At 46.3% G+C, this 70,711-nt stretch overlaps 3 protein-coding genes across 4 annotated transcripts; all 3 read right to left on the bottom strand.

Moving 5' to 3' along the window:
* Nucleotides 1-11,903: 11,903 nt before the first annotated feature.
* On the bottom strand, nt 11,904-23,878 carry Acads (acyl-CoA dehydrogenase short chain). Its single transcript, XM_008840677.2, has 10 exons — nt 23,742-23,878; nt 20,314-20,477; nt 14,748-14,897; nt 14,463-14,574; nt 13,881-14,032; nt 13,450-13,620; nt 13,242-13,379; nt 13,016-13,111; nt 12,770-12,826; nt 11,904-12,643 (listed from the first exon to the last, which is right to left on the bottom strand). The coding sequence occupies exons 1-10, from the start codon at nt 23,785-23,787 to the stop codon at nt 12,491-12,493; spliced, it is 1,239 nt and encodes a 412-aa protein (XP_008838899.1). The 5' UTR covers nt 23,788-23,878; the 3' UTR covers nt 11,904-12,490.
* A 4,578-nt stretch (nt 23,879-28,456) lies between these two features.
* Nucleotides 28,457-43,099, bottom strand: Unc119b (unc-119 lipid binding chaperone B). 2 transcript variants are annotated; one of them, XM_008840663.3, is made up of 5 exons: nt 42,809-43,099; nt 38,670-38,783; nt 34,469-34,580; nt 34,186-34,358; nt 28,457-31,997 (listed from the first exon to the last, which is right to left on the bottom strand). In XM_008840663.3, exons 1-5 carry the CDS (start codon nt 43,050-43,052, stop codon nt 31,885-31,887), a joined length of 756 nt encoding a protein of 251 aa, XP_008838885.1. In that variant the 5' UTR covers nt 43,053-43,099; the 3' UTR covers nt 28,457-31,884. The 2 variants fall into 2 exon arrangements, with proteins under 2 accessions (XP_008838885.1, XP_008838894.1); XM_008840672.2 differs by having other exon boundaries at nt 34,190-34,358.
* Nucleotides 43,100-52,463: 9,364 nt separating this feature from the next.
* Nucleotides 52,464-68,676, bottom strand: Mlec (malectin). The gene is made up of 5 exons (XM_008840653.3): nt 68,274-68,676; nt 61,640-61,818; nt 59,994-60,170; nt 59,440-59,497; nt 52,464-57,788 (listed from the first exon to the last, which is right to left on the bottom strand). The coding sequence occupies exons 1-5, from the start codon at nt 68,494-68,496 to the stop codon at nt 57,559-57,561; spliced, it is 867 nt and encodes a 288-aa protein (XP_008838875.1). The 5' UTR covers nt 68,497-68,676; the 3' UTR covers nt 52,464-57,558.
* Between the last annotated feature and the right edge of the window lie 2,035 nt (nt 68,677-70,711).

The following is a 70,711-nucleotide window of genomic DNA, read 5'->3' as shown; positions in this document are numbered from 1 at the left end:
AGGGCAGGGAAGGGAAAGATGTCAGCCCACGGGCTGTGAGCTGGGACTTTATATATGGGGGCTTTAGGGTGTAGAAGGGGGGAATGTTTGGGGGAGAAATCAGGGAGGGGGAAGCAGGAAAAGCAGGTAGGATTAGGGTCTGGAAGTGTTTACTTTTTCCCTCTTAAGATAAGAGAAAAGCTGTTATGATAAACAACTTCTAAAATCTCTGGTTATCAGGTAGAATCTGCTTATCTTATCTTTGGAGATCAGAGGAGAGGCAGGCTGCTTCTCAGCAGAGTTTGTTTCCCTTGACTTCAAAGGTCAAGGTGAGGTCCCTGTTGGGGAGGGGGGAAACTGCTGCTGTTTGGAACCCTAACACTTACTATGTGCAAACTATGGATCCTTAAATTTAGACAAGTATCCCAGTCACCACCCATCAAACTAGCTACTTTTTCAACAGATTATTACAGAGTTACACCACTGGTCACACACAGAGATTCTCTGTGAGCTGCCCAAGCCCAAGTGGCACATCTAGGATGCAACCTCTACTCCTAAGATTCACGGAACATAGAACAAGAGATGAAGAGAACAATAATGCATCTTTCAATTCTCCAGACTTTGGATGTACCAAAACTTCTGCCTAGTCTCAGATCCCTTTTCCCTTCTCTTCCTCTTCCTCCCCCTCCCCCTCCCCCTCCCTCCCCCTCTCCCTCTCATCAATGAAGCTCCTTCATGCAACAGAGGACCAGGAACACAAAAAGCCACAAATGGCCAAAATGCAAAGAATAAGAGTTGGCAGAGTGTGGGTCCTTGGACAGAACTCCTATATTGAGGTCCATCCACCCAGGGCTCAGGGACCATTGGGGAAGAGAGGGCAGAAAGATTGTAAGAGCCAGGGAGGAGGTGCATGACCATGCAGGCACCTGGGACCCTTCTCATACAAACCTACAGCAATGGTGTCAGCATGCACAAGACCCATGCAAACGTAGGCAGACAAAAACCCAGCACAGAACTGTGGATATGAACAGCAAGCCCCAATCTTAGTCGAAGAATTATTGGCAGTTGATTACTGCTGGGTGAGGAAGAGCTGATCTTCTTGAAGGCAGACTCTAGATAGACTGACTAAACCCTGGTGGATGAATTTGCATTGAGGTGACATCTCAGGACACTAACTTTACATAATAGGCCTTAGTACAAATGACAGAATGTATGAACTCCAGTGGGAGGGGCTATGGGAGAGTGCCAAAGGGGAAGGGGGAAGAGGGTAGAAAGATGATTTCTGCATGAAATACACAAAAATTTAATAAATTTTTAAAAAAATTTGTTCAATATATTGGTTAATTGGCAAAGCCAAAACAAGGCAAATATTCCTCTCCCATCTCTGCCACTTTGTGGTGATAAGGGGCCCCTTCTCTACTGAAACAGAGAACCAGCAAGCCAATCACATCAACCAGCAGTGTCAGGCCACGTGTGTAAGGATGCAGGTGACTGGGCACAAGGGTAGCACCCAGAGTCCCAGCTACTTAGGAGGCTGAGTCACAAATACTGTTTGAGCCTCATGCTATATAATGAGCCCCTGTCTCAAAAAATAAAACAGAGGTAGGCACAGTGGTGCATGCCTGTAACCCTAGTACTTGAGAAGTAGAGACAGGAGGAGGCCTAGGGCTTGCTGGTCAGCCAGTCTAGCTGAATCAGTGAGGTCCAGGTTCAGTGAGAGTCCCTGTCTCAAAAAATAGGTGGGGGCTAGAGAGCTCACTCAGTGATTAAAAATACTTATTGCTGCCAGGCATGGTGGCATGTGCCTTTAATCCTAGCCCTTGGAAGGCAGAGGCAGGTGGATCTCTGCAAGAATGAGGCCACCCTGGTTCACATCAGGTGGGCTGTGACTAGGGAGACCCTGTCAAAAAACCAAGAATACTTATTGCTCTATCAGGAACTGAGTTCAGGTTCTGCATCCATCTCAGGTGGCTCATAAGTACCTGTAACTCCAACTCCAAGGGGTCTAATGCACCCCTCCCGACCACCATGGGCACCTGTGTGCACGCACACACAAATTAAAAATTTTTAAAGTGAAACCAGGCACACCTTTAATCCCAGCACTCAGGAGGCAAAGGCAGGTAGATCTCTGTGAGTTTGAAGTCAGCCTGGTCTATCTACATAGTGAATTCCAGGTCAGTCAGGGCTACACAGTGGGACCCTGTCTCAAAAAATAATTTTTAAAATAAGGTGGAAAATGATTAAAGAAAACACTGGCATTGGCCTGTGGCCTACACAAAATTCATGTACATACACACATGTGAACACATACAAAATTAATTAAAAGGGAACTGACAGAATGGAGGAAATATATATAAATACATATTTAATAAGGGATTACTGTTCAGAATATCTAAAGAACACCTTTAACTCAACATCTTGTTAAAAACCAAACCGCCCAATTCAAAACTGTACAAATGACTTAGACATTTCTCCAAAGAAGATATACAAAGGCCAATAAACACATGAAACAATATTTAGTGTCACTAGGGAAATGCAAATCACAATAGGATACAACTGCATCCTAACTAGGATGACTGTTGTCAAAAACAAAATAAAAAACACAAGACAGAGGTGATGGTGCACACTTGTAATCTTAGCACTCAGAAGGCTGAAACGAGGATGGAGAAATTGTGGGGAAGAAAAGAAAAAAGCATGTGTTGGGGAAGATGTGATAGCATTCCCACTGTGGATGATAGGTAGAAAAACTTATTTATACAAAGGAATACAATACAGTCTTTAAAAGGAAGGAAACTTGGCTGGGAAAATGGCTCAGTGAGTAAAGTGTTTGCTGGGCAAGCCTGAGGACCTGAGTTCAGATCCTGAGCACCCATGTAAAACTGGGTGCAGCGGCACATGTCTGTAACCCCAGTGCTAGGATGGGTAGTGGAAATAGGCAGATCCCAGGGACTTCACTGGCCAGCAAATCTAATCAGTAATCAGTGATCTCCAGGTTCATTAAGAGACTCTGAAAAAATAAGGTGCAGAGCAATAGAGGAAGACACCCTACATCAACCTCTGGCCTCCACACACGCACGTACAGGTGATGGCACTCTCATGAACGCATACACATGTGCACACACGGACAGACACAGACACACATGGAAGGAAATTCACTCCTGCTACAACATGACATTAAAGAGACATTAAGTTAAGGAGCTGGGAGTTGAATTCTGTCGTAGAATACTTGCCAGGCACGAGGGTCTAGGTTCACTCCCAGCCCTGCTGAAAACTAAAGATGAAACAAACCATTCACAAAAGGAAAAATACAACAACTTTATTTTACTGAAGTACTCACCAAATTCACAATGACAGACTATTCCAGAAACCTTAAGAAACAATACAAAAGCTACCTAAACATGTAGGTTTGTATAGCAGTCTCTCTGACCCCTGGGCACTCTCACCCCATCAGAATGTTTTCTTCCACAATGGCCCCTTGGGTAACAGCATAGGCACCCTCACCCTTGAGAGCATCTGTTATTCTGAAATATACTCTTGTCTTCTACACTAAAAAATAAGTAAGAGGCTGGAGAGATGACTCCGTAGTTCAGATCTCTTGCTGCTCTTGCAGGTTCAGTTCCCAGCATCCACATGGTGGCTAACAACCACTCGTGACTCCAGTTCCAGGAGAATCCAATGCCTTCTTCTGACCTCTGTGGGCGTTGCATGACACAGGTGCACTTACACACATGCAGGCTATATGCTCATTCACATAAAATGAAAAAAATCTTTGAAAATAAATTTTTAAAAATTCACAGTAACAGAAAAATACTGACTACAGGAGCTGGGGAAGGGGATAAGGAATAGTTTGAATTTGGGATGAAAAAGTTCTAGACATGGGTGAAGGTGGTGGCTGTGCATCAGTGTGAATTTACTAATGCCACAGAGTTAAAGAGTTATTTTATGTGTATGAGAGTTTGCCTGCACGTTTGTATATGTACCATGTGCATGCAATACCCACAGAGGCCAGAAGAGGGCATCTAATCCCCTGGATCTGGAGTTAAAAATGGTTGTTATCTGCCATGTGAGTACTGGGAACTGAAGTCAGATCATCTTCTAGAGCAGTGAGTGCTCTTAACTACTGAGCCATCCCTCCAACCCCAAGCTGTACAGTTAAAACAGTAAATTTTATATTGTATAAATTTTGTCATATTGGAATTTTAAAATATTTTTTACATTTATTTATTTGGGAGGTGGGTGAGCATGGCATGGAGATCAGAGGACAACTTGTGAGGGTTGGTCTCTTCTTCCACACTGTGGGTCCCAGGGATTGAACTCAGGTCATCAAGCTTGGCAGCAAGTACCTTTCTTTACCTGCTGAGTCATCTCACCAGCCCCATAATGTTTTAAAACAGGTAGATATAGGCTGGCTGGCCTACAGCCCACCTCTCCCCTCTACTGCTGGACAATGCTAGGAGTTGTGTATATCCAGGGGAAACTTCTGAGCCAAGAGAGGTCTGGGGGCCCAGGGTGAGAGGGCAGCTGTGAGGTTCAGCTCCACTCTGAGGTCAGCCTCCTGATGTGGCTATACTGCCCTGAGTTCACTACACACATACACACACACACACCTACCTCTTTCTCTTTAACCCAACAGGAGCCACAGCTGCTGATACCCCCAGGGAAATGTGAATTCACCTGCAAAAATAACCAGACACAGGAATTGACCAGAGCCACTAGTTCAACCTCCTGGGATGAACCAGATGTCAGACCAACCAAGAACTCAACATGCACACTGTCCACAGGGAGGTGGATGGAGCAATGGTCACATGCAGCAGGGCGGAGCTGTGCTGGCAAAGAAAACAGAGCATGCAAGGAGGCAGGAGGGTTAGCTCAAAGTCATCTTCAGCTGAATAGTAAGCTGGAGGCTAGCCTGGGCCTTCAAAAAAGGGACTATAGAAAAAAAAAACAGACTCTACTGAAGCCAGTGGCTGGATGTGTAAAATCCACATATCAGTGTCAATAAAGGGAAAAATAGGTCAAAATGAAAAATATTTAAAGAAATAATATCCAAAAAAATGTTATAAAAGTAAAGAAAGGTAAAAAAGCCCAGAGTGCTCACCTCCAGGCTCCTCATGGCAAAACCAGGGCATGAGAGACTTGATGACACCTAGAGGTAAAGACTACATCGCCTGACTGAAAAGAACAGGTGAGATCAATTCTGGACTTCTGAGCAGTGTCAGACTGGAATCAAAGCTGGTCTGAGCCAGTAATCAAGTTGTCAGTGTCAGACACCCACAGCACAAACAGCCTGACTTGACAGGTATTTACAAATACAGCCACTCACAGATGAATCTGCTGATGGAATACACACATGTACAGCACCATACAAATAGGTATATATAAGCCAGGCATGGTGGCGCACGCCTTTAATCCCAGCACTTGGGAGGCAGAGGCAGGAGGATTTCTGTGAGTTCAAGGCCAGCCTGGTCCGTACCCTGCTTGTGAGCCCAGTGACTGCTGACAGACTGCGTGGCATGGGCCAAAAAAAAAAAAAAAAAAACACACAAATAGGTATATATGAAACACAGACATCTATTCCTATGTATGTGTGTCCTTCAGAGTCCTTCACCACACTCAGTAAAAGCCATTAATATGTTTTTAATAGGAATGGGTGTTTACAAAAACATAAATATGACATAAAATATATTAGTTTGCTTATTTGTTTGTTTTGAGACAAGGTCTTCCTATAGCCCTAGCTGGCCTATTACTCACTATATAGACCAGGCTGGCCTTGAACTCATGCCTATAATCACAGCACTCAGGAGGCCTGAGGCAGGAAGGGGCCTGAAGCAAGAGGATTGGTACAAATCCAAGGCTAGTCTGGATTACACTGTGAGTTCCAGGCCAGCCTGGGTTATAGATACTTTGTTTCAGAAATCAAAACAGAAAAAACTGATCACAGTGCAGCAAAAGATACCTGCAACATCTTAAACCCATAGAGATCATTAACAGCTAGATTATAAGGATCTTCTAACCAATGAGGGGATAGAAACTCAGGAGAAAAAATAGGTCAAGATATGAAAATAATATACTAGAAAACCTAACATTTGGGGGCTGAAGAGATAGATGGCTCAGCGGTTCAGAGCACTGACAGCTCTTGTAGAGGAACTGGATTTGATTCCCGGGACCCAACTCCAGTTCCAGAGGATGTGAGGCCCTCTTCTGTCCTCCAAGAGCACTACACAGCATCACTGTCCTTATACAGGTGCAGGCAGTACACTCATACACATAAAATAAAAAAAAATTTTAAAAACCCAACATTTGCTCCTAGAACTGATTAACACTTTCAGTAAAGTGGCAGGTTACAAAATTAATCTACAAAAATCAGTAGCCTTTCTATATACCAATAACGAGCAATTGGAGAAAGAGTACAGGGAAACCCTTCCATTCACAACAGGCTAAAAAAAAAAAAAACAAAAAAAACTCAGAATAAACCTGATCCAAAAACATCAAAGATCTCTACAACAAAATTTTAAATCTTTAAAGAAAAAGATTAAGGCTGGGCATGGTGGGGCATGCCTTTAATCCCAGCACTGAGGAGGCAGAGGCAGGCTGATCTCTGTGAGCTCAAGGCCAGCCTAGTCTACATAACAAGTGCCAGGCCAGCTGGGGCTACAGGGAGATCCTGTCTCAAAAAGACCAAAAAAAGAAGGAAAAAAAGAAAAAGATTGAGGAAGACACCAGAAGATAGAAGGACTGCCCGTGCTCATGGATTGGAAGAATTAATATCATGACATGACCATCCTGCCAAAAGCAATATATAGCTTTGATGCAATTCCAAACAATATCTCCACGACATACCTCACAGAAATAGGAAAAAAGCCTTAAGTTCATATGGAAGCACAAACGACCCTGGATAGCTAAAGTAACCCTGACAACAAAGAGTGATGCTGAGGGGATTACTATACCAGATCTCAAACTATACTATAGAGCTGTAATAAAAACAGCATGGTACTGGCACAAAAATAGACACATAGATCAATGGAACATCACTGAAGACCCAAACCTGAGTACACGCAATTTCAGCCACCTGATGTTTGACAAAGGTACCAAGAACACACAATGGAGAAAAGACAGCATCTTCAACAAATGGTGCTGACAAAACTGGATCTCCACCTGAAGAATCCTTATTCTTTCACCCTGCACAAAAGTCAACTTCAAATGGATCAAAGTCCTCAATGTGAAACTCAAAACTCTGAAACTGTTAGAAGACAACATTGGCAGTAACGTATAAGATAAAGGTGTAGGAAAGGACTTTCTAAATCAGATACCAGTTGCTCAGGAATTAAGGTTAGCAATCAACAAGTGGGACCTCATTAAGCTAAAAAGCTGCTTTTTTTTTTTTTGTCTTTTTGAGACAGGGTCTTCCTGTAGCCCCAGCTGTCCTGGAACTCACTATGTAAACCAGGCTGGCCTCGAATGCACAAAGATCTGCCTGCCTCTGCCTCCCAAATGCTGGGATTAAAGGCGTGCACCACCACATCTGGCACTAAAAAGCTTCTGTACAGCCAGTGTTCTTAATTGCTGAGCCATCTCTCCAGCCCTCCAATTTTTTTTTTTTTTTTTTTTTGGCTTTTTGAAACAGGGTCTCTCTCTAGCCCTAGCTGGCCTGGAACTCACTGTGTAGACCAGGCAGGCCTTGAACCCACAGAGATCCACCTGAGTGCTGGGATTAAAGGCGTACTCCACCACACCTGGCTTTAGGGACCCTTTTCATACAAACCTACAGCAATGGTGTCAGCATGCACAAGACCCATGCAAACTTAAGCAGACAAAAACCCAGCACAGAACTATGGAAATGAACAGTAGTCCCCAATCTTAGTTGAATTATTGGCAGCTGATTACAGCTGGGTGAGGAAGAGCTGATTTTTTAAAAGGGAGGGACTCTAGATTAGGCTGACTAGATCCCAGTGGATGCACTTGTACTGAAGGACATCTAGGGACACTAACTTTACATGATAGCCCTTAACACAAATGATAGAATGTATGAACTCCAGGGGGAGTTTATGGGAGGTGCCAGAGGGAAGGGGGGTATAAAGATGATTTTCTGAATGAAATACACAAAAATTCAAAAAAAAACAAAAAACCAGCATTTGGGGTAGAGATGGCTCAACAGTTAAGAGCATTGGCTGCTGTTGTAGAGGACCTTGGTTCAAATCCCAGCACCCACATGGTGACTAACAAGCATCTGTAACTTCAGTTCCAGGGGATCTGACAACCTCTTCTGATCTCCACAGGCATTGCACAACATGGATGCACTTAGGTACATGCAATCACTCATACACATAAATAAAATATTTTAAAAAATCAAACATCTGCTGGGCATGGTGGTACACGCCTTTAATCCCAGCACTGGGGAGGCAGAGCAGGTGGATCCTTGTGAGTTCAAGGCCAGCCTGGTCTACATAGTGAGTTCCAGGACAGCTGGGGCTACAAGGAGACCCTGTCTCAAAAACGACCAAAAAAAAAAAAAAGTCAAACATTTGAAAATATTCTCAAATTCCCTAGGGAATGACAAGTCTTATTTTTTTCCTTGTGAGACTGGAAAAATTTAGATGCCTGATGTGTTTTTATGACAAAATATACAAGATTACATTTTTTTAAAAAGCAGGTGTGATGGTGCACACCTATAATCACAACCATCTGGAGTGCTGAATCAGGAGAACTGCTAAATTCAAAATCAGCCTGGGCTACACAGAGAAAACTAGGCCAACCAGGGCTACACAGCATGACCCTGTTTAAAACGAATGTCCAGCCCAGTGTGGTAGTGCACACCTTTAATCCCAGCACTTGGGAGGCAGAGGCAGGAGATGTGAGTTCCAGGCCAGCCAGGACTACACAGTGAGACCCTGTCTCAACACTCCCCCCTCTAAAAAAAAAAGAAAGAAGGGGACTGGAGAGACAGCTCAGCAGTTAAGAACACTGGTTGTTCTTGCAGAAGACCTGGGTTTGAATCCCAGCACCCACATGGCAGCTAACAACTGTCCATAATTCAAGTCGGGGGGGATCTGACAACCTCTTCTCTCCTCCGAGGGCACTGCACGACACGGGTGCACTTACCTACACGCAAGCAATACACACATAAACATAAAATAAAAATAATAAATAAAATATGAAAAAAAATTTTTAAAAAGAAAGAAAAAACATAGCTCCTGAGGCCCAATATTTGATGTTGTTCTCTGACTGCTACAGGCACATACACAAACATGTGTAGGTACACAGGTGTAGACACATACACAGGCATACACACACTAAATAAATATAAAAGAGGAAAAAAATATTTGAAACTGTGTTCAGTTTTTTAAAAAACTAACTTGAGGCCTAGGATCAAATCCCAAAAAGTTTCAACAGATTTCAATACTGCAGGTTGAGCTAAGGCAAAAGTAGTTACAGTGACTGGAACAATAAGCAATTGCTACAGGTTTCCTTTTGGGAAAAGAGGGGTACTGGCTACATGCCAACTGTCAATGTCCTTGATGGCCTCTGAATTGTGGACTTTGAAATGGTTAAAGTGGTATCACAGATGTTTACCTTTTTTCCTTTTTAAAGACAGGGTCTCACTATGTAACTCTAACTGGCCTGGAACTCACTACGTAGACCAGGATAGTCTTGAACTCAAGGGATCTTCCTGTCTCTGCCTCTGAGGTGCTGGGATAAAAATCATGTGCCACAACGCCCAGTAGAAAATGGAATTAAACCCACATGCACACATACAAAACAGAAGGAAGTCAGGTACACTGGCACATGCCTATAATCCCAGCACTCAGGAGAGTGAGGCAGGGGGATCATGAATTTGAGGTAGCCTGGGCTACATAGTGATACCACTTCAAAATGTAAAAGAGGAATAGTTGGGGTATCAACTCAGTGGTAGAGCACTTGCCTAGCATGAGAGAGGCCCCCTGAATCTTGGAGGAATTGTCAAACAGTTTAAAATGTGACACTGTAAAGCCAGCAGGTGGCTCTGTGGAACAATGGCTATAATCATTAAGACTAATGAATACAACTTGGGAGAGCATGAAAAAAAAACAGAAAAAAACAGTCTAAGATACACAGCACACATCTGAATAAGATCTGGAAGAAGATATTGGACTAAGCTTAATGCCTCAAAAACATCAATGTCATGAAACCTGAACTCTGGTCTGAGTAACCATCTCACCAGATGACCTTGGAACCAAACTCAATGTCTGGCCCCAGGCCAGCACTGCCACCAGACATGGAGAGAACTGGCAGCATTTGAACAGTTCAAAGGTTGTCCCCCAACTTCCATACTGCCCCATCGTTATGTGAACATCCTTTTTAGGAAATATACACGCTGAAGAATTTAGGTATAAAGGGACAGGGTGTCAGCAACTTCCTCTCCAACAGTTCAGGCTCAACTGGACCCAGGGCTTGAGTTTAGAAATCAGTTCTGCGTGAGATGTTTCAGTAAATAAGTTAACTCCTTGCTGAAGCCAAGAGTTCATGGGTTCACTGCCCTCACCAGGAGAGTGGCGGGCTCAGGACAGCCCCTTGAAACACCCCATTGTGCAACCAGAGCTTGACTTTAGGTCAAGGTTACCTCATCAAGGAAAGGGACATGTAGCTTCCCAGGTTGCCCTGTGACCTGAGGTCCCAGTTCTGAGACTCAGAAACCCCGGCAGGCCTACTGCTTGGCGACAGCTGTTATTTACATTATGTGCAGTGCTGCTCAATATGGCTATGTGGACTTTTCAACCTGGACGCTTCTCCACAAGTGGAGGATGTGGGCCTGAGCCCAAAGCCAGCCAGATAGGGGCAGAGTTCTGAGCCAAGATAGCTGGGCCCAGCTAGACACAGACTGTTTGGGCTCCCCTTCTGCTCTCCCAGCCACACAGACTTCCCCTTTCCCATCACATTGAGGAATGGCCCAAAGACAGGCTCAGGAGCCCTCTGAACACATGGGCACACTGTTCCTGGCCTCACAGGGTCCCCAGGTGAGGTGAGATAAACTGGGCTCATATCCCACCCAGCTCTCTGCCCCTCTGGCTTGCACTGCTCTGAGTCAAGGCAGACCTGAGGAACCCAGGGACTGTGGGAACTAGAAGACCCTTCAGTGCTTACCTGGAACCAGGAGGAAGGTAGGGACACCCAAATTTCTGAAAGCTGCCCAGGCCATCCCTGCCCTCAAGAGCACTGGATAGAAACTTCCTGAGAGCCAGGTGGGCCTCCTTTGCTGGAAGACACATTTGCCTGCCCTGCCCATGGGGGCCCACCAGTGCAGTGGAGGAATCAGAATCTAAACATCCAGGAGGGAGTGCGGCTCCCTGGCTCCACACACCCAGTGCACCCAAGGCCCACTGCTAGCAGTGGGCACAGCAGTCCACACGTAGTGACAACTCCAGGTTGCTGGGCATCCCCTGGAAGGTGGTCCTGAGGGGTCTTTGGTCTCCATCCCGCCCTCCCTCCAGAGGCAGACGTGTCCATCCTTTCTTTCCCAGCTTCTTCCTCTTTGCACTATTGTCTGGTTGCTTCACTCACAACATTGGCCCAAAGCAGTTACAAACTCAGGAACCCTGGACCAAAGCCAGTTTGATTGGCAGCAGGACCTGGGGCAAGTCCCCCTCTCGTTGGTTGCTCAGGGCTGGGTCCTGAGCATTTCTATGCTAGGCAGAAGGCTGCCTTTCAGGTCTCCACTTCCTCCCATTTGGGCCTCAGGGCCACCTCCGGCCTGGCTCCTGTCCCTCTTCCAGGCACTGCTCAGCCCCGCCCCCCCATCTGTTTAAGAGACCCTAGAGGACCTTCCAATCCAAGGGTCCTGGCCTGCTGGTGGACTATGCTCCCAGACACTCACCTGGGGTGCAGATCACACATAGTGTTAGGCCAGGACTGTGGCCAGAAAACCCAGGGAAGAAAGATGCTGGTGCAGGTCAGGGTACAGGTGTGCTTTATTGGCTACAGGTGGTTCCCACACCGGCCTGGCAGACCACAGCCTGCACTCATGTGACCTCTACCATGGGCCTATGCCCCCGCGTTCCCCCTCATGACCTTCCCAAGACTGGGACCCTGGGGCAGGAGATACCGAAACTTCTGCTACGGAAGGCCTGGGCATTTTGTCCACCTCCTTCTGACCCTGCCCTATCCCTAGTGTCCTCGCTGAGCAGCAGGACCCACAGGAACAGCCCTGGGGAGTGCTGGGATCACTCAGCCCTCTGGTGGCTCCATCTCCAGAAGATTACTCAGATGAAGCAAGAGGCACTGTTGGTAGGTTGTCAAGAGGTAGCTGAGCCCAGTTCTGAATTGAGACTAATTTGTCCTCAGTCATAGGTCACAGGAATTGGTCTTTCCTTTCCCTGAGACAGACAATTTGGGAGGGTACAGTAAGGGACACGATGAGCCAGCATGAGGCAGGTCCCTTCATCATCTGACCAGGCATCAAAGTTCAGGCCTGTAGTTCTGCCCTTTCTCTAGGTCCATAGGCAGCCAGGCAGGCAGGTGCTGGGCCCTCAGAAGGGGCTCAGCTCCGGTAGCTCCGGAGCAGATGCCCAGCAATCACCAGCCTCTGGATCTCACTGGTGCCTTCATAGATCTCGGTGATGCGGGCATCTCGGTAGTACCGCTCTGCTGGCATCTCTGTTACGTAGCCCATGCCGCCCAGGATCTGGATGGCCTAAGAGGAAAGAAAAGCAGGCACTCAGAAGGCAGATGTACCCCAGAGTGTGGAAAGACAGGGCTGGATCTCAGCCTCACAAGGGGCACCGCTGGGGGAGGGGCTACACCCATGCTCCCTGCTCACCTGGTGACTGATGGCTGTTGCAGCCTCAGAAGCAGCAAGCTTGGCCATGGCAGATTCCTACCCACCAGGGATGGTAGAGTCAGGACCTTCGCTTCAGGGGAGCCCCCAGCTCTTCGCCCTCAGCAGGAACCCCTTATGCAGCCTCCCCCTTAGCACAGTAAACCCTCAGGCGCATACCTGACCTCTCTCAGCCCCCCACCTGACCTCTTCAGCCCCGCAGCCTTGGGAGCCCCTCCCCACAGGCACCTTGGTGAACGGCTTCTTATTGTCCTTCAACATGGCAGCACGCCAGGTCAGCAAGCGAGCACTCTCCAGAGCCAGGGCCATGTCTGCCAGCTTGAACTGCAATAATCCGGCCCCACCCATCAGCAGATGCACTCCTTCTCTCCTGGTTGGGCATGGGAGCAGGTGCAAAAAGCTTCCCTCCCTCATCCCAGGCCCAGCTCCTTAAGTCCCACCTCCCACCTCCTACCTGGATGCTTTGGAGTTTGGTGAGGGGAGCCCCAAAGGCATTGCGGTTCTCAGCATATTTCACAGCACAATCAAGGGCAGCCTGGGCAATGCCCAGGGCCTGGGAGGCGATGCCAATGCGGCCCATGTCCAGGGTTTGCTGTGGGGAACGCCCAGTCAGTGGCTGCAGGCTGGGCCCAAGGCCTGGACCAGGAGACTACCCAGCTCACCATGGCTATCTTGAAGCCCATCCCCGGCTCCCCCAGCAGATTCTCCTTGGGGATGCGACATTCCTCAAAGATGAGGTTGGCTGTGGATGAAGCCCGGATGCCCAGCTTATCTTCCTTCTTGCCCAGTGTGAGCCCAGGTGTTGGCATGGGAACCAGGAAGGCACTGATCCCCTAAAAGACCCCAAGAGCTAGGGTGACTCCCCAGAACTGCTGCTGGAGCCCCACCCAGACCACAGCACCCCCACACAAGCTCCAGCCCCTCTATACCCAGCCAGAACACTCTACCGGCTTAGAGAAGTGGTGCTAATTCCAGGGGGGAAAGAAAGGACCCACCTCACCCCTGAGTAGGAACAGCTCCAGCAGGGCCCAGAAAAGAGTTCTGATCTAGAAATGACCATCCAGGGGTACACTGCCCATTGTGGGGCCCCCACCTTGTTTTGCCGGGACCTGTCTGTGCTGGCGAAGACCACAGTGGCCGAAGCCTCCCAGGAGTTGGTGATCCAGGCTTTGGTGCCATTGAGGACCCACGAGTCACCTTCTTCCCGGGCAGTGGTAGAAGCAGCTCCTGCATCACTGCCATTCCCTGCCGCACACACAGACTCAGGACCCTGTGTATCCCCACTCCTCATGGCACAAGGCACCAGCCTAGCCCCTGGCTTGGCAATCACAAAGATCCTGCAACTTAGGCTCTAAAGCCAGGGCCTGGTTTCCAAGAGAAAGCTCCAGCCCACTCCCAAAGCTTCAGACTCCAAGAGAACCCAGGGGTCAGTGTAAGAAGTGGGATGTCTTCAAGACAAAACCTTCACCCAAAATGGGCAGCACATCTCCTTGTACACCCAGGGAGCCGTGGTCCAGCCCAGCAGTCTACCCTGAGGCCTCTCCAGTGGTTCAAGACTCAATGTGCAGCAGGTCCCCCAGCCCCGCTTCTCCCTCTGAGGGAACCCAGTTCCCACCTGGGTCTGTCACCCCAGTTCTGAGGTAAGGAGATGGGGCAACCCTGCCTTGTTCAGTACCTGGTTCACTGAGGGCAAAGCAGCCAATTTTGTCACCATTGGTGAAAGGGGTGATCCACTGCCTCTTCTGCTCTGGAGAGCCAAACTTCAGGATTGGCCCCAAGTAGAGAGACTGGTGGGGACAGTAGGGAGTTGTTGGACACCACCTGCTCACCTCACCAGAGGCCCATCCAGAGGATCAAGGCCAGATGTGGCCACAGGCAGATGGGGCCTGAGACACATGGCTGGGTATACACACAGCCCCAGGCAGCTTCCCCACCTGTCCCAGGACCCAGGAAGGCTCACGTTGTTGACGCTCATGATGACTGCAGTGGAGGCACAGCCACGGCTGATCTCCTCCAGGGCAATGGAATAGGCCAAGTAATCCAAGCCTGCACCACTCAGTTCCTCAGGCACATCCATGGCCAGCAGCCCAAGCTCACCCATCTTCTTCACCTGGCCCCAAGGAGGGACGGTGGTTATGGCAGGGGCAGCTTCTGGGGCCCACTCTCCCCAGCCCAACACTCCAGATAGCCAGAGCATGCACACACTCAGCCTATGGACCCTACCCATCTACAATGATTCGATTCCCCTAGCTGAGGCCTGTGTGACAACACCATGCTGCCTCCACACTTTACATGTGTCCATCTCTCTGCCCATAGCCACAATAGCAAGCAGGCAGAAGGCACAGGATGTCCTTTAGAGGATTAGGAGGTCAGGAGCAGAAAGCATTGAGCCATACTGACCTTCCTTCATTCCCCGACCTGCATGTGTGCATGAAACACACACACACACACACACGCACCAACCATAGGACCTTTGCACATGCTGTTTCCTATGACAGCAATACTCTGCATGAACTAGCTATTATCTCTTCCCCCTTTCCTTCTGATCTCCACTGGACACTTGGCAATACTTCCACAGCTGGAAATTCCCATCTGTTAGCATGCTTAGCTTGACTATGATCTTCTGCCATGGCCATGGGAAAAAGACCCTGTGCTTTCCCTTAGTGCTGTATACTCAATACCAGTGAGCGAATATACTGATGACAAGAGTTCGGAACTTCTTTTTTGAAGCAACAACAATAGTGAGTCAATAATGTTCAGCTGCTGTGACTTCAGGTTCACTAGAAGCCAAACCAAGGGCCCATGTCCAGCTCAGTCATGAACTCTGAACCTCCAGAACTGTGAGTTAAATAAACCCCTTTCCTCTGTAAGTGAAAAAAAGTGCATCACATAGAACAACTTGGAGTCTGTGTTTGCCATTTGTTGAGACAGGGTCTCGTATAGCCCAGGCTGGCCTCAAATTCATTATGCAATGGAGGATGACTTTCTGATCCTCCTGTCTCCACTAGAGTTCAGTTCCCAGCATCCAACTGGGTGGCTCACAACCCTTGTAACTCTAGCTCCAGCTTCAAAGGATCTGATGCCCTCTTCTGACCTCTGAGGGCACACACAAGCACACACTCACATAAATAAATAATAAAGTAAATCTTCCAATAAAACTCACATTTAAAAAATATTAGTTATCTTGAGTATGTCTATGTTCACCATAGTGCATGGTGGTGCACACCTTTAATCCCAGCACTCGGGAGGCAGAGGCAGGTGAGTCTCTGTAAGTTAAAAGCCAACCTGGTCTACACAGAGAGTTCCAGGCCAGCTGAGACTGTCTCAACACACACGCACACACACACGCACACACACACACACACACACACACACACACATTAAAAAAAAAAAAACCCAAAGACCTAATTCCCTTTAAAAAAACTTAATACTGAAATTATAGGTCTGCCACCATGCCCTATTGTTTTGATTTTGTTTTTGTTTTTTCAGACAGGGCCTCATTGTATAGCCTTGGGTGGCCTAGAATTTGCTATGTAGACCAAGATGGCCTCAAACTCAGAGATCCTCCTGCCTCTGCCTCCTGAGTGCCAAGATAAAAGATGTACACTGCCACACTTGACCTAAGAATTTTTTTTTTTTTAAATTTTACCCTTCACTGAGAAGGGGCTGAGGGCGGATCTTAGTGACACAGCACCAGTCTAGCATTTGCAAAGCCTGGGACTTGACACCTAGCAACCTTTTCCCTCTAAAAAATTTACACATTTCAAGGATAAGAAGTCAGAGGTTGGCTGTAAACATTGTTTCTAATTCTCCTTAACAACAAAATGGCACTGTAAACTCCTATTTATTTCTTTCTTTTGTTAGTTTAGACATAAAAAGACTAAAGTCCACTTAGGTTATGAAACAGCAAAGGCAAAAACAGGCACCAGCCTCCCCCTAACTCTGGCCTGCCTTCCTCACAGTCCCCTCCCTGTGGCCCTTCTCCTATAAACCTGCTATTCTATTCTGAGTAAATACAATATTCTTCAGGAAACAGCTCAGCACTCCCTACACGTGGGTCCTACAGGAGGCGCAGAAGCCTGTATCAGCTCCTCACCCACCAGCTCAGTGACGTCATGCTGGCCTCACTTTCCTGAGCTGATACTGCAGACAGGAAGTGTCTCCTCTGATGCAGTGTTTTGAAGATGACATGTATGTGTATGTACGCATACCTGAAATGGACAACTTCCAAACATCAGCTATAGACGATGACTTTGGTTTGGGGTTTGTTTTATTAGTTTGGGGTTATGGGGGTGTTTTTTTGTTTGTCTGGGTTTTTTCATTTGTTTGGTTGGCTTTTAGGTCTCAGAATGTAGCTCAGGCTGACCTTGAACCCAGGATCCTCTTCTCAGCCTCCTGAAAGCCACATGCTTTAATGTCTTCACTTCTGGCTTTTCTTTTTAATTGATTTTTTTTTTAATCTAAGGTGAAGACAGTAAGAGAATTCTCTACAGATAAAGTGGTTTTAACCAACCACAGCGGGAACCACAGCAGCCCAGAGCAGAGGAAGGTACAGGGCCAGCAGATGCTTGAGCTTGTGAGGATCCTCAAGCATCAGTGATTGGCTGGAAGGATTCCCATGGCCGGGTGTCAGGTTATGACACAGCTAAGGTTTCCTTAGCAGAGGACACAGGACAGTAATATAAAGTATGCAGATGCAAAGTTCAAGGAGGTCAACAGCAGACCCTGTGCAAGAGTTGCACAGATGTGTTTTCTTTCTGGCTGTGACAGAAGGCATTGCTGCCCAGGGAAAGTTACTCAGGTCTGAGAAACCAGATTTTTTTTTTTTTTTTTTTTTTTTGGTCTTTTTGAGACAGGGTCTCCCTGTAGCCCCAGCTGGCCTGGAATTCACTATGTAGACCAGGCTGGCCTTGAACTCACAGAGATCCGCCTGCCTCTGCCTCCCAAGTGCTGGGACCAAAGGTCTGCACCACCATGTCCAGCTCTTTCTTTCTTTCTTTTTTTTTTTTAAGATTTATTTTAATTTTATGTGTACGAGTGCTTTGCCTGCATGTATGTATGTACACCTATGTCACGCAATGCCCATGGAGGCCAGAAAAGGGTGTCAGGTCCCCTGGAACTAGAGTTATAGATGATTTGTTAGCCACCACATGGGTGCTGGGAACTGAATCCTGGTCCTCTGCAAGAGCAGCTAGTGCTCTTACCTTCTGTGCCATCTCGCCAGCCCCAAACCAGATTTCTTATGGTCACACAGGTGCACTTCTGCTGTGACATGTCATGATAACAAACCAAAAGCACTCCAAACTAGACAGCAGATATACATTGTGGCTTTTCTTTTTAGGTGAGGTCTTGGTATGTAGCCTAGGCTGCCCTTGAACCCTCAATCCTCCTGCTTCTCCTCCTGAGTGCTGGAATTATAGGCATGTGCCACCACTCCAACTGTAAACCCTGCCTTAATCTATGCATTAACTAGTCTGATACCCATTGTGTACATGTATGAAATTCTCAAAGAATAAATATCATATTATTTATTATCTGATACTTGCTAACGTGCAGCAGCATGCCCTAGCACCTGAGGCCCACAGATTAACATCATTAATCAGTAACTGCATGAGCAGGCCAAGGGTTTAGTTCTCAGCTCATATGCAGCTCAAGGAGATGGGAAAAACTCAGTAAACCAGGTTTTATTCTGACAGAAACAGGTGAGGCAGGCCCTTGGGCTTTGCTTCCTTTACTTCTCTTAGAATGCTCATAAAACCATCTGGGCTGGGTATCTTATTTTTTCCATTAAAAAAAATTCTTGGGGCTGGAGAGATGGCTCAGTGGTTAAGAGTGCATATTGCTCGTGCGGAAGACCAGAGCTCTGTTCCCAACACCCATGTTGCGTAGCTCACAACCAACTATAACTCCAGTTCTATCCTATGCCCTCTTCTGACCTCCACAGGTAACTAAGCACACATGCATATCCACACACATATAAATAAATAAAACATAGAATAGCAGGGTGTGGTGGTGCATACCTTTACTCCCAGCACACAGGTAGATCTCTGTGAGTTCAGGGCCAGCATGGTCTACACAGCCATGTCTTAGGCAGTGACCTCCCTGTTGCTGCTGCTCAAAGGCCTGTTTGCCTTTTCTCTTTCTTGAGGAACAAGTTTGGAGGGTGTGGTGGGGATGGGGGAGGCTTAACAGTACCATTTCCAAATAGAATGAGGCCTCCCCGCTGGCCTCTGGGACAGTACATGGATGGTGGATGTGGAAGGGTTTTGAAGGCAGTCAGAGCAGACTATGAAGTCTAGCTCCACACACTGGAAACTCTGGGAGGTTGCTTTGCTTACCCTAGCTGTATAGAAAAGGATGACAGGAGCTGTCAGGATGGCTCGGTGGGTAATGTGTTTGCCAAGCAAGCCTGACAGCCTGAGTTCGATCCTTGGAACCCACATAACAGTGGAAGGAAAGAGCCCACTCTACAAAGTTGTCCTGACTTCCACATGCGTGCACTTTGGCACATATGCTCTACCCCAACACACACACACACACACACACACACACACACACACACACACCATGTGCAGACACAATAATAACAAATATTTTTAGTTTGAAAAAAAGAAAAAAGAAGTCGTGGCCTAGAGAGATGGCTCAGTAGTTAAAAGCACTGGCTGCTCTTGCAGAGGACCCAAGTTCTGTTCCCACCACCCACATGGAGGCTAACAACCACCCATAACTCCAGTTCCAGATCTGATGCTTTCTTCTGGCCTCCTTGGGCATTGCACACACAGTTGTACTTACATACATGCAGGCAAAACACTCATATACATACAAATAAATAAAATGTACAAAAAAATTTTTAACGGCATCCAATGCCATGTACTTAGAACAGTATGTCACACATGTCCACCACTGTATAAGCATTTACTATTATTAGCTCAATCCCTGACACGTAGGAAGAATACTTATCGTCTGCCATTTCTTATTATTATTTTGGATTTAAAATCTTGGCTAAAGCTGGGCGTACTGGTGGACACCTGTAATCCCAGTACTCAGGAAGCAAAGGCAGGCAGATCTCTGTGAGTTGAGGTCTACATACTGAGTGGCAGGTCAGTGAGAGTTGCATAGAAAGACCCTGTCTCAAAAATAAATAAATAGGGGCTGGAGAGATGGCTCAGCAGTTAAGAGCACTGACTGCTCTTGCAGAGGACCCAGGTTCGATTCCCAGCACCCACAGGCAGCCGCAAACTGTCCTTCACTCCAGTTCCAGGGGAATCTGAAGCCCTCATCTGACCTCTGAGGCATTGCACAACACAGGTACACTCACATACATGCAGGCAACACACTCATACACATAAAATTAAAATAATAAATAAAATATTTAAAATAAATAAAATCTTGGCTAAAGGCCCAATGGTGAACAAGGCAAACTTTCAAGAGTACATACTAAGTTCCCTGCCTAGGGTCTCAGTGCCTCTGTTGTCACCCATACAAGGACAGGCGGCCACCCGTTGTCAGGTGGCCCCAGCACTCACCTGAGCTGCTGGAAAGAGATGCTCCTTGTCCAGTTGGGCTGCAATGGGCACCAGTTCTTTCTCGGCAAAGTCACGGCATGTCTGGCGCAGCATTTCATGTGTCTCAGGCAGTTCCACAGACTGGTAGACAGTATGCAATCTGCGCCAGTCCCAAGGATGGAGAGCTAGCAGCAGGAAGGGCAGCAGTCAGTGAAGGAGAATGCAGGAGCTCTTTAATACTTTTTTTTGTTTGTTTGTTTTCTTGCTTTGTTTTTGTTTTGTTTTTGAGACGGTCTCCCTGTAGCCCTAACCAGCCTAGATTCACTATGGAGACCAGGCTGGCCTCAAACTCACAGAGATCCACCTGCCTCTGCCTCCGGAGTGCTGGGATTAAAGGCGTGTGACACCACGCCCGGCCTTTAATACTTGTTAAAGTGTGTGTGTGTGTGTGTGTGCACACGTGCATGCGTGCATGTGCAGTCACATAATCTCAGAGGCCACAAAAGCCATCAGATCCCCTGGAGCTGGACTTACAGGTTAGGAGCCACCAACATGGGTGCTCAGTTCCTTTGCAAGAGCAAGTACTCTTAACTGCTGAGCCATTTCTCCACCCCTGAGATCTTTAAGAATAAGTAATAATAATAATCATAGCCAGGCATAGTGGTGCATGCCTATAATCTCAGCACTCAGGAGGCTGAATCAGGACTACATATTTGAGGCCAGCCTGGGCTACATAAAGAAGCCCTGGGGGCTGGAGAGATGGCTTAGATGGCAAGATGCCTGCTGTGCAAGCATGAGGACTTGAGTTTGGATCCCAGTGGTGCCGTATGCCTATAATCCTTTAGAGGGATACTCAGAGCTCACTGGCCAGGCAGCTTAGGCAACTGGTAGGCTCTACATTCAGTGAGAGTCCTGTCTCAATAAGCAAAGTGGAGGGCTAGTGAGATGATTCAACAGGTCAAGGTACTTGCAGCTAAACCTGAACCTGAGTTCAACTCCAGGCCCCACATGGTAGGAGAGAACTGACTCCCACATGTTGTCCTCTGACCTCCACACGTATGTCGTGGCATGCATGTGAGCACACACAGTAAGTAAAACATAATGATTGGGGCGGGGAGTATTTTTGAAACAGGGTGGCCCTGTAGCCCCAGCTGGCCTAGAACTTGCTATATAGATCAGGCTAGCCTTGAACTCACAGAGGCCCATCTCTCTCTGCCTCCCATGTGCTGGGATTAAAGATATGCGTCGCCATGCCCGGCTAAAATGTAATACTTTGTGTGTGTGTGTGTGTGTGTGTGTGTGTGTGTGTGTGTGTATTCATATGGGACTCCATTATATCTTTTTTTTATTATTTTTATTTTATGTGTATGAGTGTATTGCCTGCATGTATGTGAGTGCACCCGTGTCATGCGATGCCACGGAGGTCAGAAGAGGGCTTTGGATTCCTCTGGAACTGGAGTTAAGAATGGTCCATAGCCACCATGTGGGTGCTGGGAATCGAACCTGGGTCCTCTGTAAGAGCAGTCAGTGCTCTTAACTGCTGATCCATCTCTCCAGCCCCAATGTAATACTTTTTAAAAACCAATGGAGCACAATAAAAGAACATATTTGATATCAATCTCTGACCTCCATACATTATGTGTGCACACAGGTGCATGAAAACTTACATACATGAGCACCCAAAGGCACAGGTCCACAAACATGCACATACATATACATGCACAAAGTAAGATTGTCTCAAAAATAAAGACATGAAGAATCATGATCCACTAATTTAAGAGGTGAAGGTTTTACACACACCCAGGAGATACCTAGCAATGTCTGCAGACATATATTGGATGTCATGCTAGAAAGGGGACTGCTATTGGTATCCAGTGGCTTGAGGCCAAGGACACTCCTAAATATCCTAGCATTCACAAAACAACCCCCACAACAAAGAATTATCCACCCATGAGGCTGGGATGGCTCAGCCAGTAAGAACACTTCCTGCTCCTCCAGAGCACTAGAGTTAGGTTCCCAGCATCCATGTTGGGCAGCTCACAACCACCTGTAACTACAGCTCAGGGGATCTGATCCCCTCTTCTGGCCTCTTCAGGTATTGGCACACGAGTCATATACTCACAGAGACAAATACAAATACACATAAATTTAAAAAATAAAAATAAATCTTTAAAGAAAAGAATTAAGCTGGGCATGGTGGCACACACATTTATTAATCCCAACCCTTGGGAGGCAGAGGCAGGTGGACCTCTGTTAGTTCGAGGCCAGCCTGGTCTACATAGTGAGTTCTAGGCTAGCTGGGGCTATAGGGAGATCTTGCCTCAAAAAAAAAAAAAAAGTATAGTTTGGGCTAGGGGTGTAGTTTATTTGAGCTGGGGGTATAGCTCAGTAATATAGTGCTTCCCTAGCATTTATGAGGCCATGGATTCAATCCCTAGCACAACAGGCTAGCTGAATGCTCACTGCTTGCTGAACACTTCCTGGACACTATCTCATTCAATCTTCGGTATAGCACTAATTATAATAATACCACATCCCTGTGAACTCAGGCAAAGGTTTAAGTTCACTGAGTCGCAATTTCTATAAAATGTGGACAACAATAGCATTTGTCTCCTGGGAGTGGGAGGATTAAAGAAATACTAAATAAAAATGGTTGATTTAGCTCAGGTCTCAGTCGGAGGTTCCTCTCTGTTACTGGTTTGTTTTGTTTTGTTTTGTTTTGTTTTGTTTTGGTGTTTTTGAGACAGGGTCTCTCTGTAGCCCCAGCTGTCCTGGAACTCACTATGCAGACCAGGCTGGCCTTGAACTCACAGAGATCCACCTGCCTCTGCCTCTGCCTCCTGAGTGCTGGGATTAAAGGCGTGTGCCACCATGCCCGGCTCCTCTCTGTCATTGTATGGCTCTGGATTAGCCAAAGGAAGCCCTGGAGGCCTGGCCTGGGTTGCTACAGCAGGAGACAAATGTGGAAGGGAAAGGCACTGTATTAAAAATAACCCACAACGGCTAACATTATGGGACACCTGTTGGCTGCCAACCACTGTATTATTTATATGGATCCTGTAATCAACAGGTCTCTGAGGATGGTAATGGTTCACACATGGACCTATTGATGCAGAGAGGCTGAGCGTCTTGTCCAAGGTCACATATCAGAGTGGGAGTTCAAAATCAGGCCTCGCAAGGGAGGAAGGGCACAACCAGAACCTCCACTGGAGCTGAAACGAGGGACGGGGGTGTGGATGCAGCCATGCAAAGGAGCGGGCGATGGGGGTGCCAGGGTGGGAGTCGGAGCAGGAGCCAGGATTCCTGAAAAACCCGGCCGGGCAAGAGCCAAAGGCCACCCAACAGGGACAAAAGCCGCGCAGCCGCAGGGGGTTCCGCCCGCTGCAGCCGGACCCCGGCGGGCTCAGCCAGCCCCGGGGCTCGGCGGGGCGCAGCTCGAGCGCACTCACCTCCACGGAGTGGGCCACAGGTCCGGGCTAGCAGCGCGACGGCCATAACGGACACGGCGTGAGCCTACAGCTCAGGGACTTCAGGCGGTCAGCTCCGGGTTCCGGAGTACGGGGCGGCGCACAGGCCACGCCCTTCGTCCTGCAGGGGCGGAGCACAGGGCGGGCCCATCACTCTGCAGGGGCGTGGCCTAAGGCGGACAACTGCAGACCCTCCTGCAAGGGAAATGTACTAAGTGGGTCAGCGGCTGGTCCTGCTCTCATCTTTAACAATGGCGCTAAGGGCACAGGACCAAAACAAACAGGCAGTGAATCCTCATTCTCGGTTCAAGACGCTTTGTCCAAAGAATCCATTCCCCAATCCAATTCCATGACCTAAAAACCAAGCCCCTTCCGAACAGGCCTGTCATCCTAGCTACTCAAAGAGGCTAAGGCAAAAGGATCACTAGTTCAAGATCACTCTGTGTTCCAGAGTAAGCTCAAAGCCAGCTTAGGCAACTTGGCGAGACCCTGACTCAAAATAGAAAGTATGAAGAGGGCTGAGGATACAGCTCAAGTGGAAAACTGCTCTCCTGGCATGCATGAGGCCCCTGGGTTTAGTAGCCAGTATTAGGGTGAAAAAATAAAGAGCTAGTATCTACCTCTGCCCCCAACTTCTGCGGCCTGCTCCCTGAGCATCTTTACTCCGCCCATACAAGGCATGCAGCTGTTTAAGGGCTTGTTGCTGCGCTGGGCCTTTGTAGTCACTGTTCCTTTTGCTCCTCTTCATAAAAGCCCTCCGGCCTGGGCTGCCCTGCCAGTATTTGGCTCTCGCAGTTTCTCCATCCATCCTTTAATTTATGGCATTTTACACCAGGGAATTTTCTTACTTTTCGTCTCTCCCACTAATCCTGTGGGGTTTCAAGAACGGCTGGAGGCCTCATCTTGTTCTGTGCTCAGTATTTAGTCCCTTTAAATGGGGCTGCCAGGCATGAAGAGCTCTTCCGAGAGATAGCAAGAGTGAGGTGGAGCTGCTGCTTCTTTTCTGTTGCACTGCTGTCCTATGTACCTTCCAGTGACGGGGCAAAGCCCTGCTGGGAGTAAGGGAACTGCACCCCAATGCCTGATCCTTAGCACCCTCAGAATATCCTAACTCTGTCGCAGAAGCTGGAAGTCACTTGTCCCACCGGGACCGCCCGCAGCATAAGTCTGATTGGTTCTCCATGCCCTCCTGGCTTCCACACATCCCCTTAGGTTTTCTCCCCCCATAACCCAGGTACATGTCCTTAGCACACCCAAAATCCCACATCCTTCCGTGGGATTGCGCCACTTCTGTGGTGGTTTGAATGAGACTGTCCCCCATAGGTTCCAAGTATTTGGACACTTTGTCCTCAGTTGGTGGTGCTGTTTTGGGAGATCCTAAAAGATGTGACCTTGCTGGAGGAAGCATGTCACTGGGGGTGGGATTTGAGAGTTCTTAAATCTTGACAGGTTTCTAGTCACTCTCTGCTTCCTGTGCCTGCCTGAAGATATGAGCAGTTAACTTTCTGCTCCTGCTCCAATCACCTCACCATGCCTCCTTGTCATGACCAACTCTAATCCCCCTGGAACCTGGAAACTTAAGCTCAAATAACCTCTTCCTTTTATAAGTTCCCTTGATCACTGTGTTTTATACAGCAACAGAAAAGTAACTAATACAACTTCCTAGAGAGCAATAAAATATGCAATGAAGTCCTGAGTATATCTTTCTTTTGTATTGCTTTTTAAATTTTTTTATTTTTAGATTTTTATTGTATGAGAGTTTTGTCTGCACATATGGAAGTGTTGTGCAATGAATGTCCATGGAGGCCAGAAGAGGGCATTGGATCCCCTGGAACTGTAGTCACCAGTCGTTGTTAGCCACCATGTGGGTGCTGGGACCTGAACCCAAGTCTTCTCAAGAACAATCAGTGCTCTTAACTGCTGAGCCATCTCTCCAGTCCTTATTATTATAAGTGTATGAAATGTGTGTGGGCACACATTCAATACTGCATGTGTTGAGGTCAGAGGATAACTTTGTGGAGGCTCCTGTCACCCTTTATATGGGTGTCAGGGATCCAACTCAGGTTGCCAAGCTTGCACAGCAAGCACCTTTACCAGCTAAGCCACCTTGCCTGCACACCTTTTATTTTTAAAAATGCATTGACAATTGAGATGGCTCAGTGGGAAAGGTACCTGCCACCAAACCTGATGACCTGAGTTTTGAGCTTCACAACCCATATTGTGGAACAGCCAGATGCTTTGCCAAAACATCCCAGTTGCTTTTTAAGTCCTTATTTCCCTCTGGAACTACTTTGCTCTCAGCACTTTCTTTCAGGCTCCTACTAGAATGGCGTATTAGTCACTTTTCTGTTGCTGTTTGATAGAAACACTGATAACCAGGGTGCAAGGACAGCAGAGACACATTCTGGCAAGAGAAGTGGGTTGTCCAGTTTACTGCAGCTATGGCATTTTATCAGGCCTGAGACAGGGACATGACTATTAACAGTGGGGCTAGGGCAAGACATTTGTCTAGAGATCTTCTGGTTTCTATAACAGAGGACCAGGTTTGGTTCCCAGCACCCACACAGTGGCTCACAACTATTGTCACTCTAGTACCAGTGGATCCAATGCCCTCTTCTGGTTACTGAGGGCATTACACAAACATGGTACATTTATATACAGGCAGACAAAACACTCATAAAAAGAAAAAAAAAATTTTAATTGTTTTGAATTATGTTTGTGTGTACATATGCGCACGTGAGTACAGGTACCTGCAGTAGAAAGAGACATCAGAGCCCCCTGGAGCTGGAGTGGTTGTGAGCCACCAGACATGGGCTCTGAGAATGGAACTCAGGTCCTCTGCAATGTGTATCAACTGCTGAGCCATCTTATTAATGGTGGCACACACTTTTAATTCCAGCACTCAGGAGAGAGAGGCAGGCAGATCTTTGTGATACTGAGGCCACCCTGGTCTACAGAGCAAGTTCCAGGTTAGCTGTGGCTACAAGGGAGACCTTGTCTCAAAAACAAACAAAAAAACCCCACAAGGTTTCTAATAGAGACAGGATTAGACTACTTTCAAGAGAACTAAGGCTGGGATTAGGGGATGAACTGGCTATGAACACAGAGCAGCCAAGGGAAGTTTTTAGGGTAGGGGATAGAAACATCCCATATCCCAACTGATAGGGGTAAGACTGAGTACATGTGTCAAATGTGTCATTTTATTTATTGTGCTGGGGATTAAAGCCATAGCCTCATAAATGCTAGGGAAGTATTGTATTCCTGAGCTTACACCTCCCCAGCCCAAACTGTACTTTTGTTTTTTCAGACAAGGTCTCCCTGTAGCCCCAGCTGATCTGAAACTGTGTAGACCAGGCTGTCCTCACAGACAAAGCTCACAGAGATCTCAAAGACCTGCTTGCCTCTGCTTCCTGATTGCTGGGATTAAAGGTGTGTGCCACCACACCCTGCTCAAACTATACTTTTGAATTCGTTTCTTCAGACAGGATCTTGCTATGTAGCCCTGGTTGGCTTTGAACTCTCAATCCTCTTGCCCGAGTTTGAGTGCTGGTATTACAGGCAGGATCCAAAGTGGAGACTTCTGGTATTTTTGTTTTTGAGTCGGGGTCCTACTCCATAGTCCAGGCTGGTCTGGAACTCATTACCTATCCCAGCCTGGCGTCAAACTCATGGTATGAGCTACCACATCGGGTTTCTTTTTTTTTTTTGGTCTTTTTGAGACAGGGTCTCCCTATAGCCCCAGCTGGCCTGGAACTCACTGTGTAGATGAGGCTGGCCTTGAACTCATATAGATTCACCAGCCTCTGCTTCCCCAGTGCCGGGTCCAAAGTGTATTCTTAAATGAAGAGACCCTTATTGTATATACCTTAATAAGTCTTCCTTTAGGGTTGGGATGTAGTTCGATGGTCGTTGTGTGTAGAGTGCTGGCCTGGCATGCATAAAGCACCAGGTTTGACCCCTGGCATTGCTAAAAACAGAATTTAGAAAAAAATTTATTATTTTTATGTGTATGAGTGTATTGCCTGCATGTATGTGAGCATGCCCGTGTTGTGCAGTGCTGTGGAGGTCAGAAGAGAGCTTGGAATTCCCCTGGAATTGGAGTTAAGGACGGTTCGTAGCTGCCATGTGGGTGCTGGGAATTGAACCCAGGTCCTCTACAAGAGCAGTTAGTGCTCTTAAGCACTAAGCCATCTCTCCAGCCCCCAAAACAGAATTTTTAAAAAGGCAAAAAACTGGGTGCTGGAGAGATGGTTCAGTGGTTAAGAACACTGGTTATTCTTGCAGAAGACCTGGGTTCATATTCCAGCACCCACATGGCAGCTAACAACTGTCCGTAACTCCAGTCCCAGGGGAAATGTCAGCCTCTTCTGTCCTCCACAGGCATTACATGACACGGGTGCACTTACCTACACACAGGCAATACATGCATACACATAAAATAAAAATAATAAAATTAAAAGAAAAAAAAAGGCAAAAAACCAAGTCTATATTTAAGACAAGTATATAAATTTTCAACTCAAAGTCCCCTAAGTATAAAGAAAAACAAAACAACAAAACAAAAGTAAAAGCCTAATACCTTCCCCAGAAACCAACTATGCTAAAATCAACAGAAAGGCTAGCTGAGAAAAGAAAAAAATGGGAGCCACTTGTCCCCCATACCTCCTGTGTCCCAATCAGAAGATAAGACAGAGTGGACATATTGGGAAAATCTTTTTTATTACCGTCTCTTGTGACAAAATAGCATTTTATACAAATAAAGTCACCCAGTTTATTTTGGACACAAAAACAATACAACATGGAATAAGGATCTTGAGTGACGTGGGAAGGAAGAAGGGCAGATCAGATCATTCGTGTTTCTTATATTCTGTGAAAAATAGATTTACAGGAAAAATAGACTTTTACAACTTCAGTGATCTCACATGATCCTTTGTAAAACAAGATCCATCTCCACCAGATCCCTCTGTGGTTAAGATGTTCTACAAGGAATTTAACATGATATTCAACGATTAGGTAGCGGCAGCACCTCCCACAGCAGGGTCCCCTAGGCACAGGCAAGGAGTCTGAGCTGTAGTCTTCGGGACTGTGCCCATTCCTAAACCTCACTGTTGTCACGGTGACACTGACTACCAGAAAAAAGTGACTCTACAGAGAAAAAACAACAGTACTCCAGGAGCCTCACAGGAGTAATAGGGCACACCAAGGTAGGGCTCACCCCGTCTGCACATTAGACAGATTATTAAATCCAATCCAGAAATGGGTTCCACTTCAACTGAAAAAAAGACAATTGCCAGATCACTGCCATTTCCAGAAACCACAGTCTATGGTCATCCTGATGCCTGTACATTACTGTCCCCAATTATAGGAAATCAGAAACCAAATCCTGAAGAACCTCAGAAATTTCATGGCCCTAAGGGAAGCTTTCTCTGCAAGGCAGCTCTGAGCCAGCAAGGCAACAGCCAGCCTCAGCCCCAAATACTGCTAGTCAATATTTCCTGTGTTTATGGTTTAGAACAAAATCAAACCAGGATCAACTTTGGAGAAGCTGGAAAGTCAGCTCGGCCCAAAGGCTATATAGGAAAGGAGAGGACTTCTCTCCGAGGCTGAGGACAAGGAAGGAGGTGGCCCTCCCTCATACCAGGAAGGGATCTGCCCAGCTGCTAGAATGTACTCCCTCTAGGAGCTGCCAGCTGCTCAGATTCCTGCTCTTGACAGAGGGCATGGCCTTCCCACACTGGAAGCTTGATTTTTCCCTCCTACCGTATGACCCACAAGAAAACTTGTCAACAACAGATATTTCCTTTAAGGCATGACTCCTGACTCAAACTTCTGCTTGGTTCAGTTCCTTTCAAAGTATGACTTCCAGTTCACTCAATTCAGGTACAAAGCTTGAAATTTCGTACTCATCCCAACAGCAATAAGCTTTCCTAAACAGCAAGACACAGAACACTGAACCTGTAGCAGCAGAGGAAGAGTGCTCCCATCCTGTCGGACACGACATTACCTAGCCTGAGAATGGTCTTCAATGAGAATACAGCCAGCTAACAGGGAAGAGGAGGCAGCACTACCCTAGTGAGAGTGTCCACCTCCTCCATCTTCCCGGGCCCACAAGAGTATAGGAGCAGTCCACCCTGGGCCCTGCTGAGCAGAGACTGGCAGCTCCAGAAAGCATACCCTACTAGTATTTAAATACCGGAAAGCAAACACTCTCCTAGCCAGGCTGCTCTAATAGAAAGAAACATTCTAAAGCTTGTCAAGAGCATGCAAACACCATCAGAGGAGCCACAGTGAGAAACAGGGTAAAGAGACAGTGCTGATATCTGTCCCCAGCAGCATATGGGACAGAGCCACACTAAGGCACCTGGATTTGGAGTGGACTCCAGTTCTGGGATTCACCAAAATGGTCATTAGGCACTCGTGTCACAGGGCTCCTGGGCTCTTCCCTTTCAGAGGGTAAATCCAGTGCCAGCATGAAGGGTAATCTAGGGCTTTCCCAATCAGAAAGCTGCCATCATATGGCATCACCAGTTCTCTGGTCAGACACAGCACATGGGGCTGAGGTTCAAGGCCACTGATGCTCTAGCAGACCGGTAGGGAGCCATGCTGGCCAAAGTCTGGCCCTTCTTCCCACGGTGCTATGCAACCTTCCTCCTAAGCACTTTGGAACCCAGCTCTTGTGGGTAATGTGATGCCTCACAGACACTTGGCACACATCTGGCTCTTACTACTAACACCCAACAATGCTAAATGGACCCCAGCCACAGGAGAGAGTTGCGGAGCCTGGGCAGAGCATGAGCACCTGAAGTCATCCACACAGACAACCTAGGGAGCCGAGGAGGTGGGGGTCAATCTGAGGACACACGCAACCCACAGAAGTACAGGAAGCTGTTTGGGAACACAGTGCTCTAACAGGCAACCTCAGCCTATGCCACCCTTTCCAAACACCCAAAACAGTTACAACAGCAGCTTGAAGGAAGATTGGAATATGCATTACTTAGGTTACTGAGGACCATCTGCCATATGGTTCTAGAAACTACTTCAGTAGAAAGGCAGATAGGAAAACCCTCCTAAGAAACCTAGAGTTTCCAAGGTAAATCCCCAACCAAAGTCAATCTTCTAGGCTCAGCTGTATACAGTCAAATTTCTCTTTAAAGCAGCTGCTGAGTTGTAACTACACCTCTCTCACCATGAGCTAGATTAGCCCTGGGAGCCAATCAATATTCTCAAATGTCTAACCAGATCATAGGTGATGGAACATCACAGAAATTTTATAAAAACTCCCCAAAAGAAGTCTGAAAATAAACCCAAAATACAAAAGACCTGCATTAAGCTCAAAAGACACTATGTCCCATGAGAAAAACTGACAAGGTCTGCTCCGAGACGCTCAGAAGTCAAGAGCCAAGAGAAAGAGAGCTCTGAGACGCTCAAAAGTCAAGAGCCAGGAGAAAGAGAGCAAGCTCATGTGTCCCCCAGAATGAGAACAGGAAGGCAGCATCAGGCAGACACATGGTCTATCCCCAGGACTGGCTGGCTGTGGGCAGCCTCCACACAAACAATTTCTCAATGTGGCAGCACCTCCCAGCCTTGGTGCTTGGCTCCCGGCTCCACCCTCCCTTCACTCCCTTTTTAAGTTTCTTCTAGTTAGCTGAAGACTGCACACAGGCTGAGGGCAGACTGTGCCAATGGCAACCCTGGAATGAGGGGGGTGAGCAGAGGGCTAAGTTCCAGTCACCCGCAGCACTCAGGAGCCCAGAAAAGGGATGGGAACCTGCAGGCTGGCCAGCCCAACTCTTCTCACTGAACTAGCTGTGCCCGGAGAGCCAGGCTTGTCAGGACAACCAGTGCACAGCTAACCTACACAGAAATAAACTTTTTTATCTGGATTCCAGGAGCCTTATCCTAATCTTTTGCTTCACTAAAATACCTCTGCGAACTAAGGGGCAGGGAAAAGGGAAGAAAGATACTGGGGAAAAGAAACAGTGCTAGTTAGCATCTCCTTAGAGCACATTCTACCCCAGCCATGGCTTCCTGGACCAGGTTCCAGATGGGTGTCAACAAACAGCAGCTGCAATTCCTTCTCTGTGTCTCGTGGCGGCAGCAAAGCACCTCCCTTTCCAGCCTGCAGCAGCTACTGGCCTCCATTATAGGCATAATCAGCCTTGTTGTGCATTATCAGCTTGTTGTCCACAAAATAGAAGCTGTCTGAGCGGGTCTCATAAGGGTTTTCAATCATCAGACGAACTGCAAGTTGGAAGAAGGAAAAGAAACAGAGCACATATGAATCTGTCCCACAATTAGATACAAAAAACTTGGTATTCCCTCCAAAATTCATAAGCCAGCACTTCTAAAAATCTGACTCTGCTGCATCAGAATAAAGCAGTTGAAACAGAAAAAGTCAGACCTTAGGAGTTAGAGGGACTAAAGAGGACCCTAAACTGAACACCATGTCCACTTCCACACCAATATACAACTCCTTGGTCACCCCTAGCCTGCATTCTTCCTGTCAGTGTCCTGGGAAATGTACTTTCCCTCACAGTCCATGACCACTTATTTCCTAGGTGCTCTTGGTTGACCCAACAAAGCCCTGACTTCTGTCTGGATCATTGCCCATATCTAGATATTCCAGTACAAATCCAGAAAGCTGTGCCTCTCTATGCCTACTTCTTATGGGCACCCCTGAAGCCAAAGGAATCCTAGGTATGAGTTCAAGGGAATAACAGGGAAGGAGCCTTCTCCAGAAAGGACTCTGGGATCCACCTGCAAGAGAACTAGGCAGAGGCCTGTTTGCCTAGTGATCTAAACTTAAGCCTCTGTTTGTTCACATCCCAGCCCTAACCTCTTTCACTACACTGAGAATAAAAAAATTTACAATTAGTACCTCTGATCAGTTCTAATTTAACGATCACATGCCATCTTGAGTCCCCTGGAGCAAAGGTTACTGTGTATTACAGTTCTCCAAAGGTGACACCGATTTTAAGTTTTTTTGAACTCATCCAGACCAAACCTGTTTGGTTTACATTCAGAGTGACCTCCAAACCCTTACAGCTAATGTGACTTCATATATAAAATTTTTCTTGCAAGTATCTGCATATTCCAGACCAACTTGTGGGGAGAAGTGCAAGTCAAAATCAGATGCCGTCACAGTGCCCTGCCCGACACACCTCGGCAGTCCCCTGTCCTACCTGGAAACAGTACTGCTACATAAGTAGAGGACCTGCTTTTCAGAGTATGGACTCTTTGAGGACTTTGTGATTCTGAGAAAACTGGTCAGTGGATTTGGAGCCGTTATCAAAATACGTATCTAAGCCTCACTATTCACAGGTTCCACTCAGTTGCACAAATATTAGGAAGCAATCTTCCTGAATTACCAGCAGAGGATGGTAGTTAGATCCAAGTCCAACAAACTGGTAAAGCCTATTCTCTCTAAGTCCCTATCTCCCTCTGCCTGGACTCCATAGCAGCCTTCTCCCTCTGGTGCCTTCCCAGTTCTGCCTTCATGTAACTGCAGGACTCTTCCTAAGACTGTTTCCATCCTCTCCTTCCTTCTGTTCCAAAACCTAAGTAGTTCTGGTGCTCCTGCTGGGTCTATTAGAATAGTTTATCTCATCAGCCCTCCATCTTGCAGAGAAACAGAGCCCTCAGTCCTTCCAGTCTCTTTAGTCTGAAATTTCACATCTGGCTCTGAACAGGCAAGAGCCAGTGACAAAGACACGAAGACACGGTGAAGGCCAGAAGTAACAGTGAGGGGAGGGTGCCTTAATCTAATCAGAGTCCCAGGAATGGTCCCAGGCCTGCTCTATCTCCCTCAGACACACCCTTTCCCACAGTACTCTGGACATCCTATGCTACTACATCCTTCCTGAGTCCCATTCAAGCAGAGTCAGGGTTGGAAAAAGACAGGAACAGTAGGGCTGCAGAGCCTAAGGTGGGATGACCCAGTGTACACCAAGTCACCACTGTCTGTTCCTTGTAACCCTCAGAATCTAGTTGTTAAGGTTCAGATAGCCCTGCCCCCTCACCAGCAGGATCCCAAGGACTTCTCATGCTCCTGAGAAAAGGGAACCTAGCTGATAAGCACCCTGGTCTTTGAAGTCAAGAGAAGCAGACTTTTCTCCACTGTTTGGCCAACACAGCAGGCTTGCCCTTTGATCTCTCAAGAGGACAGGTTTTAACAGTCCTGCTCTCCCACTCCCCCCCCCCACCAACTTTAAAAAACACACATCTTCCCACCTTCTGCAGGAGGCAGAAGCCTCCCTTTTAAAAGACCCCAGCTCAAGACCCAGGCAGACATTTTCCCTGCCCGGAAGGGAATCTGCCCCACGTGTTCCTTTGCTAATAAACCCTATTTTGATGGAGTTTTCATTTGCTCGTTCTCTGCCAATTTTTTACCTATCACTAGTGTTATAAAAAAGCGTCAGGAAATACATACTGACATCCTCAGAGAGTTGTGGAAACTCATAGATATGTTCACAAGTGTTCCTACTGCTGGGGATGCAGAAGCCAAAATCAAAGTCAAAGTTTTTCAGCAAACGTTCCCGGAAATAGTGTCGTTCGATCATTCGGAAGTTTGACACAGGTCTGTCTCCCACTGTGAACTCCACCCTGTAAGATAAATCTGTGTAAGCCTCTTTGCCTCTTCCTTCCTCTAAAGGCAACTTCAACCCAGGGGAACACATTCTTCCCTGTGAACAAGTGAAAATAACGGTACTCACGTGGCGCCCACTGTCCGCAGGCGAAGAAATGCTGGTGTGAACTGATAGCGAACAAAACGTCCTACACTGACATCCACATCCACACTCTCCTCCTCGGCATCCTCGTCCTGGTCTGAAATTGCACACAGAGTCTTATCTTGACTTCACCGTCTGAGCACCACCAGCACACACAGCACAAGAGCCCACTGACATACACCAACAGTGAACCTTCCTGTGCCAGCTCTGTGCCAATGCTTAAGAGACTCACAGCAGCCTTGCAGTGAGGTGGTCTGTCTTGATTTCACAGATAAGAAAGCACCCATTCAAAAAGGTTTAATCACATATCCAAAGTTCCCAAGTACTTAATAAAGGCAGCAGGGATTTGAACACAGGCCCATCTGACTGAAAGCCTGTTCTTTTGGGTTTTTTTTTTTTTTTTCCTTTGGTCTTTTTGAGACAGGGTCTCCCTGTAGTCCCAGTTGGCCTGGAACTCACTATGTAGACCAGGCTTGCCCTATTCTTAAACACTATGCTATCTGGCTTTTGTATAATTTGGGGGTCAGGGTATATCGTAATGGTGAAGCATGAAACACAGCTAGGTACTAAGCCTCTGATGCAGTCTAATTACACAGATTAGGTCTGTCTGCTGTTGATCAAGTTAAAGTGCCAAATACTAACCAGAAGAGTAAGATTACAAAAGTTAAACAGTTCCAAAAGTTCCTTTTGAAAACACAAGCATTTCTGAGAGGCACACTGCTAGAAATAATTGCTATTTCAGTTAAAGACACTGACCAATAACCTCAAAGAACTAATATCTATTTCAGGCCATTCAAGTCCAATCCTCTGACCACCTGGGAAAGAATGAAACAGATGGGCAATGAGCCACCAACACATGGGACCTCCACAAGGTCAGTCTTGGCCTCTGGTCTTGCCAGCTCCTTAAAGATTTGTAACCATCAGTCAGGTGTGATGGAGCATGCCTGTAGTCCCAGCGCTTGGGAGGCAGCGGCAGGTGGATCTCTGTGAGTTCAAGGCCATCCTGGTCTACACAGAGTCCCAGACCAGCTGGGACTACAAGGAGACCCTGTCTCAAAAGATAAAAAAAAAAAAAAGATTTGTAGCCATCATAATGTGAACAAGGAAGGGCAATCAATCTCCAGATCTAAGCAAATGGGTGCCTTGAGTATAAAACATCTCTGCTAGTGACATCTCAAGAGCACGGGGCAACTGAATTGATTGGGGTTCATATCCAAAGCTAGAAGCTCTGGCTCCACTGATACAATTCAAACTCATCAAAACAAGTGTTGCAGGAAGGAACAGCTTTCATATGAGGATATCTGAAAGGAATCAAGATCCTTAAAGGTAGAGACGGGGGAGGATGGAAATTCAGACACAACAGTATAGTAGAAAGAAACTGCAGGACAATCATTGATCCTATAGAGGGTGTTTGTGCTCTAACAAACCACTAGCTCCAGGAGACACTACATCTCCAGTTCTGTGTTCTAAAGACTTCTGTGGTCTCCTGGCCCAAAATGAATCACCCGGGACGTGCGTCATAGCACAGGAACTGGCTCCTGAGAGCTAATTTAAGAAGTTCAAGCAGATGTGTTCCACAGGTTTGTGCTTTCAAAAAATGGTGAAGAGTAAAATCCAAAGTAGGAGTAGTAGGTGTCATGACTGACTCTGAAGGTGATAAGAAACTCCTCAAACAGTCAAAGCAGCAGGCCAAGGAAAGGGTAAGAAATATAAAGCTGGGGCTGGAGAGATGGCTTAGCAGTTAAGAACACTGGCTGTTCTTGCAGAAGACCCGGGTTTGAATCCCAGCGCCCACATGGCAGCTAACAACTGTCCGTAACTCCAGTTTCAGGGGATCCAACAGCCTCTTCTGTCCTCCGTGGCCACTGCCCGATACAGGTGCACTTACCTACATGCAGGCAATACACACACACACATAAAAATAATATTTTTAAAAAAAAGAAATATAAAGCCTTCAAGCAGGGATTTTTTATAACCAGAGGAAATAATGAGTTAATACAGAGAAGGCTGCAAGGAAGGCCTCTCTGGTCACAGAAAAGTAGGAAGAAATCTGGTGAGGGGCTGGGATGTAGTTTAGTAGCAGAGCTTTTGACCCTGAGTTGTGTCCTCAACACCAGGAAGGACAAAAGGAGGGAAGAAAGGAAGGAAAGAAATATGGCCAAAATGAGCTGGGTGTGTCCTTAAACCAAGCACGGCTCTGGTCTGCAATTCCAGTACTCAGGAGACTAAGGTAGGAGTTCAAGAACAGCCTGAAGCTACACAGTATTCTCCAGGCCAGCAGAAAAAGACCAAAAAAAACCCCAAACAAACAAAAACAAAAATGAACAACCAAAAAAATCACCACCAGGTTGTAAAGATGGCTCAGTGGGAAAAAGCTTGCTGCACAAGCCTGATGACCTGAGCTGGATCCCTGGAACAGATAGTGGAAGGGAGAACCAATTTCCAAAACTGATGCTGTGACATGTGTGTGCCCATGCTCATATAAACACACATCTATCTCTCTCTCTCTCTCTCTCTCTCTCTCTCTCTCTCTCACACACACACACACACACACACACACAAATAATCAATGCAATAAAAGTTTTAAAACAATATCCCCACCTATAATCCTAGCACTTGAGGAGAGGTAAAGAGTCAGTGAAGGTCATCTTCATTTATACAGTTGAAGCTAGCTTAACTACTATGCTTCAATTTTTTTTTAAAAGATAGGGGCTGAACAGATGGCCCAGTGGTTGAGAGACTTGCTGCTCTTGCAGTGGACCCAGCACCCACATAGTGGCTAACAACGTTTGTAACTCCAGTTCCAGGGAATCCAATGCCCTCTTCTGGCCTCAGCGGGCATTGCATGACACAGACGCACTTAAACAAGCAGGTAATGCATGCATATACATAAAACATTTTTTTAAAAATCCATAGATTCATCATTAGTTAAAAGTACTGACTGCCATTGCAAAGGACCCAAGTTTAGTTCCCAGAACCATGTTGGGCAGCTCACAACCACCTGTAATTCTAGCTCCAGGGGGACCCAACTGAAGGCAGCTGTACAGGACTTACTAGGAAATCTAAAGCACTACTTAAAGGCAAGCAAGAGACTGGAGTAAAATTGCCTCTCAGTCTGGAAATCACAGTACCACCCTTCCAAAGGACTCAAGTTTGGAGTTTTCCTCATTCTAGCTTAACTTCAAGGCTTGCTTTTCTGACTGAAGGCAGTATGAATTAATGAACAAAGGATCTTAAGGAACTATCACTTAGAAATTCCAGGTCTCAGCTCCTTCTTCGTAAAAAGAGGATGACAATTCAGTGACATGATTACATAAGGTAATAAGCAGAAGAACTGGACAGTGCAACCATCCAATAAACATGAGCTTTCTATGCTGTGGTTGGTGACACATGCCTACAATCCCAGCACTTGGGAGGAAGAGTACATGTAAGGAGTTGAAGAGCAGACTTAGATACTTGGCAAGTTCTAGGCCAGTCTGGGCTACATAAGAATCTGTCTGAAAAAACAGAACAGCCAGGTATGATGGTGCATGCCTTTAATCAAGTACCAGGAAGCAGAGGTCAGATGGATATCTGTGGGCGCAAGGCTAGCCTGATCTATATAGTGACCTCTAGGTCAGTCAGGGCTACACAATGAGACTGTCTCAAACAACAAAACAGGGCTCAGTGTAAAGGTAGTTGTCGTGTAAGCCTGGTGACCTGAGTTTAATCCTTAGAACCCACATAAAGGTGGAAATAGAGAACTGACTCCACAAAGCTGTTCTCTGATCTCCATACATGTACCATGGCAAGCATACCCACAGACATATACACACAATAAATACAATTAAAAAAATTTAGGCAGGCATGGTGGCGCACACCTGTAGTCCCAGCACTTGGGAGGCAGAGGCAGGTGGATCTTTGTGAGTTCAAGTCCAGCCCGGTCTACATAGTGAGTCCCAGGACAGCTTGGGCTACAGGAAGACCCTGTCTCAAAAAGACCAAAAAAGAAAAAAAAAAAACCTAAGCTCCCAAATATCAGCCTTTTAATGCAGTTTCAAAACAGCATAAGGGCAGGCCAGGCCACAGACTGTGGAAGTGGGGCACGCTACCATCCACAGAACAGGTGCAACAGCACACAAATACTGAGCTTTTCAAAGATCTTTTGCTTATGCTGTCAAGTGATCCCCACAGTATTGAGACCTACCTGAAATGGAAGGTTTAGCAATCTCAAAAAGCACTGTCCCTGTCTCCAGATCTCGAATTTTGAAGCGAGTAAAATCAATACTGTAGACATTGTCTTCAGGTTTACATAAATAATCTGAAAATGAAAAAGACCAGTGCTGTTAAATAATCCAAAATAAAGTTATTTCATTCTCAAGTTGTAAAGCAAACTAGTTTTTCTCCTATGGAATTCATTTAACACATTCCCACAAACATTTATCCTCTTGTAGTATCATAAGCAAAAGTCATATTGGCAGAATTAGGGAATTCAAGAAAGAAATGGGGTGGGGGGAATGAAATGACTCAGCAAGTTAAGGTGCTGCCATCTGGAACCCATGTAAAGGTGGAAGGAGAGAACAGAACGGACTCCACAAAGTTGTTCTCTGACCTCCACACATGCACAGTGGCACACATGCATAATAAAGAAAAAAGGGCAGAACATTAGTATAGATGAAAGAGCATCAGAAACCCTTTCTTTGGAAACAAGTTAGATGAAATTTATTTTAAAGAAATTCATGGTAAAATATGTACTGTAGCCATGTCTGGTAGTACACACCTGTAATCTTAGCACTCAGGAAGCTGAGGCAGGAAGACTAAAAGGCCACCTTGGGCTCTAAAATCAAACCCTGTTTTATGTAGCTCAATTGGTCCAGTGCTTGCCTACCATGCATGAAGCCTTGGGTTCAATCCTTAGCGTTACATAAAACCAGGCATGGTAGTGCATACCTGTAATCCAACAGTCTGGAAATGAAGGAAGGGGGATCAGGAATTCAAGGTTATCCTCAGTTACATAGTGAATTTGGCCAGTGTGGGCTACATGAGACCTTGATTTTAAATACAAAGTCGGGCATGGTGTACACACCTGTAATCCCAAGACTCAGGAGGTTGAGAGGCAGGATGCAGGTAGTCCAGGTCTGAGTTGCCAAAATTGGCAAGTAAAAATAAAAAATACATAAAGGAATCAGGTGTGATAGCACACACCTAGCACTTACAAAGTTGAGGCAGAAGAATCAGAAATTCAAGACCAGCCTTGACTATATAGCTCAAAGCCAATCCAGGTTACATTGTTTCTCTCTCTCTCTCTCTCTCTCTCTCTCTCTCTCTCTCTCTCTCTCTCTCTCTCCCTCCTCTCTCTTTAAAAAAAAAAAAAAGGCAAATGAGATGGTTTAGCACTTAGCAGGTAAAGGAGCTTGCCACCAAGCCTGACAACTTGATTTTGATCTCTGGAACCCACCCCCACAAACTGTCCTTTGACCTCTACACGTGCACTATGGCTCTCATGCACAGACACACACATGCACAAAATAAATAAATGAATGTTTAAAAAAAAAAAAAAAAGTTCCCAGGCTCAGGGAACATCAAGGAAAAGGAGGTAGAAAGAATGTTAAGAGCTGGAGGATGGGGAGGAATGGTGGGAAAAATGCTGGCTTCTGGACATGCCTCACTGCAGTTTGGGTAGCAAACAATCTGCATAAGATCAAGCCAACAAGATAAGTCAACTTTCCATCAGGCAGCACTAACTGGATTCAGTGAGTTACCAAAAAAAACCCAATAACCATGAAGGTGGAAAGGGGGAGGGTATCCAGGAGGAGTAGAAGGAGGTAGTTGGGATGGATATGGTCAAGATACATTGTATACATGTATGAAATTGTCAAAGAATAAATAAATAAAAGATTTTTTTTTGTCTTTTTGAGACAGAGTCTCCTGTAGCCCCAGCGGCCTTGAACTCACTATGTAGACCAGACTGGCCTTGAACTCAAAGAGATCCGCCTGCTTCTGCATCCTGAGTGTTAGGATAATAAAAGATATTTTTAAAAAATTATTGCCAGGTGTTGTGGCATACACCTTTAGTCCCCAGCACTCAGGAGGCAGACACAGGTGGATCTCTGAGAGTTCAAGACCAGCCTGGTCTAGAGTGAGTTCCAGGCCAGCTGGGGCTACAGGAAGACCCTGTCTCAAAAAGACCAAAAAAAAAAAAAAAAGAAAAGAAAAAGAAAAAAGGAAAATTATTTAATGAGGCCAATAATCCCAGCACTTGGGAGGCAGAGGCAGGCAGATCGCTGTAAGTTTCAGATCAGCCAGGCTAAGACCCTATATCAAAAAAAAAAATTGTTTGCTTAATGTACACTAACAGGTCATACATACGGTGCTGTCTGCCACCTTTATCAGAAAACAGATGAACAAACTTTTCTGAAAAAGGTCAGGTTATAAATAATTCAGGTCTGCAGCCATACATTACATGCCATAAATACTCAACTTTATCACTGGAACACAAAAGAGTCTATGGACACTAAATCAATTAGCCTGACTATATCCAATAAAACATGCATACTGGAATCTGAATTTAATATAATAACCACATGTAACAAGAGTTCAACATTTATTTTTAACCACTTCAAAGGTTAAAAACCACTCTTAATTTGTAGGCTGCATAGAACCATGCACGAATGAATAAGGTAGCAGGTGAACAGAGCCAGTGAAAACATTAGGCCAAAGTGAAGAAGAGCCTACAACAACCTGAGAAGCTAATCAGAACAGTACCTCCCAGCAAATGCAGCTCTGTAATGACTGCCAACAGCATCTTCTCAACTCATTGTGACACTATCTCACTTGGCTCACTCTTTGTGATAGCTGTTCCATGTTTTACAAGCTGTCTCCACTAAGATGGCAAACTGATCATTCTCCAACTCTGAAACTGTCTGACCTGGGGTCTGTGTCTTTAGGAGGTAGCTCAATAGATAACTTGCAGAACAGAACAAGTAAGGCTTTAAGAGGAATAACAAAAGCCAAAGGTCACTAAGCTCTGAGCTGTGGCTTTCTCTAAGGACCTGCAGAGGTGGGCTTTTGGGCAATGGTACAGCTCCCAAGCCCTCGGACGAGACCTGATGCTCCTAGAGTGAGAAGGGCTAGACATTAGAGAGGCCTATGTCACACTGTTGTCAGGAACAAACAGGATGTTGTTAGAGGTCAGGTCCAAATGCTTCTGTACCCTCAAATCCCAAAATGAAAACTGAGAACAGAAGCAGCTTTTTCACTGTTTCAAAGAAACCAAATAGTAAGAGTGTCTAAAGATGCACTCAGGCATGCAAAGGACAGAGCCAACACAGTGATAGGAAACTAGGTCATCAAAATACCTAAAATCAAGTCAAGTGTATTTTAGGAGATGGAGATTCCCTTTTGCACAGGCTGACCCAGTAGCCACTTTCTCCAAACTCTGTTTCCAAAACAGTGGCACCACCACCAACAACCTGACCACCTCAGCAGCCTGGACTAAGCAATGCAATCCAGCAGACATGGTGACATCTTGAGGGCAGTGGGATTAGAAGTCTGAAGTGCAGGGGAGGCGGGAAGAATAGGCCAAGGTTAATCAGGTAACTGCAAACTCCTGGGGGAAAATATCAGCAAAAGATATGGTCAAATCAGGGCCGGAGCTTGTGGACAGCAAAATGAGGGAGATCTGGGACAGAGTGGACAATACATTTCTTCCCATCCTTGTACGCTGAAAAGACAGAATGGTTGTTTTATGCAATAATCACATTTCTGAAACCCTGACATAACTCTTAATTCACTAGCAAAAAATGTAAAGAGCAAGATTCAAGTGCCAGTAAGTACAAACACTCAAACTTTATTACTTTTCCTGTGGCACACCATTTTAAATTTGTACAAAATGCTACAGCCATGTGTTTTGGAGAAGCACACAAAAGGGTAGCGCCTAGCTCCCAAGCCCGGAGGGGGCCAAAGCAGGGGCGGTATCGGGGAAGCGAGGTCAGTGGCCTGGGCCGAGGGAGGTAGGAGTCAGCAGGTAGGGGCTGGGGCGTGGCAGAGGGCTGTGGAAGCTGGGGTAGACCAGAAGGCTGGGCGGGAACTTCACTACGGGCTGGGCAGGGGTCGAGGAGGGAAGGCGTTACACCCTGCCCAGCTCAGCTCCACCCCGGTTCCGTCCCCTCGGGTCCCGCCGAGCCGCAGCGCGGGGCAGAAGACGTTGCCCGCGGGTCCGGGGCGGGGCAGCACGAGCCCACGGCACTGCGGCCTGGCCGGCCGAGTGGGCCCAAGCGGATTCCCGCGCCCCGGCCCGTCCCGGTCCCCCGCCCGGCGCAAAGGAAGGGTGGACCCCGCACTCACTCTCGGTCACCCGGTTGAGGCGCAGGACGTGCTCAGGACGAATGGCGTCCAGCGCCAGCAGGTCCTGCTCCGTGACCGCTGCTGCGAGGCCCTCGTCGGCCGAATGGTGGGGCGCCTGCCGCCGCACCTTGAGTCGGTTCAGGACGCCGCCGCCCGCCTTTTTCTTCTCCTCCTTGCCGGCCACCAGCACCCCCGGCCCAGCCGCCGACCCGGCGGTCGCAGTCTTCGGGTTCGACCCGTTCATCGCTCCACAGCCAAGATGGCCGCCACCTCCACAGCGCCGTAACTATGGTGAGGGCCGGCCCGGGCACCTGTGGGCGGGGCCGGGGCGGGGCCTGCGGGAGCGGCAGCCAGGCCCAGCTTGATGAGGTCAGGTGTAAACCCAGAGACTATGGGACCTTAGGAGCCCCACACTCCCGATCCAGGCCCAGTGGTCACCACTGATATACTTAATATAACATCCTTAGAAAATAAATGACCAGGCGTGGTGGCGCACCCCTTTAATCCCAGCTCTCGGGAGGCAGAGGCAGGCGGATCTCTATGAGATCCAGGTGAGCCTGGTCTATATAGCTAGTTCCAGGCCAGCTGGGGCTAAAGGGAGACCCTGTCTAAAAAATAAATAAATATAATCTCAGCAACTCGGGAGACAGAAACTGGTGGATCCCTGTGAGATCGAGGCCAGCCTGGTCTATATAGCTAGTTCCAGGCCAGTTGAGGCTACAGGGAGACCCTGTCTCAAAAAGACCAAAAGAATAAAAAATAGGTAAGTAAATAAAATATATTCTTAGAATCAAATGAATATAAAAGGTGGACGGACAAGGCACCTTGAGAAAAATGTTATTAATAGTATTCACATAAAAAATAAAACAGTGCTTGCTATGCAAAGGCCACCTTCAAGACAAGCTTTCCAATTAGATTGCCATCCCTATATCCCTGCTGTGCCAGATTTTGAGCTAGACATTGAGCTAGGTAGCTACAAGAAATAAAAAGAGGGCAGTAATCGAATCTGCCTTGTTTGCCACCGTATTCCCAGAAGTTTACCAAGTGCCCAACACATCTTAGGTGCTCAAAAATGACTGAATGGGTGAAAGTCTGAGTCATGTCACCCCGCTCTCCATGAAGGAGTTCCCACTTTGCAGGGAAGACAATGAAGTCTACAGGGCATAATATGACCTTTCCTGAGTGGTGGGTAAGTAGGGGCTAGAAGAAAACTGACTCTGCTGACTGCTGTTAAGTGGTACAGCAAAGGTATCAAAACACAGGAGTAGTTTGCTCTGACCTGGTTTGGGAAGTCAAAGGTTTCAAGATGACTGGATTTCACCTAGTGGAACAGGCTAGGGAAAAGCTGTGCTTTGTTACCCCTACCCCAAGTAAAGTGGTCAGAGAACAACTTTATGGAATCAGTTCTCCTTCCACCTTTACACAGTTTCTGGGAACCAGGTTCAGGTGTCCAGGCCTGCACATGCCTTTACCCACTGACCCACCTCTCCATTCCTCAGGATTCTTGGTGTGTGTGTGTGTGTGTGTGTGTGAGGGGGGGGGGGGGACTCATTATGCAGCCCCTGGCTAGCTTGAAACTTGCTGGTCTCGCCTTAAACTACAGAGATCCTCCTACCTCTGCCTTTCAAGTGCTAAGGTAAAAGGCTACGTATGCCACCACGACCAGCTTCCTTAAGATTTTTTTTTTTTTATGTGTGTATTGCCTCCATGTAGGTAAGTGCGCCTGTGCCGTGCAATGCCTGTGGAGGACAGAAGAGGCTGTTGGATCCCCTGGAATTGGAGTTACGGACAGTTGTTAGCTGCCATGTGGGTGCTGGGATTCGAACCTAGGTCTTCTGCAAGAACAGTCAGTGTTCTTAACTGCTAAGCCATCTCTCCGACCCAGGATTTTTTTTTTTAACTAATAATTTTTATTTTAAGTGCAAGAGTGTTTTGCCTGCATGTATCTAAGTGCACCATGTGCATGAAGTACCTGCAGAGTTCAGAAGAGGGCACTGGATCCCCTGGAACTGGAGTGAGGTCATCATACAGGTGCTGGGAACCAAACCCAGGTCCTCTTCTAGAGCAATCAGTGTTCTCAACCACTGAGCCATCTTTCTAGCCCCCCTCAGGATTCTTAATATACTCTTCTTTGTTGATTGATGGAAAGTATCTGCTGGATCCAACGTCATCTTGCAGCCAAATTTCAGCCAGTATGAAATCCCGGTCTTCTGCCAATGGTCAGTCACAAGACATAACTTGCACCAGGTCTTATTGGAAACATCTCCCCTGACACAAAGGGTTTGGGAGAGACTGTTAGGCCTTACATTGTTTCTCAACAAAGGCCACACCTGATCCCACCCCAGCTGCCCAGTTGGGTGGAAAAGTATTTTGCCAAGTTCCTGTCTAGATGCCACCTTGCCTTGAGAGATTAGCATCCAGTGGTGCTTACCAAACTGTTCAGGGAGATTTTAATGTTTAAAGAGAATTAAAAGTCTTTCCTTTTGCAACAACTCCTCTTTAAAGCACTCAATAGTGAATAGTTACTGAACATTTTCCAGAACTCTAATATGCTATTTGATTTTTATTGCCAAGAAGGTGGTTTAGCATGCAGTCATTTCTCAGAAACATACTCATCAAACATTTCTTCTAAGAGCACCAGGACTAGAATTATCTAGACCCCAGATATTTTCTAAGGATCATGACAAATGTGTCAACTCCATCTTCAACTCTACATCCATGAATTTAGCTATATGTATGCACAGAGGTGCTTATTGCAGGACCATTTATGACACTGACAGTCATATAACTGTTTAAAGGAATGCGCTTGATCTACATGTACTAGTATCAAATATCTCAAAGATTTATTAAGTGTGAGAAAAGCAAGGCACATAATCCTACTTCTTTAAAATAAAAATATATGGGGGGATGGAGAGATGACTCAGCAGTTAAAAGCTCTTGCAGAGGACCTGGGTTCGATTCCCAGCACCCACATGGCAGCTAACAATCATCTGTTAACTCCAGTTCCCGGAGATTCAACACCCTCTTCTGACCTCTTCAGGCATGGCATGACACAGGTGTACTTACATACATGCAGGCAATACACATAAAATAAAAATAAATAAAATAAAAATATATAGATATGAGGATGTGCCCTTGCAATTGTAAAGGGAGAGGTCTAGAGAAGCTAAAAGCACTTGCTACATAGTCATAAGGACCAGAGTTTGGATCTCAGTACCCATGTAACAAGCCGGCATCCAAGCCCATCCTAGCTCTGAGTGCGGAGAAACAGAAGAATCTCTAGGGCTTCCTGGCTTTCAGCCCAGCCAAGAAAACTTGAGCCTCAGGCTCAGGGAGAGACCCTGCCTCTGAGGAATAGGTAGAGAGTGACAGAGAAAACACTCTATACCTTCTTTTGGCTTCTGTGCCTATACACACACACACACACACACACACACACACAGGAACACATACATTCACCCAGACACAGATAGATTTATAAATCTTGTATTTTTTTTTTTTGAGACAGGGTCTCCCTGTAGCCCCAGATGGCCTCACTATATAGACCAGCTGACCTTAAATTTACAGAGATCCACCTGCCTCTGCCTCCCAAATGCTGGGACTAAAGGCAGGCACCACCACACCCAGCCACATTAATAAATCTTTTAAAAATGTTAACCTTAGACCAGCAGGATGGCTCAGTGGGTAAAGGTACTTGTAGCCAAACCCAAATGTCCTGTGTTTGATTCCCAGGACTCACATGGTAGAGGACCAACTCCCACAAGTTATCCTTTGACCTCCATTCGTGCACTATAGCATGCACACTCACTGAATAAATAAATTTAAAAATGTTAACCTTGATTACTTTTTGCAAAAATTGTATTAGAAGGAGCTATAGGGGATATTCACTCTTTACACTATTTAGAGCTATTTCTGCCATAAACATGGTCATCGGTTTGTAGACTCTCTCTCTCTCTCTCTCTCTGTGTGTGTATGTGTGTGTGCATGTGTGTTTTCTAGTTAGTTTTTATTGTCAGCTTGACAGAACCGAGTCACCTGGGAAAAGGGAGTCTAAACTGAGGGATTTCCCAGATATGACTGGCCTGTGGCCATGTCTATGGAAAATTGTCTTAATTATCTTGATTGATGTGGACGTGCCCAGCCCACTGTGGGCAGTGCCACCCCGGGCAGGTATTCCTGGGTTGTATAAGAAAGCTGGTTGATGGGCTGGAGAGATGGCTCAGCAGTTAAGAGCATAGGCTGCTTTTGCAGAGGACCAGGTTTTGATTCCCAGCATCCACATGGCAGCTAACAACTGTCCATATCTCCAGTTCCAAGGGATCCTCCTCTCTGACCTCCGTGGGCATTACATGATATGGGTGCACTTACATACATTCAGGCAATACACTCATACATATAAAAGTAATAAAATAGTTTTTAAAATGAAAGCTGGTTGAGGGCCGGTCGTGGTGGCACATGCCTTTAATCCCAGCACTTGGGAGGCAGAGGCAGGCAGATCTTTGTGAGTTCAAGGTCAGCTGGTCTATATAGTGAGGCCATCTGGGGCTACAGGGAGACCCTGTGTCAAAAAGACAAAAAAATAAAATAAAATAAATATAAATGACCTATAGGTACATGAAAAATGTTCAACATCTTTAGCCATAAAGGAAATGCAAACCAAAACTGCACTGAAATAGTATTACACCTTAATCAGAATGGCTGGAGAGATGACTCAGTGGTTACAAGCACTGGCTGCTCTTGCAGAAGACTTGGGTTCAGTTCCAAGCCCAAATGGAGGCTAACAAATACCCATAATCCCAGTTTCAGGGGATTTGATGCCCTCTTCCAACCTCCCCAGGTATTGCACACATGTGGTATACTTACATAATGCATGCAAAACACTCACATAAAATTTAGATTAAAAATTTTTTTTTCTGGGGCTGAAGAGATGGCTCAGCAGATAAGAACACTGGTTCTTGCAGAAGATTCAGGTTTTAATCCCAGCACCCACATGGCAGCTAACAACTGTAACTCCAGTCCCAGGAGATCCACATGGAAGGAGAGAACTGTCTCCTGTTTCCTATAAGTTGTCCTCTGAACCCCCAAACACATGCCATGGCACACACCCACACACAAATGAATGTAATAAAACTTTTTAAAATGTTGTATATAGCTGGTGTGGTGGCGCACACCTTTAATCCCAGCACTTGGGAGGCAGAGGCAAGTGGATCTTTGTGAGTTCAAAGCCAGCCTGGTCTACATAGTGAGTTCCAGGCCAGCTGGGGCTACAGGGAGACCCTGTCTCAAAAAGACCAAAACAAAAAAAATGTTATATATATGCAAATATGTATTAAATGTTATATATATGTATTAAATGTTATATATATGCAAATATGTATTAAATAAAAGATAGTCACTTGTATTATCCTGAGTAGAGAGACAGAACTAATTATTTGCTGGGCAGGATGAAGTTGGGAATATAGTCTAGTGGTAAAGTACTTACCTAGCATGTGCAAAGCCCTAGGTTTAATCCCCAGTACCACATACACAAAAAGAAAACAAGAGTTTTTCATGTTTTTTATCCAGCGTAATTAAAGAATAATATATAGAGCCAGGTATGGTGGTTCACAAGCACTCAGGAGGCAGAGGCAAGTGGATCGCTATGAGATTGAGACCAGCCTGGTCTACATAGCGAGTTCCAGGCCAGCTGTAGCTACAGGGAGACCCTAAAAAAATAATAATTTAAAAATGTAGTGTTTTGCTGGCATATATGTAAGTGCACCAGTGTCATGAAGTGTCTGAAGAGGGCATCAGATCCTCTGGAACTAGAGTTACAAACAGTTGTTAGCCACCATGTGGGGGTACTGGGAATCAAACCTGGGTCCTCTGCAAGAACAATGTTCTAAACCAATGAGCCATCTCTCCAGCCCCTTTCTACCATTCATTTATTCATTTATTCTTTATCTTATTTATTGACAGGGTCTCCCTGTAGCCCCAGCTTGCCTGGAACTTGCTATGCAGACCAGGCTGGCCTTGATCTCACAGAGATCCACCTGCCTCTGCTTCCTGAGTGTTGGGATTAAAGGCATGCTACTACCTTTTTATGACAGGGGGGATCTTTTTGAGATAGGATCTCCCTATAGCCCTAGCTAGTCTGGAACTCTCTACATAGACCAGGCTGGCCTAAAAATATCTGCCTGCCTCTGCCTCTCAAGTGCTAGAAGTAAAAGCATGTGCCACCACATCCAGCATTTTGGGATTTTTTTTTTCTTGTTTTGCCACCTTATTTTTTGAGACAGGGTCTCTACTTCAGCTGAACTGGCTCACCAGTGAACCCCTGGGACCTGTCTCTGCACTGCAGGATTGAGGTTACAGGTGTATGCCATCACCTCTAGCTTTTTACATGGGTGCTGGGGATCCAAACTAAGATCCTCATGCTTTCAAGGCATGCACTTTACCCACAGAGACATCCGCCAGCCCCTATATTTATATAGTTTCATTTCACTAAAACTTAAAAAGTTGCTTTCATATTATGAGAAAGAATATATTTCCCTGTACTCAGGAGGCTGAGGCATGATTGCTGAGTTTGAGGTTAGCCGTGGCTACATGTTAAGTTCCAGGCCGCCCTCATCTAGAGTGCAACCCTGTCTCAAAAACAGAAAACGTATACATATAACCCAAGTAGCTTCCTCCATTCTCAATATTCTGCACTGAGCCTTTGTAAGTCCCTTTACGTTTTTAAAATTATTTATTGTATATGTGTGTGGGGGAGGTATATCCCATAATGCAAGTGTGGAGGTCAGAAGACAACTAGGGAGAGTTGGTTCTCTCCTTCTACCATGTGGGTCCCAGGGATCAGACTCAGTTGTCAGGCACCTTTTTCATGGCATTCAATATACAGGTTTGGGGCGGAGCATGGTATTACATGCCTCTAACCCAGCACTTGGGAGATAAAGGAAGGATTACAAGTTCAAAGCCAGCCTAAACTACAGTGAGACCTTGTCTCAAAAATTAAAAAGTTCAGGGGACTGGAGAGATGGCTCAGAGGTCAAGAGCACTGGCTGCTCTTGCAGAGGACCTGGGTTTGGTTCCCAGCACCCACACGGCAGCTAACCATTTAACTCCAGTTCCAGGGGATCCAATACCTTCTTTTGGCCTCCATGAGCATGCTATGACTTGGGTACACTTACATGCTAGCAAAACACTCATACACATAAAAATCAATTTAAAAATTTTAAATTAAAAGTACAGGTTCTATGATCAGAGAAGGGTCAGGTTCCAGTCTTTGAATTGTGTCAGTTGCCTGCTGTGGGACTTTGAGCAGGTCATTCCTTCCTGAGACTGATGCCACTAAGTCAGGCTAGTCGTCTTTCCCACAGTTGTGAAGAGGAGATGCAGAACAGTAACAAGTACTATGCTGGTGCCAGATAGTGTCCAGTGAATGGTCACTGTGGCAATATTCATAGGCAGCCCTTCTCTGCCTATGCTGGGCAGAGGGAAGCCATGGAGCTGGATCAGAGAGTGCAGGCACTGAAATCATAGTTGGCACTGGGAGGAAAACAGATGGGGCCAAGTCTTGAGGAAGCAACAGATAGATTCAAGTGGAGGTAGTGAGGAAGCCCAGGCCAGCAATGTAGTACAAGACCAAAGCCAAAAAGCTACTTACTCTTACTACTGTAAGAGGCTATGAACAAACAAAACTAAGACTCAGGCTTGCCAGCTCCAGAGCCTCTATGCTCCACCCCCTTTTGCCTTGACCCCTCACCACTGCTACAGCAAGCTTTCCAGTAACTGTTGGAAAATCTCATCTCTCTTCCTCTATGGAGGATGGGGTGGGAGGGGGGAGATGTTAAGTATGGAGGAAGGTCTGACACACTGGCTCCAGCCAACCGGGAGCCTGATTTCCTTAGTTAGATTAAGATCTGGACCCACAGAGTGGTCCAACCCAACACCGGCACTTGGTCCAAGATCTTCTGTCAGACAATTTCCCTCTCTGCAAGTCCCTAGAGTAGGGCTTCTTCAGGTCTCGTCCCCATTTGGCAGCTTACTCCTGCTATGCTACTTAAATAGTAACAGCTACATCTGAATTAGTAAAGAACTCTGGCTCTGGGTGGACTCAACCACAGTCTTTGTGGGCCCCAGGCTTGTTCAACCTGGGAACACACTCCATCAACACTGACTTCATTCTTGGATCTGAGTACTGAATTCTGCCCTTGAAAGGTTAACCCCGGAGGCAGGAAAACTCTCCCATCCTCAACAAAAACAGAAGCTTCCATTCCCACTTGGAGAAACATAGCAGGTGGGTTCTTGAACCATGTTATAGCATCCTAAGGAAATGGAAAACAGTAAAGAGTAGTGATTAAGTTTAAAATCCCAACTCTGTTTTTTGCTGTGTGGCCTTGGTCTAGTCACTATACCTCTTTTTTTTTTTTTTTTTTTTTTTTTTTTTGGTTTTTTTGGAAAAGGGTTTCCCTGCCCCCACTACTGGATCAGAATCAGAAACGGCCCTCATGTGATGATGGCTGAGTTTTTGGTCTTTTTGAGACAGGGTCTCCCTGTAGCCCCAGCTGTCCTGGAATTCACTATGTAGACCAGGCTGGCCTTGAACTCACAAAGAACCACCTGCCTCTGCCTCCCAAGTGCTGGGATTAAAGGCGTGCACCACTATGTCCAGCCATGTCACTACACCTCTTAAAAGAGAACATTAACCATGTACAGATGTAACATGATTGGCATTGTGCTAGCCCATTTCAAGAGCTCAATGGATGACTATTAATTATTATTTTGGTCTTTTTTTGAGACAGGGTCTCCCTGTAGCCCTGGCTGTCCTGGAACTCACTATGTAGACCAGGCTGTCCTTGAACTCACAGAGATCCGCCTGCCTCCCGAGTGTTGGGATTAAAGGCGTGTGCCACCACGCCCAGTGACTATTAATTATTATAGCCTTAAAAAGTGCATGGGCATTGATGGCAAACACCACATCTAAACCCGGCATGACTACTTACTAACCAGCCTGGAGCAAATCACTGAAATTTTGAGTTTCATGGACTACACCTATAAAACATGGCTGATCTTAGGGAGAAAAAACTTTTCTGCATTCTGACTGCATTTTTCAATACTGACAACATACCAGAAAAGGGGAAAGCAAGAAAAATCTGCTATGGCTTAACTTGTACATATCCTATCAGAGGGTAAGGCCAGGAAGACACACAGCTATAGACCTGGTATGCCCAGTAAGTATTGGCTGGTATTCTAGTCAAAATGGCAACAAAATAAAATTTTAATTTTTCCTGAATGCACTGCTAATTGAGATAGCCAGGCCAAGGTTTTATTATTATTAAATTTTTATTTATTGAGGGGAGGGCTGTGAGCCACAGCATGTATGTGGCAGTCAGAGAACAACCTTCAAGAGTCAGTTCTCTCCACAATTTAGGATCAATCTCACTGGCCTTTTTTTTTTTTTCTGTTTTAAGATCTCATTGAGGCTAGGTTGGACTCAAACTCCTAGTCTGTCTCTACCTCCCAAATCTGGGAGGTGTACCACTGCACCTAGCCTACTATCAACTCTTTGCAGTTAAAATTGAGTCTCAACAGAGTATCACTGCAAATTGTTTATTAAAACACAAAGCAATGGACAGTGAAAAACATCCTGATTTTTTACTTTTTGGTGGGAGTAGGGTGGGGCATGAAAGGGGTAGGGACAGATGGAGACAGCCCAGAAGGAATGACAGCTCTATCCACCCCTACTGCTTCCCTGGCCAGCCAGGGGCTCCTCAAGTACATCTTGCTGTGCTGCTGTAAATGTTACGTTGTGGCCACAGACAGTCGGTTTGGCCTCTGCAGGAGAAGGTGGGACACAGTAGGAGCTACAAGGGCTACTAACAACTTGATACTTTTCACCAATACTTGGTACCACACAAAGCAGCCAGGCTCCATTTAGAGGGATGGGGACGGTTTCCTGACAAGCCAGGTTGGGCCAACAGTGGTTGAAGAGGCTTCCATGAGCTCAGAATAGACAGCTGGTCCAGCCTGAGGAAAACTCCGGGAATGGTAATGTTCCTTAAATCCAAGGAGGGAACTAATCCAGGGTCAAATTCCTTTTCATTCCCTGGATCACACCCAGGAAGAGGGTCTCTTCCCTTGTTTTGCCACGACATCTCTCCTTGCCAAGTCTCCCCTCCCACCTGGCACCTCAACTCTCCTTTCCTGACAGTTGTCCTTTGAAAGGACGGAAAGCGCACTTCAGTTTTATTTTGTGTTTTTTTTTTTTGTTTTTTTTTTTTTTCATGAACATAAAGCACTGAAGCTCAAAATAGAGGTGAGAATAGAGTTCTGCTTTTCCCGATGCTATGTGCTCCCATCACACAAGACTGCCTGGATGCAAACAGTGCCAAGGCCCTCTCTGCCAACTTCAACAGGCACTACTGTTTCCCTGGCTGCCAGCACAATCCTGGCTCCTTGTTTTTATACTCCTGAGAGAAACCCATCCCAAGAGATCTATCCTGTTCTTTTCCTGCCAATCCAACCAGTCCTCAAATCATCTGCTCTTATCAAGATGATTTGGCCACCCAAAGCAAGCAAGACAAAGCAGCTGGGGAAAGACAAACCAGATTGGCAGCAAGCCACATGTGTGCAAAGACACTGGCCCTCATTGGGCAGCTGACCACTGGTGCCAAGCTGGCTTCTGCCATCATGAGGAAATCTAGCCCTCTTGCTCCAGTAGAGGTTAAAAAAAAAAAAAAAAACAAAAAAAAACAACCCAGAGAATTCTAGTTTCAACTGGAAGAGAAAACTGTTCTGCTTTCTCTGAAGCTTGAACATAAGGCTTCTCTACAATTTTCTTAAGAGCTCTTTGATCCGTAATTATATCTTTCCCTAGAAGAGGCAGATTTCTTCTAAGCTCCCTGAGCAGATCCCTGGATGTTTGTGGCTCTGCTTCTGTGTAGTCTTATCCCAGTCTTCATTCTCAGAGGCCACAGCAGGAGGCCCAAAGACACTTCCCCTAGCTCTGTCTTTTAATAGCAGAAGCATCTGTTAGTCTCTCACTTGGGAATGCTCACCTGCTCTCCTAGGTTCTTTTAAAGTCATGGAGGATAGTGTTACACGTGGTTGCCACAATTCCATTAAGATTCCCCAAGGCAAGAAGACACTTGAATTATGTCAGAGTAGGCCAGCAAGAAGAGGGGAGGAATGGGGGAAACAGCCCCATGGCAGGGACTGTAGGACCCCTGCCCAGACCTGAATCTAGAGGGAATGCCCACCTTGATTCAGAGCAGGAGAGGAAAAGGCACTGTGCTGACCGGGATGGGTCCTTCCCCAGTTCCCAGGGAGGGTAGAGAACCTGTTGATTCTTTCCCTGGACTTCTCGAAGTGAGCCAGTTTCTAGGGAAAGGGATCTAAGTGCTAGGACAAGGAAAATACTGCTGCTGTTCTCAGGTTCTCAGTTGAGACTCTGGAAGCCAGGTCAGGCCTTCCTAGGAGAAGCTATAGACAGGACAAAAAGAGAAATTCCTTAAAACAGAAGCTTCTCAGAAAAATAAGTCAAACCATACCTCTAAAATGGGATCAAACGTATTTCCAGGCACAGAATGGGGGAAAATCAAGCACAACTCAAAATTCTCTCCATCCCTTCAAAACTCATGTGACCTCAGGATCTCCTAGTTAGCACAAGGTCACACCCTCAAACAACAGGTGGCCCTTCTGACACCACTGGCATTTGAAGATTATCTTTTAAATCATCAGAACTCCGAGAACCCACTGAGCAGCTCTTTCCTAGGAGTGATGACTTTCCAGAACAATGGATTTGGTTTAGGAGACATGGATCCCACAAATTGTTTCTTAGCATGACATCTGAATAAGACCCAAAACAATCCAGTTATCCAGTTAAGAGATCAGCTGGCCCCTGACCCAAACCAGGCTAGACCTGACGACTCAGCCCAGAAGATGTCTTTACTTGGTCCTCCCAGGAATTTTAACAGAACCACACTTCTAGCAAATGGAGCTTCGCTGTCTGCTTGTTCCTGCCAGCTGGGATCAGTGGTCCCTAAAACTCTGGGTCAGAGCATAGATCAAATAGAAAAGTGGGGTCTCTTCTCCAAGTCCCTAACTGGTGCCACTCACTCCTCCAACCCCAGGGAGACTCCCTCTAGTGAAGCCTCTGAGTCCTTGCACTAATTTAAAACACAGAGGAACAAAGAGTGCAAAAAGCAAAAGATGAAGAGTAATTCTGGACACACAATATAAAAATAAAATTAAAGCGTGCCCCATCCCACCCCTTTAACCTAAACTTCATGTACCTACATCATCTTGGAGGAGAAAAAAAAAAAGCTTTTCAAGTTCAGCATCATGAGCTGGCTATTGCCAGCCCTAAGCAGCTCTTGTTAGCTGGGTAGGCTTGGCTCCAGGGGAATCTACCCCAGCCCCCACCATACTCCTTTTCCCTTCTGTTTCCTCATTTCCCTTTTAGTTTTTGTTAGCTACAGAAAGATGTTCCTTCCGTTTGGACACAACCGAAGAGGAAAGCACCCATCCCTATCCCTGTGGGAAGGGGTGGGCTTGGAAACAGAGGCAGAAGCAGAACTGCTTGGCTTACAGTACCATTAGGAAGTGGCCCCGGAGTCAGGGTTTCCTTCTGAGACTCTGAGTCACCAAAGGGATGACTTGAGGTGAGGAGGCAGGACCCCTCCTCCGTCAGAGACCCAGGCAAACGAACAAAGCAAAACGGAGGCAGCTAGTGCTCCCATCATCTTGTTTACTCTGTTGACAGAGGCCCACAGCTTTGGAAGTTGTGATGGACCAGAAACCAAAGCCACTGTCAGAAGTCTAACTAGTCAGTACACCCGTTGTCCTAGGCAGGTGGTCCCCAACACCAAGGCTACAGTACCTCAACCTTTAGAAGCAGGGGAGCTTTGGGAGCACTCCAAGTACTCCTCTGACTGCAACCTCAGGCCACAGCCATCCAGCTGCCTGACTCAGTACCCTAAGACTGAGCTCAAGTCACAGAGAAAATGAAGAGCTACAATTTTCCAATAACTAAATGCTAACCTGGAATAATCATTAGGAGCCAAAGCCAGGCCATGAGCCCATGAGCTACTTTGTCACACAGCTCAAATATATGGAGCTCTTTTAAAATATATAAGGCAAACTCAAAAGTCAACATGTTCTAGAAATATGGCCATGGCCTGAGTCTACACTGCTCTAACCCAAGCTAAAGCTAACTCTGCTGCCTCTCACCCAGAAAATTCCTTTTCGCTTGGCTGGGTTGTTGCTCACTGTTGCCTTAACAGAGAAGTGAATAAAGGTGGCCAAAAAGATGGATAACAGGGAAGATTCATTCCATACAGAAATGTTTACTGGGATCTGAGACAGACACTGAGATGCTAACGTTAACTTCGGAGCCTCCAGGACTCAGGCTGACTAGGAGTCTTTCAGTCCCACTGCACCAAGAATCTGACTGCTACTTGGATAGAGGAATGAAAGGGCAGTGGAGCATACTACTATAATCAATGAGAAAAACGGCTGGACTGGTGCAGGCAGTCTAGTTCTCTGGGGCAACTCTAGGCATAAACAGAAACTTGTTGAATGGTAACAGAGGAAATGGGGAAATGAACATCAGATACTAGACATTCTAAACAGTGGTCAGTCACTTATTAGGGCTCAAGTCTCTGAGGTTGCTCTTAAGTTATGCTAACATAAGCCTTTTCAAATCCAAAGACCTGAAGAGACTTTTAAGGTCAAGTGTTCTGTTGCTGCAGGCTGGAAAGCATCCCTGTTCCCTGGCAGCAAGACCCTTCAAAAGGGCCAGTAAAGAACTACTGGGTCAGGTCCTCCTGGCTGCTGGCTCAGAGACCCAGGGAGGGAGGCACCAACAAGGTGAGACGGTAGAGGGTAAGACACTCAAGCAGAGAGAACGCCAATCGCCTACCTCCTTCCCCTTTTGACAATGACTCAGTATGATAGTTCAGGGTGAGGCGCGAGAAGAGATTCCAAATGAGCCAGATTAAGAGAAAAACCAAGAAGAAATCAAGTCCCCAAGAGGCACTGAAATAAAGAAGGATTGTTGTGATAACAAGTCATAGGCAATCTGAGGACCTGACATACACTAATTGTCTTGGATACCAGACAGTCCTCTAACTGGCACATGTCAGGGAAATAATGACAAATCACAAATACTTGAGGTGGAACCATCAATGAATTATCTAGAAAGGCTTTCAAGTAAGCAAGTGCTTACTTTTCTGTTTTCAATGCTTCCTTTTTGTCTTTACTACCTGACCTATTCACCTTCTCACACACATATTCTCTGAATAACAAAATTTCTCAAGACTCATCTGAACATAACTTCAGAACACACCCAACTCCCAGTGCTGATCTTTTCAGGTAAGAAGATGACATTTTCCTGTAAAAGTTTAACCTAAAAAAGGAACTGTGACTACTCTGAGTTCAGACTCTTTTCCATTAGGTATACAAATAAAGATCCTTGAAGAGGAAGGATCCATTTACCTAAGAACCCCAGAGAGGAAAGAGACAGCTGGGGGCCAATCACAAAGAGAAGAACAGGACTGAAGCAGGTCTGGGACCAGTGGTGGGTGAGGGCTGCTCTCCACTCACTCTGCCTCTTTTTATCTCCTTTAATTTGTGTGTGTGGTTTGTTTCTCTGTGTGTTTTGTTTGTTTTTTGTTTTGCTAATCACTCTGAAAAACATGGAAACCAAAAGCAGTATGCTTGGTTTCCTTCCCACTCCCCTCCATCCTACTTAGGATGGACATTTGTTCTCACAACCGGCAGAGGCAGAAGAGAGTTGGAATGAACACTCCAAAGGCCACCAGGATGGGAAACATGAGGCTGCTGTTGTCCGAGGCATAGGGGTTAGGTGTGCGGGGGCCTGACTGCACCCTGTTCTTGTTGGTGTGTCTTTTGAGGTTAGACCCCTCATCATATTCTTCTTCTTCTTCTTCCTCTTCTTTCTTCTCTAATCCTGGATGAGGCTGCAGCTTTGGTACATCTAATAAGAAGAAAGAAAATGCCTATTAAGTAAATTAAGATCCACAGCATTTAAGTGAGGCCATTAAGAGCAGTGAATGAGTCACAATAAAGAGATTCCTGTGACCTAACTAGGGTCCACAGCAAAGAGCAGAAAGGGTCTCCAGCCTAAAACAGCAGAGTACTATGAACATTAGTCTTCAGATTTAACTAAGAAAGTAATAAAGGGCTGTACCTACAGGGAGGTACAGTTATGCTTCACTTCTGTGAAGCCTCAAGAGGTCCAGATTAGATAGGGTCAATGACCTGACACCTAAAACTTAACCTTTCAAATCCCTCTTCCGCCTCCCCCCAAGGTCACACTCCCTTTGATTCAGAGGCTAAAGAGTTGATCCACAAAGTTCTGGTTCTCAGCCTCACTATACTCTGCCCTGACTATTCCTAAAAAAAACCCAAGTACAGAGCTGTTTGGTGTAATATATGCTCTTCCTAGAAGTCACATATCAACACTGAGTGGGGGAGGGAGGGCATCAAGGCAAGAGGATGAGACTCTGAGTGTATTCAAGACAAGATGGGAAAAGGCACAGATCTGGTGAGGGAGAAAAGTCACAAGTTTTTCTACAAAATTCAGCCCAAGAAGCTGCATCCATAAGCTAAACATTGTGTAAGAAATATTTCCTAAGGCTGAATTTCAAGGTCAAGGAGACATTAATAAATGAACTTTAGTCTCAGTGTAGTGCAGAAATGCCTACCAAAACTCAAGGAACTCCTACTTTGGTCTTTTTCTCCAAGGGAATAAGCAGATGTCAAAAAAATAGAATAAGGACACATTTCAAGTAATTCTATTACACTTTTCTGTGTGCGTATGTGCATGTGTATACATGCACACCTTGGTGGCAGTGTTGGGGTTAGGGGACAACTTGTGGGAATCAGTTCTCTCCTTCTACCATGGGGGTCCTGGAGATCAAATTCAGGTTATCAGGCTTGGCAGCAAGTGCCTTTACTCAATGAGCTGTCTCACCATCCCTCAGGTAATTCCAAAGGACTGGAAATGGGTCAGGCATGGTGGCAATGCCTTTAATCCCAGCACTCAGGAGGCAGAGGTAGGAGGACCTCTATGAGTTCAAGGCTAGCCTGGTCTACATAGCAAGTTCCAGGCCAACTGGGAGACTCTGTCTCAAAAATACAAAAAGGGGGGGGGGGGGGGGAAGGACTAAATGGTGAGATATCTCAAGAGAAACCATTTTGAATCCCAATTCATAGGGCAGTTAAGAACTTTTAAAGACCAAGCAGTTGATTAAATAATAGCAGGAAGACATAGACAGATCTTACTTCAATGCTCATGGCTAGCACCATGTGATACTTTGTCCTCATCTGACTCTGAATTCCCCAAAATTTGGCTTTAAGTAGCTCCAAAATAATAATCAGTTAAATTATTTCTCAAGGGCCTCCTCAACCACATCCTTCAGCATATGTCAAAAAGCAAAGGTGGGGCGTGGTGGCGCGCACCTGTAGTCCCAGCACTTGGGAGGCAGAGGCAGGTGGATCTCTGTGAGTTCACGGCCAGTCTGGTCTACATAGTGAGTTCCAGGACAGCTGGGACCACAGGGAGACCCTGCTTCGAAAAGACCAAAAAGAAAAAAAAAAAAAAAAAGGTGAAAAGCCCAACTTACCATCTACTGTCCCCGCCATGATGTAGAGTGCACAGACTTTGGGATTATCATAGTACCCCTAGGAAATGGGAAAGAACTGTCAGCCCCACATGGCACCAAACCTTCCCCAAGTTACTCTTCTGGCCTTTCCTCAGATGTAAGGCACAGTGTAGCAGGAGGCCTCCAAAGATGGTGCGGACCCAGAGCCCTGGGATTCAGCAAGAATTCACTTCACTTCTTGGTCCGCAAATAGCCCGCCAAAAGGAGCCCACGCCTTCGTACCCTGCTCGTGAGCCCAGTGACTGCTGACAGACTGCGTGTCGCGGACCAATCAGAATACGATACACTGACTAAAGGGACTTGGGGGTGGAAAAAAGGGAAATATAAGGTGTGCCTCCTCCTGCATTAAACGAGTCTGCAGCACCTCGCCTAGTGCTTGCTTCTACCCAACTCCCGGGGTCTGTGTGTCGTGACCCCGCGCCTCTTACCCCCCCAATCGGCAGGGGATCCAATCCAGGTTAGGGTCTTCACAGCTGGCCTGAGGAGAACCCACAACAGCACAGTAGAAGTATTACCTTGACAAACTCAATGTAGAGTTTTCCTGTGAAGGTGGACACCTCCCCCTGGACACTCAGCTTCCCCTTTCTGATGCTCATAGGGATGATTTCATCATGAGCTGTGCTGTGCCCAACACGATCAAAGATATCCAAGTCTTTCACAACAACATGGCCATTTAGCCGGACATCAAATACCTTCCAGGATTAGAAAAGGAGACAATGTCAAAATCAGCTTTACACTCCTTGGGCTTCAAGTTAAAAAACAATAAAAAATTAAGACACTGGAAATACTCCAAGGTGACTAGAGTTCTTTACCTGAGCCAAATGAAAACCATGTTCCTTCACTGTCAAAATTTCATACTGGCCTTAAAGAACAAGAAGCTCAGCCAGGCGTGGTGGTACACGCCTTTAATCCCAGCACTTGGGAGGCAGAGGCAGGTGGATCTTTGTGAGTTCAAGGCCATCCTGGTCTACATAGTGAATTCCAGGACAGCTGGGGCTACAGGGCTCAAAAAGACAAAACAAAAACATGGTGGCTGAGATCAAGAGGAACAGGGAATGTACTGTTTAAGGAGGCTGGCTGTGAGCAAATGAGAAACTGCAATCTGAACTGGGAAACTTGAGTTTTGAGTCTCACAGATGGTGGTCTACATAGTGAGACCCTGTCTCAAAAAAAAGAAACAAGCTCAGCAGGGAAAGAAGGTAATTTACAGGAAAGGATAGAGAAAAAGAATAAGGCTAAAAATAAGAAAGTGCTAGAGGGGCTGGAGAGATGGATTAGCAGTTAAGAACACTGGCTGTTCTTAACCCTGGTCTTGCAGAAGACCCAGGTTTGAATCCCAGCACCCATATGGCAGCTAACAACTGTCTGTAACTCTAGTTCCAGGGGATCCGGCTCCCTCTTCTGATCTCCATGGGCATTGCACAACAAGGGTGCACTTACACACATGTAGGTAATACATGCATACACATAAAATAAAAATAATAAAATTTAAGCCGGGCATGGTGGCACACACCCTTAATCCCAGCACTCAGGAGGTAGAGGTAGGTGGATCTCTGTGAGTTCAAGGCCAGCCTGGTCTACATAGTGAGTTCCAGGACAGCTGGGGCTACAGGGAGACCCTGTCTCAAAAAGACCAAAAAAATAATAAAATAAAATAAAATAAAAAGTGCTGGAGGGGCTGGAGAGATGGCTCAGTGGTTAAAAACACTGGTTGTTCTTGCAGAAGACCCAGATTCAAATCCCAGCACCCACATAGCAGCTAATAACTGTTTTAACTCCAGTTCCAGGGGATCCGACAGCCTCTTCTGTCCTCCGCGGGCATTCTTACCTACATGCAGGCAATACACGCATACACATAAAATAAAATAAAATTTTTTTTAAAAAAGTGCTAGAAACCGAGGAAGGAGAAATAACTAGGAGGTTCTTAAAAAGACCAGTTAGTTGCCAAGAACTAGGATCACAACTGTTTTTTGTCACCCAAATAGAGCTAATGGGCAATGAGACACACAGCTTCCCCAGGTGTGGGAGGCACCCAACTTTTCCTCAAAGCTTCCTATTCCTCTCTTTTGAGGAGGCTTATACATGCTCTAGCCTCAAAGCAGAAATCTGCACAAGAGAAACAATGTACTACTGACCAAGCAGGGGCCCAAGTGTGCCTCACCTTCTGCTGGGACTGTGCAAAGTAGACTTCAGCAAATTTCAACACTAGCACATAGTCCCCCTCCTCCTTGATGGGCACTTCATAACCAAAGGTCTCTTCATTGTACCGTTCTGTTTGATAGAGGATCTGGTCCTCAGGGTTGGAACGCAGGATTGGCAGTTTCATGCCATAGTCTGATGCTGGGGACAAAAGACAAAGGGAAAGTACATCAGAGGCAAGACATAAAAGAGATCCCAGAACTGCCAGAGGCATTTCCAGGGCAATGCTAACTAATAGCTCCCCCAGTACAGTAGGGCCACCTCCTCTGAACCTGGATCCAAAGAGAGTGCACACAAAGTCAAGAATCAGATAGTTACTGATATGGAAGAGTAACATGACAGAAACTAAACTCTAATCACCTAACAGCCCCTATAACCTTTACAGATGAACTTTTTGACAGCACATTAAAATAATTTTCCCTGGTTGCAGGAAAAGGATGGGAAATGAAAAAATCCTAATTTATTATGTGAAGGAATTACTGTAGTGCAGATGCCTGGGTCCCCAAGAAGGAGAGCTCTGAGAAAATTCCTGAAATCAGGGGGTGAGTGGGACACCAGAAACTCTAATCACGGGGGTTCAGTTCAAATGTTTAGTTTTTTTTTTCCCTCAGCCAGAAAAACAGAGTCTAAACCAAATAGGATTATCTAGTTAGAAAAGGCATTCTTCGTTGTCTTTATTATTACAATCTACTAACTGTACGTTTTGTTGTTTTTTTCAGAATTTTTATTTGAAAAATTCCCAGGCTGACAAAGAAAAGCAGGCTCATAAAAGAGGGGTGGATGCTTGCAACTTCCTCTCAATGCAAGTCACAGACTCAAAAACCCCTCAGCTACTCTCGTGAACATTTCCTCAGACCAATAAAAGAAAAGAGCTTTACTGAAGCTCCAGCACTTAACAGAACACCTAGCACATAACAGTCACTTGGAAGTTTTGCTAAATAAACAAATGCGAACTAAGGTGTCTGGACAGCAGCGAACCATGCCATCTCACCATAAAGTGACAGCATCCTGCAGCAAAAACAACCTGCCACAGGGCGTGGTGACACAGGCCTTTAGTCCCAGTACTTGGGAGGCAGAGGCAGGCAGATCTCTGCAAGTTCAAGGCCAGCCTGGTCTACAAAGTGAGTTCCAGGCCAGCTGGGGCTACAGAGAGACCCTGTCTCAAAAAGACGAAAAAAAAAAAAAAGAACCTGCCAAAGTCCTATTGTCACCTCTGACTTAAAATGCCCATCTTAGGAAGCCACTTTTTTCATTTCACAAATTAATAAGCGTCAAAGTAAAACTTCTACAGTTCCCAGTCCTCTATATGTTCTTCCATGCAATAAACTAAACTAGGGTCTTCCCAAAAATATATCACCTTCCAATCTCAAGAGCTGAATACTTAATGCATCCTGAAGAGAGCAACCAGGTTCCTACAGGCACCAGTGTTTGTCAGTGTTCATAAATCTACAGACAGAACAGTAGTGTAGTCTCTCCTCTAGCACAGTCTTAAAACTTCAAGACCATCTTCTACTCTCACATGGTGACCCTGAAGACATTTGGTACTTAGATCCTTTGATAGATGTCTAAGATACTCTATGGCCACACCACCCTGAACATGTTCGATCTCATCTGATACACACCTCTGGGCACATCCCCTGAGCTCTACCCTCTGAATCACTAAAATTTCAAAGGAGAGGACATGACAAAAGGTGAAAGATGAACTAAGTGACCCAATGGCTGGGGTCAGCCTTTGAAAAAATAAACATAACTGTTAACGGTTCCTGTAAGTGACATTAGCCATAAGATCAGGTGGACTGATGAGACAATGAAACAGGAAGCTCACTGTACTTGTGTCTTCCGACTTTTCTCCCTATGTCTCCTTGAGAAATCGAAGCAGCACATCATTACAAAGGATGTACTGCTAATATGCTCCAGGTTTCCCAAGCTCAAAAACCCCAGTACACATACCTATAGAACCTAAGACTGTTACTTCTCTTCCAACTAAGCTCTAAGAACTGCCTTCTTCCATGAGGATTGTGACTCATGCAAACTGGAACATTAGCTAGATTTCATTTATAAATACACAAGAAATTTTGCACATGTATGGACAACCATTTTTCCCCCTCACTAAATGGAAAAAGTGAGAAACTGACAGTAATGTAATCTGTGGCAGCCTCAATATCATAGCTCAGAAAACTAAGTCATGTGAACAAAAGTTACTTAATAATCTGAGGAGTACCTTTAACTATTGTCTCTTTAAACCTCAAGAGGCTATCCTAAAAGACCTGCCACATGCAAAGTCTAGAGACAAGCAGCAGCAAAAAAGATTTTTCTTCCCTCCTTAGTCTTTATGCGTTTATAGCTAAACAGATCTCTCTAAAATACAATCAAATGTAGAGTCAGCATACTGAAGTTGGCACAATATAGCTCAGATGTTAACCGAAAAGGAAGGAGGTCAAAGGGCCTACATTATGTCTACTGCTTCTTAGCCCTAAACAATACAGGGTCCAGGATCCTTGGCAAATTCAATCCAGATTCAGAGTGAGACAAGTCTAGATTTAAATTCTTGCTCTACCACCTACTAAGAGATGATCAACAAGTTGTTTCTTTGAGGTCTGTTTTCTCACCTATAAAATGGGGTTATCTAGAATTGTGGCAAGGACAAAAATACCTGTAAAAATCTTAATAGAGCCAGGTGTGGTAGTGCACGCCTTTAGTCCCAGCACTCAGGAGGCAGAGGCAGCCAGATCTCTGTGAGTTCAAAGCCAGCCTGTTCTACATAGCAAGCTCCAGACCATCTGGAGCCACAGAGACCCTGTCTCAAAAATACCAAAGAATCTTAATAGAGCATCTCACATGAAGACAGACACAAAAGACAAACATGTAGCTAAGTAGGCAGAGATAATGTACACAGCAAGCACTAAATAAATACCCCCACTCTAGGGAGTTTAGAGAATGGATTAAAAAGAAAAGGAATAAAATGAATTGAGAAACTGCAGCTGAGAAGCAGACAAGAGAAAGAGCAAGCAAACCCATTCTATGAGATCACCATGAAGTGCCAAAAGTGGCAATTCACACCTGAAATCTCAGCAGAGGAGCGTGAGGCAGAAGGACGGCCACAAGTTCAAGGCCAGCCTGGGCCATAGACTGAGAGTCTGGATTCAAAAACTGACCGAACATAAATTGCTTCTTGGAGCCTCAACATTGCTTATTACCCCAACTTAGGTCTCCTGAGCACTAGATTCTTTTTCTCAGTCATTTCTTTCTCAAGTGAGGTTAGTTTCTAAAGAATTATGCTGAATTACAGACGCAAGGAACCTGGGGATTCAGTGACCTACATTTTCTACCTGTGAACCTCTAGTACTTGAAGGGCCCACAAATGAAGCCTGTTTGTAGGTAATAATACAGGCACAGAATTCTAAGCAAATGTTGTGGCTACATGCAAATCAGAGGCAGCAGAGACTAACCTTCTCCTCCTTCCTCCCTATACTCTCTACCAAACTCTTACTTCCTCAAGTCTAAATCCTTCCTTAGCCAAAAGGTGTAGGCAGCTCAAGAAAGGGTCTTCTTCAGGCTGTGGAATAGTTATTTGATACCCTCAGGTCCCAGCCAGCATTTTTCCCCTCTGGAGCCATGTTCTGACCTATTTTTAATTCCATGTAAAAGGTCATCAAGTGTTGGGGGTGGGGGGCAGGGAGCTGTGGCACTTTACCCTACTCTAAACAGAAAAGTTTTCAGAGTCATGACATGAGAAGCATTATTGGGAAGGAAAACACAGCTCAGAGGTAAAGGAAGTTCTTCAAGGTCATACAACTCTAGCAGGTATCTTTCTAAGAAAAGAAAATAGCCTTGCCTTAAAGCCAAGCCAAGTTCAGTGCCCTTAAGTTAAATAATAGGGTCTTTCCCTAGTAAGAGTCAAAAGGAACTTAGGATAACCAGCTAAAAACCTAGAAAGCCAGGCATAGTGGCAGTTACCTGTAATTCCAATTCTTGGGAGGTAGAGGTAGAAAGATCAGGAGAGCAAGGTCATCCTCAGCTACTTGATGAGCTTGAGGTCAACCTGGGCAACAAGAAAACCCTGTCTCAAACAAACCCCTCTGGAATGTACAGAGTGCGGAAGCACCTTCTACAGTGGAACCTGCATCTGTTGAACTGCAGCACACAGATATAAACACTTTTCCCAGACTGAACCAGCTAACTTGAGGCAGAAATGAAATTCAATAAACATGAAGTGCATTTGAATTACAAAGTCACCAGTGCCCTAGGCCCTTCAGTTACAAGAATGCTGAACTACAAAGAAACTGTAGAGAAACAGCAAGTTCAAAAGCAGGCCAAACCCTTATCTGGACTAAATTGGAAACAAATACCAGAATTCAGTTAATATAAAAGGAACTTTACTCAGAGTGGACACTGTATCACAACATGTGGGGAAAAGGCATAGAGCTCCTACTGTAATTAGCACAAACAGCTGCATGGGACAAGGGTCTCCAAACACCTAGCACATCCTTACCCAAACAGAGAAGGAAAGGCAGTCTAATAGCTGCACTTCCCTTTGTAGGGCTGACTCCTAAGCACAACACAAGAAAGCTGACTCCTGAGTACAAGCTTAAACATATCTGGGCACCAGACCTAATGCCAGCAAAGTGCTACTCTCAGGACCCTATTAAGTGAAATGTTGCAAGAAGCTGGTGCAAGCTAGAGTTGGCACCCCCACCCTTCTTCCCATCCACCCTTAATACTGTACATACATACAGCCTGGATTGAGGAACCTTCAATTCCACAATGCCCCAAACACTAGTGTCCAAAATGGGACTCCAATATGCATGAGGTCTGGTAGGCCTCATGTAATTTTACCTGCTACAGTAAACTCCCAAGGAACTGCAACCATGAGCCAACAACCCCAGAGCCTGGCTGACTGTTGACCAGGCCACAACAACAAAACCACCTGCACCAGTGATATTAAAAACAAAACTTCTGGAAAGAGCAGTATCTGAACACTAAACCTGGGTGGTCTTAGCCAGCTTTATCCTCTACATAGGGACCTAGTGGAACAATGTAGCCAGCCCACAGGTAATGTGAGTGAGAAAACCATTTTCCTGCTACCCTCTCCACCTTTATCTGTAGGCAAAGTCCACCAACTATAGTTTCCTCAAGGGCACCTTCCTTTCTGTTCACAGCCATGAAGGAGGAGGAATGGTCCAACATAGAGACAGTAATGCCTTGCTGCTGAAAATCTGGCCATGGCTGCCACAACTTGGAGCCCTGACTCAGCTGAACCCAGGCTACTGGTATCTACATGCCAAGGCTAAACAAATTCCAGAACAAACACAGCACTTCAGAAAACAGTGTCCCAAGATATGTATAAAAGTAATAAACTCTTACAACAAACTGTCAGGATACTTGGGGAAACAAATTAAAACCCTTATTCAAGAGCCAAATCTGGACTCTTTTGAAAAAAGAGTCTGTCTCAAAGCCTGGCATAGAGCCAAACGCCTTTAATCCCTGCACCCCGGAGGCGGAAGCAGAGGCAGAGGCAGGCGGATCTCTGAGATGGGAGGCCAGCCCCAGCTGGGGCTACAGGGAGACCCTGTCTCAAAAAACAAAAACAAATCAAAACTGTCTCCCAATTGTTTAGAGTGGTTTGGTAGCTTCTGGACCCAGCAGCATAATCCTCCAACACACCAAGCAAATTCCTTCTTAAGCCTTTTTTTCAACCCTACTTAGAGAAGAAACCAAGAATCTAGAGCACACTTCTCCAAAGAGTGGTCTGACCTATATCTGGAGTACCTGGTGCAGAATCTGGGGTCCCAAAAAGTAAGTAAAAAGAAAAGCCTATAGGGTCTGGAGTGGGGCTCAGGAACCTGCATTTTTAGCCACCTGCCCTACCAGTTCTTACAGCTGGGAAGTGGTAAAAACCACTGTTGCTCAACCACTTTCCCCATGAGCAGCAGTCAGACCTCTTAGGGATTCCTGGGGTGGGCTGTTATGTATACTCACACCGAAATTATGATCTTACACGGGTTGACCCCGTGTAAGAACATACTGCCACCAGCCTCAACGTGCAGGATGGCTTCAATCTAACCACCCCATGGGTGGCTTTCACTTTACAGCACAAAATTTCTCTCTCCAAGGAAAATAGGGAGGGAGGCTACGCTAAAACTTTACTGGACCATCCCCTTCGACGATTCCTCCCTATTCTAAGAATCAAGCCCCGCTCCCGGAGAAGGGAACAGAAAGCGGCCGATTTATGTATGGGTGGGCGAGAATCTACCAGGAATTGTCGCGATAGCAGAGCAGGGTACCGATGACATACAACCCGCGAGGCCTCGGGGTGCCAGGCAAAACGCCACCCTCGTCTTTACTTTCCCGGATGGGATGAGAGCTCTAAATAGAACTTCTCGCCAACTCTCTGCCTCAATGGCTCTTGGTAGCTTCGAGCCAGTGCTAGGCCCTGGTCTCTGGCCAGGTCCCCGAGGAAACTGTGGAGAGAAACTTCGCTCCAAAGATGAGGTCCCACGGTGCAGGGCAAGAGGCTCGGGGCCCGCAGCCAGCCGCGAGCAGCGAGCCCCGCGGGACAGGCCCCGGGTCCCATGGCTCCGCCGAGGGGCTCTCACCTCGGCCCACCCGGCCTTCCAGAGGGTCCTTGCGGAAGTGGATCCCGTGCACGTCCACATGCGCCTCGCCGCCCGCATTCACCGCCCAAACGACGCTCTCCGGCAACCCGGCCCCAGCAGCGCCCGCCACGCCGAGTCCCGGATCCCGGAGCGCCGGCAGCAACAGCAGCAACAGTCGGACCAACGCCACGGCGGCTCCTTCGACTGGCCCGAGCCCCAGCATGGCGGCCACCACCGCGAGGGCAGCGCCCGCCGACCCTCGTCCTCCGCCGGCCGCCGAGCCACCCCAGACTCAGAAAAACAGCGCCACAGACAGCTCTGCCTCGGCAACCGGAGACATGTCGCTCTCTGGCCTCCTCCACAGCCGAGGGTGCCGCCTCCCACCTCAGGAACAACCTACCCCACCGCCCAGCCCCCCAGAATGGACCCTTCAGCCAATCAGCGTCCGGCCCTCATTAATTACCCACCACCCCGCCGAGAGAGACCCCCCCATTGGCTATCGGGTCTGAAAGAGGGCGTGGCCAACCCCAGGCTCCGGCCCAACCGTCAGGCACGAGAAGGAGCGCGCGCAGAGAGAGGGAGTTCGGTTGAAGCGGCGGTTCCACGCGGAAGTGGCGGGTGCAGCGCCCAGGCGGCCCCGGAATCCCACAGCAGAATAGGAAGGTGGCCTGGGGGGGTAGGGGGAAGGTTTAGAGTAGGGCGCACTGACACGTCGCCAGCACTTCCGGTGCTCCAGATCTTGGGACCGACTCGGCTCCAGAGGGGGCGTTGCCGTCTTTCCCGCCCCCCACTTTTTTCCTCAGAGAGGCGTGAGCACACACTCTAGGAGAAGCAATGGGTGTTCCCCGAGTGAGGCGGAGGAGCCAGCCTTCCCCAGAGACGCCACATGTACAGCCGTCCACCTGAGTCCCACGAGGACACAATCCCGCCGTCAACCTTAGCGGGCTCGCGGCGTGTGGTAGCGTCCAGGAGGACGTCCAATCAGAATGCTCCAACGCAGCGGAAACGCGTGGCTTCTAAAGGAGGGGCGCCAGGCTACCCCCGTTTCCATGGCAACGGTCTCTGGCGGGCCAGAGCAAAGAGAATGGTCGTGGGTGGTGGGGGCCCATTTGGTGGCCTGGGCCGCCTGGCACAGGCTCGACCCGCGCTCCCTCTCAGTTTTTTGGTAATTAGTCGGGCGCTGCCCAAACTCCCATTTTTGCGATGAGAAAACAGGCTGCGAGTCTTCGTCTCACTGCAAGTTTAGGGTAGAGCCAAGGCAAAAGAAAAAAAGTTTTCATTATTTGTTCCATAAATAATCCCCTGTCTCTACTACTAGGGTTTCCAGATTTTGCCAACAAAATATAGAAAGCCCAGTTAAATTTGAATTTGAGGTTAAAAGAAACCATACTCATCTTAAAGAATTCATCTGGGTGCGGTGACATTCTTGTGTTCTCAGCACTTGGGAGACAGAGGCAGGAGTTTCAGGGCCGCTTTGAGCTACAGAACAAAACAACAACAAAAGCAACTAAAATAATAATACATTGTTCGTTTACAGTTCAAATTTAGCGGGACTGATTGCGCTTTACCTGACAACCCTCACTAGGTGATGAGTTTTGTGCTACAGTGAACAACAACATCCCTGGTCCCACAGGAAAACTATAGACTCTGTTTTTATGGGGTTTTTTTGTTTGTTTGTTTTATGTTTTGTTTAATGTTTTTGTTTTTTGCTGGCCTCTAGTTCACCATGTAGTCAAAACTGGGCTTAAACTTCAGATCCTCCTCCTCCCAAGCGATCGGTCATAGACTTCAAATAACTTATGACCCAGTTATTTGGAACAGTGTTGAATCGCTGTAGAAGAGCAAAAGAGTTCAAAAAATGGAGATTATAGTGGGGCACTTAAACACATTGAGCAGCAGGTCTGGTGGTGCGGTTCTGTAATCCCAGCTACTTGGGGGCAGAATGGTAAATTCAAAGCCAGCCTAAGCTACCGAATGATACTCTGTTTCAAAAAATCAAAAAATAAGTGCACAAGAATTCCTTCTCAATGGCCTGGGGACCTTGCATGAGACCTTGGGTTCAGTACCTAATACTGAAAAGAAAAGAAAGCCTTCCCCATACCCTGCAGGGGTAACTTTTGGATATATTCCCTCCAAAGTTTTTCCTTCTACTTTGCAAGTATCTGGTCTTGCTTCTCATAGACATTTTTCCAGTCCCATAAATGGGATCTGGGGTCCTGCACTGGAGTCTAATTTCACTCTTCTCCCTCCAAAAATATCTTTGGAGGAACCCATCATCACAGAGGCTTGACTGGCTCACAGAACAAGAGCAACGTGCAAATGGGTAACAGAATGACAAAAAAGTGATGAGGTGGCCTTCTTAGGCAGGGGACACAGAGCCCACAGTCTAGCTCTGTGACTACTGTGGCTGCAGGAGCTGATGTTTATGTGATTTTATG

This window comes from Nannospalax galili, unplaced genomic scaffold, assembly GCF_000622305.1.
Source record: "Nannospalax galili isolate Female #2095 unplaced genomic scaffold, S.galili_v1.0 scaffold911, whole genome shotgun sequence".
Taxonomy (NCBI): Eukaryota; Metazoa; Chordata; class Mammalia; order Rodentia; family Spalacidae; genus Nannospalax; species Nannospalax galili.
Note: the sequence above shows the minus strand (reverse complement) of the source record. Positions and strands in the feature narration are given on the sequence as shown.

What these genes read in the sequence shown, in the direction of transcription:
- Unc119b (XM_008840663.3), bottom strand. Translation starts at nt 43,052, where the DNA reads ATGAACGGGTCGAACCCGAAGACTGCGACCGCCGGGTCGGCGGCTGGG. An exon ending in TGCTAAACCTTCCATTTCAG is followed by an intron (nt 34,581 to 38,669) that starts GTAGGTCTCAAT and finishes GTGCAATTTCAG; the next exon opens with ACCAGGACGAGGATGCCGAG. An exon ending in ACAACTCTCTGAGGATGTCA is followed by an intron (nt 31,998 to 34,185) that starts GTATGTATTTCC and finishes TCCAACTTGCAG; the next exon opens with TTCGTCTGATGATTGAAAAC.
- Acads (XM_008840677.2), bottom strand. Translation starts at nt 23,787, where the DNA reads ATGGCCGTCGCGCTGCTAGCCCGGACCTGTGGCCCACTCCGTGGAG. An exon ending in TGGGCTTCAAGATAGCCATG is followed by an intron (nt 13,380 to 13,449) that starts GTGAGCTGGGTA and finishes CGTTCCCCACAG; the next exon opens with CAAACCCTGGACATGGGCCG. An exon ending in ATAAGAAGCCGTTCACCAAG is followed by an intron (nt 12,827 to 13,015) that starts GTGCCTGTGGGG and finishes CCTGGTGGGTAG; the next exon opens with GAATCTGCCATGGCCAAGCT.
- Mlec (XM_008840653.3), bottom strand. Translation starts at nt 68,496, where the DNA reads ATGCTGGGGCTCGGGCCAGTCGAAGGAGCCGCCGTGGCGTTGGTCCGA. An exon ending in GGAAGGCCGGGTGGGCCGAG is followed by an intron (nt 61,819 to 68,273) that starts GTGAGAGCCCCT and finishes TTTTGTCCCCAG; the next exon opens with CATCAGACTATGGCATGAAA. An exon ending in CATGGCGGGGACAGTAGATG is followed by an intron (nt 57,789 to 59,439) that starts GTAAGTTGGGCT and finishes TCTTCTTATTAG; the next exon opens with ATGTACCAAAGCTGCAGCCT.